Source organism: Mirounga angustirostris, unplaced genomic scaffold (genome assembly GCF_029215605.1).
Source record: "Mirounga angustirostris isolate CCGP_5_RB_7025 unplaced genomic scaffold, mMirAng1.0.hap1 SCAF_14, whole genome shotgun sequence".
NCBI classification, from domain to species: domain Eukaryota; kingdom Metazoa; phylum Chordata; class Mammalia; order Carnivora; family Phocidae; genus Mirounga; species Mirounga angustirostris.
This window is the reverse complement of record NW_026991722.1, coordinates 43614234-43686322: the sequence shown is the minus strand read 5'-3', so window position 1 is coordinate 43686322 and position 72089 is coordinate 43614234.

The following is a 72089-nucleotide window of genomic DNA, read 5'->3' as shown; positions in this document are numbered from 1 at the left end:
AGTAACATTCGCAGGTTCCTGGATGAGAGAAGAACATGCACACCACGCTGTTGGAAGCAGGGGTCATTATTCAACCTACTAGGACCAGACAGTGTTTTTCTATTTTACGTTCTAAGACACTGGAAAAGAGATTACAGGGCATATTATTGATGTTGAACTATTTGTAAGCATTTTAGGAATGGTTTATTTTTCAACCAAGCTAATTGTAAATAGTCATTATCACATTATAAGTACTTTCTTTGGAAAAGCTAATAATAAACTAAAGCAACAGATGTGAATTAAGTTTCATTTCCTTGAGAATTGCACAGTAATTGTTCTCCAAAGATGTATTGCTATTCACCTCACTGGTGAAGTAAATAGGAGTCTCGCCCACAAGCAGTAAAGAATAATAAAATAAAAATAAAAATAAAAACATTTAATATGAGCCATTTGGGATTTGGAAGGGTTTTGGTTCACAGTTTCAAAAGCTTTTCACAAGACTAGGAAGTTGCAATAATATTTGAATCAATGTCATTCAGATGTCTTTGCAAAGCAAACAAAGCTCTACCAATTGAACAACCAAACCACTGTTCAAATTAATCAGTAGGAACTTGATAAATTCCACTGATGTAGAAAATTAGCACTTTGCATGTTTCCCAGATTTTGATTTCACTTGGGCGTCTGGTCATGAATTATAACCACTCTTCTTGGACTCGAGCTATTTCACTCGAAATCCATTATTTCTAGCAGAATTATGAGTCTTGTTAGGGAAATGCCAGCTATTTCCATTTTGAGCATCTGCACTGCAGTTCTATTATTAACATGGAGCTCATTTAAAAAAGGGGGGAAGAATGAGATTTGTGTCTTTGGGGCAGTTGGGGAGGGGGAGGTGGTGGCGACTGAAGCTTTGGTGAAACAAACAAGCTCACAGGGCTGCTTCCAATTGTCGCAGCTGTCATGTAAATATTGGTCCCTGCTGTATAGCTAAGGGATCCTGGGCTTAAAGACCTTGTAGCCATATGTAAACAATGCAGGGCTGATGACAGGTTTACAGCACTGGAGACAACATTTGCAGCTGTTTCATCCTCCTTCCCGTAGTGAGATACAAATGTTTGGGAGGCAGATCACAGATGCTTAGAACTGAGTTCTAGAGGCTCACAGGGCTAGTCCTGCTTTTGTGATAGGTGTGAACTCCTCTGTGCAGACTCCCTACTGGGTCTCTCCCTCCCTCTCCCTTTCTCTCCTTCAGCCACATCCCATTGTCCCCTTCCCCGCCACCCTGCACCCCCTGGAACAGTTAGCAAAGGATCTCAATGCCTGACCCACACCTCTGTGTTCTGCCTTGATCAGAGGGCTCTCCAGATCAAAGATCCAAGAGGCTAATGCCCAGATAAGTCATTTACTCTGTTCCCAGCTTTTTGCCCTTTTCTCTTCATAGCATTCTTTGCAGTATTCAGCACAGGCTCATTACAAAAGAATCAGACAGGAAACAAAGTATTATTTCAGCCAAGGTTCCCTTAATACAAGGGAAAGCTCCTGTGGATGTGACCTGGAAAACAATTACTATGTGTAAGTCAGTTTGGAGAAAAATGTTTTTGCTTTCTCTTTCAGCTCTTAGAATTAAAACGGGGGTGACTATGCACAATTTCCAGGCCAATAAACCCCTCATTTTGGCTTTTGGATCGTTATTTGGATTCTTCTGCTAAGGATAGTATTTCCCAATCTGAATTATCCAGAGCCCCAAATTATTTTGTTTTCTCGTCACATTATGCATTTATGGAAACGAGCCCAATAAAGGCTGACATCGAAACTTCTTTCCCCTTATTTGAGCCATTTTCTTAAGAAATATATAGCAGTCAGACTTTTGAGGTCTATTATTAGACCAAATCAATTTAAATTTAAATCCAGGCATAACCACTTACTAAACCTGTGGTTTTCGGCAAGTTACTTAAGCTATCTAAGCTTAAAACTGCTGTAAAAGGGGATAATAATAGTACTTATCTCTTAGGGTTGTTTGGGGGATTAATTGGACAATCCACACCAAGTCTTTGGTTTAATTTCTGGCACATAAGAAGCAACCATTAAATATGACCCATAATTATGATTCTCACATTTTAAGAATGTTGGTATAAATTAGAACCTCTTATCAAAAGAAAAATAAAAACTTACCAAACCCACCCATAAATAGCTTCCCAACTCCAAACCATGGAATCACCAGAGATTTGCCCCCAAATGAAGTCTTCTCCTGAAAACCGCCACCTATCCTGGGTCTAAGATACTATATATTTCTCGGGGAGCTTTCCCTTCTCTCCCATCAATCTGGAATCTCTACCTTATTTTTTCTGAAAAAATACTAAGACAGAGGGATCCAAATAAAAGCAACTCAGAACTCGGAGAGTCCCTACTTTTACGAGAAAGGAATAGAAAGGTCTATTGATGGACCAAGCATTTTACATTGTGTAGCTGTATGAGTATACATGCTCAGCTACACATTGAGATGAAAAGCTTTTGTAGACAGGACTGGGAATTTAGACACTCTGGGAATGTTATTTCTTTGGAAAAGCTTGTTCTAATTTCCAACAATCGACACACAAGTCAATCGTTTTTGGTATACTAATGTAAGTGGTATTATGTTTTCAATTTCAAATACCAATTATTCATTGCTAACAGATAGGAAAGCAATTGACTTTTGTATATTAACTTTGTATCCTGCAACCTTGCTATAGTCACTTATTAGTTCCGAGTGTCTTTTTTGTTGTTGTTAATTCTTTGGGATTTTCTGTATATTTGAATGTATTTTTATTGTCAATATTCATTGTCTAGGTTATGTGCATTTGCTAAGCCCAATGTTCTTTATATTGTGCACAATGTATGACTAAATTAATGTTAAAAAATAGATAATATTTTTTTAGATACTTTTGGTTAAGGAGAAAGCAGTAACTTGCTGAAAACACATCCTTAACAGCTTTCTAATGAGTGCTGAAACCCTTTATTGACAATATGAAAGTCATCCTTGAGCCTTGACCAGGGACTGCAGCTAATACCATCCACTTGTGGCAGATGGTATTAATTTTCCACTTATGGTACTGATTTTAACTTTACTTTTTAAATAAATGTCTTTAGGTATAAACAATAAGCTGATACAAAGAAAAAAGTATGTAAGGTAAATAAATAATCATGGATATTCATGTGATTTGGTGAACATCTTGAAGGAGGTATATTGAAACTAAATGTTGGAATAAATTAGTCAGACCCATAAATCAGATTCTAGAGGTAAGATAGTTATTAATGGCACTGACCAATTATTAACCATCATGATCCCAGGCAAAATGATTAAGTAGATAACAATTATTGGTCAGTAAGCTATAATCACTTCTAGGCTGTGTAATCTTGGTGACTTGCATAAATGCTCAGCTGAAAGTCAAATTCAAAGAACACTTGTGGGACAAATGAGTGAACAAATGAATTCTGCCTCCCCATCTCCTATTTGATGTCACTTACCGAAATCCTGAGATCTCTTCTCTACCTACCAGGTCACTACCTTCATGGTTCTGCCCCTTGGCCATCACAGTGCCTCCAAAAAACCCCAACTGCACCAATAGTTGAAAATCACCTCACCCTTTTCCTACAGCCAAAGTCCCCTACCAATTTTAGCTTGATATTAAAAGGATGAGGTTGTAAAATCATTCATACTGTTATGGAAGGACTGATATGTTCAATTGCCTCAGAATGGATTACATTTTAATAGAGGCCTTTATGAATCCAAAATAATGTCTACTTGATAAAATGCATTAGTGAAAATCATCTTAAAACTAGATGTGTGTCAGTTGCCTGGGTGGCTCAGTGGGTTGAGTGTCTGACTCTTGGTTTTGGCTCAAGTCATGATCTCTGGGTCTAGAGACAGAGACCCAGCTCAGCGGAGAGTCTGTTTCCCCTCTCCCTCTCCTTCTGCCCCTCCCCCCGATGCTCATGCTCTCTCTCAGATAAATAAATAAATATTTTAAAAAAAGAACTAGATGTGTGTCTTTTAAAAATTTTTTATTGTTATGTTAATCACCATACATTACATCTTTAGTTTTTGATGTAGTGTTCCATGAGTCATTATTTGTGCATAACACCCAGTGCTCCATGTAGAACATGCCCTCTTTAAAACCCATCACCAGGCTAACCCATCCTCCCACCCCCCTCCCCTCTAGAACGATGGACGATGGGCTCTGAAAAACAAACTGAGGGTTCTAGATGTGTGTCTTTTACATGTTGGCACTCTGGCAGGAAAAAAAAGAATTACATTCATTTATCCCCCTACTTCTGAAGTTTTTGCCAGAGTACAAGAAAATGGGAAGATCTGCTAGCAATCTTCTTAATTCTTACTAGCTATGTTTCAGAAACACCTTGGGAGATTTTAAAATTGCAAATCTTTGGGCCTCACTTCCCAGATATCTACCTTCCATTCTACATGACCTGGTGAATTTAAATGATCTACCCAAGATCATGCAGACATGTAGAGACCACCTGGAACTAACTTTCTTAACTCCTAGTACAGGGGTCTTGTGGTTATAGAGACTAGAAAGATTGAAAACCACTCTAAAATTTTTTCTAGATCACAAAAATTCTTTAATAAAGGGAGACATGTTACTAACAAGAGATATTTTGAAATGACTTAATATTTTGATGTCTTTTGTTAATATGTGTTATTAATAGGAAAATATCTCATCCAAAATACATCTATATTTAATTGGTTCATCCATGGAGTAGAAGTTTCATGGGCTTGAGGATTTATACATTTAAATAGCATCCACCTATCCATAATCTATTCTAATTCTTGACTAATTTAATAAATACATTAATACAAGTAGTAATAACTGATATTCACTAAGCTCTAATTATCTGCCAATACTATCCTAACCCCAGGTACCTGTGTTATAAGAAGCTCAAAGGGTAGATAACATTATTATAAAAGAAATAGGAAACGAAGAAATAAGAATGAGGGAATGATAGACAAGTATAAGTAATTCAGTCACTATTTGGGATATAATAATTACAGATGATTGGAAAGTCCACCAAACATTCTAAACACATAATAGAATTTTCCTGAGATAAATGGCTAGCAAAAGCCTTCACAAATAAGTATCTGCTCAACTTTGATAAAAATACAAACCAGGGCGCCTGGGTGGCTCAGTCAGTTGAGCGACTGCCTTCAGCTCAGGTCATGATCCCGGAGTCCTGGGATCGAGCCCCACGTTGGGCTCCCGGCTCGGCGGGGAGCCTGCTTCTCCCTCTGACCCTCCCCCTCTCATGCTGTTTCTCTCTCACTCGTTCTCTAATAAATAAATAAATAAATAAATAAATAAATAAATAAATAAAATCTTTTTAAAAAAATACAAACCAATCTAACAGCTGGGAAAATGAAATGTAGTCTACAAAGCAATAATTAATATTAGGTTGTTCAAAAAGGAGGAATAATTAATAACTCAAGTTATATGATTATGAACTTTCAAAGGCATCCAATTTAGTCAATTTTTTGTGTCTCTGAGAGAACTAATGAAATTAAAATATTGTATCCTTCATCTCTGAAGGAAGCATTTACCTTTAGCTAAATAAATCTGCTAATAATGTCAGAATCAATTCACAGTATTAGAGATAACTTCCTCCAAGAGTTGGAGTTTTCAAATATTTCTAATTATAATGTTGTTCTAATGAAAATGTTATAAGCAATGTGTCTACCTAAGAAGAAATTCTCAAGACATATTATATTAAACTTCATAGTGTGTATGGTTCTGGCTTCACATTTGATAAATTTATAGCCTTGCATTCATTGTGAAAGAGTGGTTATTTACGCTGTTTTTATCTTGTGACTTTAATTTGAAGGTTTCCATATCCTTGCTGATACTGGCAATTTTCAGTATGTGCTAGAAATAATGACTGTGTTTATGACACATTGAGTATTTTTATACTGTGCTCTCTCTCTAATGGGGTCACAAAATATTTAAGCACAAAGAATTTGCAGTCACTCTACTATCTACAAACAAAACAGAATGCATGGAATTTGAGTGTGAAATCCTTATAAATTGTTTCTTGTTCCTAATGCCAGATACAGGTAGTGGAGACAATTTGATGGGATGAGTGGAGTCTTTTTTAATAGAAGGGCTTTTCCTGGAACCAGGCTTTATATATTATGGATATACAAAATCAAGAAAGAAATATTTCAAATTGCTAATTTATTATGCATGCATTATCTTATATTCTCTAGCTCAATGGCAGCCGGCTGTAGGCCTGCCAACCTTGGCAGAGTGTCTGTGTATGCCCCCCCCCCCCGCCCCCACCATGGAATGAAGTATAGAACAAATACACCAGTTTTGCTATGTCTCTGCTAATGAGACCTACTTGGTGAAATGCTTGGTCATTAAAAACCTAAGAACAGAAATAATGGGATATATGGGAATTGAAGTTGCAGGATGTCTCAACACTAACACAGTACAAATCATAGTCAAATCATATTTAATAAACAGTCCTGTATACTCAGACCATTTAACCATCATGTAGCCAGCGGTCTTGCAGTGAATAAATTCTGTCCACCTCACTTCTAGGACATAAAATCTAGGCAATGCCTTGATTAGATAGTGACTGGGGAACTGGAAGTGACAGCCAGTAAGGGATTCACAGCAGAGGCAATCATTTTGCTATCTCTCCAATATTGTCGCTATATACAAATTAGTGCCAAACCCAAATTGAAGAAATATTCATTTTATTTAGACTTTTTTTTTTTTTAAACCCAGATCATACCAAAAGCACCAGAGAAAATTCCCATATGTTTTCAGGGAAATCTGAATACCATCTCCCCATCCTATAATTTCACTGAATTAGAAATTATTCCTAACTACATTCTCCAGGGGAATAGGTTATTCCAAAAGAGCAAATAATGCTTACTTTGTTTTAATCAGTCAGGAACTACCTGGAAAAGAAAAAGGAAAAGAAGAGGAAAGGAAAAATAAGTTTATTGAATGTCTTCTAGGTGTTAGATATTTTCATATTTATTATTTAATTAACTAGGTGTGTGGGTATGCTAGGCATTATCATTATGATTACTCCCACTTTAAAATGAAATGTGAAAAACTGAGGGCCAAAGAAGTTAATGAGTTTGCTTATAGTCATGGGCTATAATTCATTAGTTTAAATAAATATTTAATAAGGAGCTACTAGGTGTCAGGCATTATTCATAATGGTAAAGGAGTGGTGACTCACAAAGTTCTGTCCTTGTAAAAATACAATTCTAGTGAAAGGCAGATAATTACAGATTGTGCTGGATGCTAGAAGACAAATCAAGAGTGTTTGTTGTAGTAGAGTGTAACTGAGTGAAGAAGTTCTTCATTAGTTGGATGGACAGTCTAGGCTGTTTTGAGGAGGTAATATTTGAGCAAAGAAAGAAATGGGTAGGAGTCAATCATGGGTAAAACTCAGGGAAAATGTTCCAAGGTGAACCATAAATACAAAGTCCAAGAGGCAGGAAGTTGTTTGGTGTGTATGAAGAACAGAAAGGTTAATCTTGTGGGAATTAATGAGTTAAGGAGAGATCAGTCAAGGTCAGGTTGAAGAAATAGGCTGTGGCCAGGTCTTGTAGGGCCTTGTAGAATATGATCGCATACTTAGATTTCATCATGAATGAATGTATTGACAAGCTGCTGATTTTTTTCTTTCTTTTCAGTTTTTAAAATATTGCCTAAGTTGATTTTGGAAAACAGATTGTAGAGCTTCTGTTTTTGGTAAGGATTGACACATTAACCCTCCTGCTAAGCACAAGAAAAGATGGATAGTATATAAAAATCATCTGCTTGAATAATTAGAGAGCTAACAAAGCATGAGAAATTACAGGTCTTGAGTCCTTTTAGAAGGAAACCTAGGTAAGTAGGTCAGACATCTGGGATCCCCTTTCTGTAAGAAGTTTCTGCTAAAGCCAAAAGAAACAACTGAGAGAGGGAGGAGTTCAGCAGAAATTTTAAAGCCTTCTGGGGTAGGAGAAAAAATATTGTATTTCAGTGTCTGCCAAAAATGGGGCCAGTAAATGAGCAAGATTTTGGATTGAGACTCTAAAGATTGTATCTTATTGGTAAGTGTGAATGAGAAGTAGACCGGTTGTTAACCTTATAAAGCCCAGATTATTGCAAATAATCTCAGTTCCTATGATGGGGTTAAAATGATCTGTGACTGCTAGTAGTGCAGAATGTCTGCCAGAAGTAAATGTCAACTTTCTCTAGGTAAAGATAACATAACCCTAGGCTTCAAATTATTTTACAGCTTCTCATATACAGGTCTATACCAGACCACAAAGAGACAAGACACGTAACAAAAACTATGAGAAATAACAGACAATAGAAAAAGAAATATTGGGGATTCAGATAATGGAGTAATCAAACAAGGACTTTTAAAGAAACAATGGACAATACTGGAACTTGGCAGAGAACTGAAAATCATAAAAATAACCAAATGGAAATTCTAGAATTGACAAACACAATAAATAAGATCTCAGTAGGTTGAGGAGAGAGTTGGTTTAATAATAGATTAGACACAGATAAAAAGAAAGTAGGTAAAGAGGAAGATGATTAAAAGAAAGTATCAAGAATAAAGGAGTAACAAAAGAATGGAAAATATACCTTAAAAAAAGGTAAGTGGTATAGGGAACATAGTTAGAGAACCTAAAAGATAAAAATTCTAATTAAAAAAAAAGTGGTGGGAAAGGAGGCATAAGCAATATTTGAAGAAATGATTTTCTGAAACTGATAAAGGACATCAATTAAAGATTCAGAGGAAACCTTATAAACTCCAAGCAGGAACAAAATAAAGAAGACCACACCTACACAAACACACAAAAAAACCCCATAAAAATAAAACAAAAAACATCACCTAACGGAAATTACAGAAAATGCCAAATAATCTTCAAAACTGTAATAATTAGACTGAGAGCTGATATATCAGCATAAACAATAAAATTCAGAAGACAAGTAATGATACTGTCAAAGTTCAGACAAAAGTAATGCTAACAATTCTTTGTTAATCTAGTTTTAAAATATCCTACAGAGGGGTGCCTGGGTGGCTCAGTCGGTTGAGCATCTGACTCTTGACTTCAGCTCAGGTCATGATCTCAAGGTTGTGAGATTGAGCCTCACGTGGAGCTCTGCTGGGGTGGAGCTTAAGATTCTCTCTCTCCTTCTCCCTCTGCCCCTCCCCCTACCACTCGTGCTCTCGCTCTCTCTCTTTTTTTTTTTTAAAGATTTTATTTATTTATTTGAGAGAGAGAGAATGAGAGAGAGCACATGAGAGGGGGGAGGGCCAGAGGGAGAAGCAGACTCCCTGCCAAGCAGGGAGGCCGATGCGGGACTCGATCCAGGGACTCCAGGATCATGACCTGAGCCGAAGGCAGTCACTTAACCAACTGAGCCACCCAGGCGCCCTCTCGCTCTCTCTCTTAAAAAAAAATAAAATAAAATATTCTACAGAAGTAATGAAAAAAGAAATCTTAACACAAATGAAAATGAATTGTTGTCACCATCAGATTTGCACCATAGTAAATACAAAAGTGTGTTTGCCAGTAGAAATAAACTTATCCTGAAGATAAGGAGAAAATAAGAGAAAATAGGTAAATCCAATACTGATCATATAAAATAATAATAACAATTTATGAGATTTAAATGTACAGTGAGAGATTCATTTCCAGAATGCTAGCATGAGGAATTCTAAGACCCGCTTCCCAGAGAAACTACCATAACTAGTAAAAATTATATTTAAAGAATCCCTAGTTATTTAAAGTCTCTGAAAAATTGTTCTAAGGGCACAGATCAATGAGGACAAATTATGCAAGAAAATTTACTAAATCTGGGTAAGAACAGTGGGAGTCTGTGACCCTTGAGCCCCATACTTCCCTTCCTCCTCCTACAGCTCAGGGTGACAAAAACTCCACTCTGGATGAATGTGACCAGGAATACAGGGCTCCCATGTCCTCCAGCCCCAAGTTAGGGTATCTCACTGGGAGGGGCAGGCTGCCAGCATTTCTCACGAGCCCCAGCTCCATGGTGCAGACACTGTTTCAGGCAAGTGCAGCTAGAAGATCGGGAGTTCCATTTCTTTACCCAGCCTCCACTGATGGAGCAGAAGCTCTACTCCAAGCATGTCAAACCCAGAATACTGGAGCCCTGGTTTCCTTGCCCTTGTCCTTTCCCAGCTTGCTCTTAGGGCAGAGATTCTGCATTAGGAGAGGCAAGAAAAGTGACCAGAAGCTACCTCCCCTCACTTAGTGTCCTGCTTATAAAACAGGGGTGTCCCTACCAGAGAAGCGACCATTGTCTCCATCTCTAGCCTCTAAAACCAAGGAAAAGAGAATGTGTAGTATTAACAAAATAATAGACATATTAATCAGTGTCAAAGAATTTTGGATGGAATAACAAAGAAAACAAAACAAGAACAACAACGAAGCAGCCTAACAGCTCTAGAGAGTGAAAATAGGCAGAAAGATTTTGGAGGGAGTCAAAATGCAGTATGAGGTCACTTCCTTGCTTTTGCGGTGGTTGCCTGAGTGTGGACCGCAGTTGAGGTAGGACATGGGAAGCTCAAGCTCCTATAGAAAAGTCATCATTCTACTGTCTGGGTTCCCAGAGGAAAGAGCCCCAGGCAACTGCAGCCATTGCAGAGTGAAGGGTGCAATCCCAGGAAGGAGAAAAATGGGGGAAGGACAACCCCAACTGTTATGGCCTGAATCGTGTCCCCCTCAAAATTCATATACTGAAATCCTAACCCCTAACATGATAGTATTTGGACATAGGGCCTTTAAGGAGATAGAGTTATGAGATCCTAAGTGTGGGGCTCTAATCTGATAGAATCAGTGTCCTTATTAGAATAAGTACGTTTATAAGAAGAGGAAGAGACACTGGAGATTCTTCTCCCCCCACCACACCCCCTGACGGGAACAAAAGCCACATGGGGACACAGAGAGAAGGCAGTTAGCTGTCTGCAAGCCAGAGAGGTCTCACCCACCACCAACTCTGTTGACATCTCGTTCTTGGACTTCTTGCCTCCAGGACTGGGGAAAACCAGTTTCTGTTGATACCAGCCAGTCTGTGATGTTTGTTATGCCGACCCAAGACAATTAATACACCAACATCTTTGTGTAAATTCCAACAAAGTCTCTGGCTGACCAGTAAATCACACATGGAGGTACAGTTCAAAGCAGTTTACAGTGAAAGGCTGCCAAATCAGAGCTGAGATTGGAGTTGCCCCCAACCACCGGACAGCTTTCCACACCTTGAAAGATCTCTCATACCTGTTGTCTGCCCATCTCCCTCAGCCCCTGCGCTCTGCTCCCAGTCCCAGGCAGGCGGCTGTCTTACACTCAGAGGAAGGTGTCACACACCTCACAGGGTTCAGTGTATTCCCATGCCATCAGCTTTCTTATTCTTAACTTTCTAATGAGTTTAAAAAAAATTTTTTTTTTTTTTTTGGCTATTCCACATTGCTGTTAATGTTAGCTTGAGTGTGCTAAGTTTAATAGTTTTGTATTTTATAAAACAATAATTTTGAAGTTTATACTATTTTCCTCAGAGTAAATATCTCATGCTTCTTCTCTCTATGTGTAGTAAAAAATGAAGGAATAAAAAAAGTTATCTCTAGAAATTTAGGTGATTTCATGCACATTATAAATAATGTTTTAACATAGGCAATTTTTTTTAAGAAAAATGAAAATGCATTGTAGTTGCAAAATTACTTTCAAAATGTTTAACTTTGGTAGGAGTGAGTTTACTACGTGACATATATTTTCAAGCTTTTAATAATTTTTTATCATTTATGTAGGAAACGCATCATTATAAAGCTGCCCAAACCACCAAAGGTATCGTTACACTGAGCTAGCAAGGCAAGGAGGAGGAAAATTACTCGTTCCCATTAAAGAAGAAAAATAATGTCAATGCTATTTTGGAGAAGACATGGCCCAAACATGATTCTGGTGTCGCAGGCTTTGTTTTGCTTACTTATTTTGATGATATAACCAGAAACTCAATACTGAAACCTGGGGAAAATCCCAAGCACGTAATCTGGGAAAGGTGGGAACAGCTGACGGTTACCATATTACTAGACCAACAAGTACAGAAGCCTATGATTTTTAACCTTTAAGATAGAATAGAGTAAATATATGTGTTCAAGATTCTTCCTGTTTTGCTCACTGTTGTATATCTAGGGCTTATTACAATTTCTAGAACATAGTGGAATTTCAAGTGACTGAAATACAATGACAACATGAATGTATCAGTTTCTCACTCTGAGTTTAGAATCAGCTCTTCTTTATAAAACATCTGTGCTATTGACAGTGACCTGAAATTCTACTCTAAGAATTAAAGTCAAGATATAACAAAAAGTTGAAAATGTCTGGAGCCATAGGGGACCTTAGTTCATACTCTGATTATATGTCTGTGTGTGTGCACATTAAGGCCCATCGAGTTGATGTGATTTGCTCAAAGTAACACAGCTAGATAATGGCAGAAGTGAGTTGAGAGCCTATTTCTTCACACAATTCTGTGTTCTTTAAGCCACACTAGGTAAGAAGATAGGCTTTGGAATTAGATAGATGTAAATTCAAATCCTGGCTTTACCACTTACTAGCTGTATGATTTTCAGCAAGTTATTGATGGTCCCTGAACCTCAGTTTTCTTATTTGTCAAATGGGATGATAATAGTATCAACCTATTTGGATTATTGTGAGGACTCAATAAACAAATAGGTAAAGCTCTACATGCTCTCATGTAGCATTTAATGAGTAACTGTAATAGTAGTCATTGGTGTTGTCGCTATTATGCACGATCTTCACCGAAACACAGGCAATGAGCTTGCTTTTTTGTATAAGGGGTGAATAATAGCTGATCAAATTCCCACAACGCAACGAATGAGCAATCTTGAAGCAAGACATTTGCTCCCTCTTTAGAGATTAAGGAAAGCTATCAAAAGAATGGTTTCTTTCCTTCAGAGAGTCAAAGTTCTGTTCATTTTAGTCCTAAGTACTATGGGTAGTAGTACAAGATAGGCAATATTTACCACATCCTGGGATAAAGCAGACACCACTTCAGGTAACCCACCCTCTTGAAGTGGATCTCTTTATTTTGTGTGAGGGATTACTGAAAAAAAATTTCAGATGTTTGCAAAAGAGTTTGAGAATGTTTGGATGTAAACTCAATAGCTCTTGAATAAAAATAAGAACCAGATTAAATTCATGGTAGCATTGCTACATGCTAAAATGTATTATGTGTGTTTTTGTCAATAAGCCATAAATCCATAAATCATCTTAATAGGCGTTTAAAGGACCACAGTCTTTACATAATCTCTTATGTGTATTTAGGGGTTAACTGAAAATAAAGTGAGGTCAGATTTGAAGTTGACAATATAGGAGCGATTAAGATAAAAGCGATAATTGGAGTCAAAGAAATGAATGAAATTATCTTGAGAGAGGAAAGAGTCCAGGCCAGATCCTTAGAGAAAGCCAAAACTGGGGATCCACGGATACAAAAAGAACCACAGAAGGACTGAGCAAGAGCAGGCTTTGAAGCAAGAGGACAAGGAGAGAAGCTTCATTTTGGAGGCAAGGAAGATTTTCTAGAAGAAAGCAGATCATCAGTAGTGTCAAATACCATAGTACTAATACCTACAGAGTTTTTATGCACTAGGTACTCATGGATAAGAAGGAAAGCTAGTAGTGTGCATCAGTGTTGAAACTGCATTTATGAAGGAAGAATACACTTTTCATCTAGGTTTCACTGTATTGGGTAGGTTGACCAGGGTTGGGGGGCCATGGCAGAAATCATGGGCTAATGACCTCCAAGCCACATTTGGTGCCATAGCTATGCAATGGAAAAGTTGAGTTATATGCAAAATAAGAAAGGACCATCATATATTCCCACAAAGTGGCTATTGGTGACTTTTCCAATGAGTAAGTCAAAGAATTATATATGGTGGTGAAATAGAAAGTTTGTTAGAAAAGTCCGGAAAGAAGAAAGGTGGAAAGGTAGCTCGATGGGGGGCAGAGGGGGTTATGGAGAAAGAGAAAAGAGGGAGGCAGAAGAGAGTGTGAGTGGGAGTGATAATATGTAAAGTCAGAGAGGTTTACAAATGGCAGAAATCCACATTAGTTGCCATTGACTGTATCACTGAAGTAGGAGGCAAAGGCAGCTGAGCATGAGTGCACGGAACTGCAATTATGAATTTGAAATAAATGGAAAATGTTCAGATCATCTGCTGCACAGGATAAGCTAGAGAGTTAAGTAGGGATGAAGAAGAGGAATGATGAACACACTGAAGGCCTGGCTGAGATTGAGTAATAACTATAAATGGCATTGCACCAAATTAAGTGGTATGATTTTAACCAATGACCCAATAAGGTAGAGTTCATTATTATGTTGAGCAATAAGACCTCACAATGGATCATTGAGTTGGAAGTTAATCTTTGAAAGCATATCTGAAGTTCCTTTCATAACTTTAAATGCTGCCTCCAGACAGCATTTAAACAGGGATCACTAGGAGATAGATGAAAATATTTATAACATTCAATCAGAAAACTATACTTTGTTTTCAAAGAAAAAATAATATAACTGCTTTTTGAATTTGATGGACTTATAACGTATACAGAGATGTCCATATATAATGTATAAATACCTAATTCAATAAGCTTTACCAATTAACTGTTGCTGAATATTTACCAACCAGAGCGTGGTTTAACTTCTCTTAAATGGAGAGCTGGTAATAATTATCATGAAAATAATTATTCATTTTAAATTCCTTTGCATTTGCTGAGGGCCCATTCTATGCCAGGTCTTATATAAGACTCTGAGGCTTTCAGGATGAGTAAGACGGAATCCTTGCTTTCAAGAATCGCACGGTACAGATAATATGATAAACTAAAAAGAAATAAGATACGTGGGGCACTCTGATTATAGTGTGCCCTAGAAACAATGGAACACACACATTCACTTTATTCTAAAATGAGTCATTTTAACACAACATTTACATGGATCACGGAGATTTGGGAGCCGTGGTAGGGAAGAGAGAAACCTCTCTAACAAGTGTAGAGTGCCTTCTTTGTGACAGCACTGGGCGAAACAAAGGGGATAAAATGATGAATAAGGCACAGGTGGTTTCAGCCCTCAAGCGACTTCCATTCTGTTGAGAGGCACAAACACATAAACACATTTTTTAAAGGTTTATTTATTTATTTTAGAGGTGGGGACGAAAGGCAGAGGGAGAGAGAGAATCTCAAGCAGACTCCCCACTGAGCGTGGAGCCCGATTCGGGATTCAATCTCAGGACCCTGAGATCATGACCGCTCAACCGACTAAGCCCTGCAGGCGCCTTTGTAAACATATTTTTAATGCATTGTGTAAGGTGCTGTGTTGGCGATGGTGCTGGAGGTGTGGAAACACAGAGAAAGCACTCCCAGCCTGCGGGGCTAAAGAGAATGGGGAGAGGGTCACCAGCATACAGTGAAGCTTTCCTGCAGGAAGAGACAGCTGAGCCCTAACAGATTTAGGACTGAGCCAGGTGACCTGGTGGAGAGAAAGGAGGAGAGCATTTGAGGCAGAAGGTACAGCCCACAGGCACAGAAGTTAAAAGGAACATGGTTTGTATGAAGAACTGCCGGCAACTTAATGTTTCTGGCACCTAGATTTTCAAGCTGGGAGGGGCAGTTGTGCCCCACGGGGCCTATGTCCATTTCACAGACGAGAAAGGTAAAGCCCCCAGAAGCAAGGAGAAGTTAGCTTTGTCACACAGGTAACAGTAGGACCAAAATTCCAGCCCTGTCTGTCAAATTCACAGTATTTACTTTTTACATTTCCTCAGAATTAATTTTTACAGATCTGTATTTATAATGGTCACATCATAACATAGGGAAGTATATTTTTTATTTTATCTGTTTTTGTTTAGAAAAAAATACTTCCTCAGAATTACAAAGATATTCATGAAATAAAAACTAGATAATGGAAGAGGGAAATAGCTATAGACAAAATATGCGTATATGAGAGAAATGACGCAAATATGTCATATTAAAATAGCTAAATTATTTGCCCATTTGTTAGAAATAACTCTCAAAATGATAATTATTAGGCAACAGATTAGCATCATGATAAGGCTTGTGACAATATTCTCTGGATTGCAAATATCATGGACAAATAGAAATAGCTCTTTGAAGACTTTCTTTTTGTTTCTTCTCTGCCTACATTGGGAACTGCCTCAGTTCACGATGAAATCATTCCATCTCTTTAAAACATTAAAGTTCCAGGGTTTTTTTCGCCTCGTTTCGGCAGGCTCCCAAACTCACAATCAAGTAACTTGTCATCAGCTGCTCTTCATTAGCAAATTGCTATGACCCATCCAATTCTGATGCTCAGAAACAGTACTGAAGGACCAGGGCTTGCTACCCCCACCCCCCGCTCTGCCCCATTACAGTAGCTAACAAATTGGGCATGAAGAGAAATGATGGCAATGTGATGAAAATAGGAACAGGGTAATTAAAACGAGATAATTTAATAGTGTATACCTTAGGTGAGAGGAGAAAACTTCTAAAATGTAACCCATTAAACCACAGCAGAAACAAAGGAAGCAATAAAATCCCACAAATGCTACCTAACCCTGGGGCTTTCCCTGGGCAGCCAAACAACAGACCCCTTGATGAAAAGTGATTTTTATAAACATCGTGAATGGGACACATAAGCAGAAAGACAATTATAATACTGACCCATCGGACTGGATAAAAACATCCACCATCAAAAATAAATGCCATAGAGAAAAGAACATGTGAAAATGTCGACTCAGTTATTTTCCAGCAAGCAAAAGAAATTGGAAGGGAGGCATCTAGAGAACCTATGAGCAAAAGCAAGAAGATGAGGAAGATCATTACTGACTAGAGTCCACTTAAAAGGCCTGGTTGTTAAGAAATGGGATATTAGGTCAGGGACAGGTTCTTGGTTAGCATAGACACCAAAGCCCTAAATATACAAAGTTTATTTAGTTTCTGGTTCTGTTTTTCTTCTTTTTCTATAGGACATTGCAACCATAAGGAAAGAAAAAGTCAAGAAACCCCAGGCACAAGACACAAGAACCCAAGTCCAGCTGTCTAGTCAACCAATGCATGAAATACACCATGCCTTTATTGTGTACATTTTAATGGTGAACTTAGTACACATTTCAGAAGAGTTTTAGATTTCTTTCTAATCCATGTTAAATGGGAAAAAAAATTTCAGGAGAGACAAAACTCTAATAACACAATTGGAAAGGGGACCAGCCTAAATGAATAGAGTATCACTTTTATGGAGGGTCTTAAAATGAATTTTATTTCCTGACTGTTATATATGCATACAATTAATAGCTAATGAATGCTGGGAAATAGAAGTCCTTCCAGTCTGGAGAAGAGGATTATTTATGAATGGATGCATTATATAAAATTTGGAATGACCAAAATGCTTAAATAGATTAAAATTGTGTGATTAAACCTGTAGATTTAATTTACCATAAGAGCAAATGGTAGTTAAGGCCAAGCCTGAATTCATACACATTTTGAATTTGTGAAATTGGAAATAATGAAGTTTTATTACATAGAACGTAAGTATTTGAACTTTCTAATGTTGTAAGGAGAGACTTGGCTGCAACAGGGAATTATGTACCATAAAAATTCTTGGTGGTGGGAAGTTGGGTGAAGAACAGAAGAATATCTTTAAGAGATTCCAAACTAAAAGATTTGGGAAAGGAAATTTCTCAAAGTGGTAGAGACTAAGCTATTTAATCTTTATGTAGTATGCATTAAATCATGTCAAGTGAATAAGAATGAATAAATGAATGAATGAATGGAAAACAGAAATGGGATTTTAGTATTGGCATGTATTTTACTCCCAAAGACCAAATAAACTATTGGTTACAATAAATAAAACCTCTTCAGGAATTTATTAACACAGTGACTTTCAACTCTAGGGACATATCACATGACAACTCTGAAGAGTGAATTGTTCTGCATTCTGTAAGATGATTGGGTTGTGAAAGGGTAATTAAAATCTCTGTAGGTATCTCTGCCATTTGCCAAAGTCCTCTCCTCTGATTCATAGACAGTAGTCACTCCCCACTCTGGACTTAGCTCTAAATTTAAAGGACTGTGATATGCCATAACAATATGTAGTTTCTTTGATTTCTTTTTCTTTTTTTTTTAAAGATTTTATTTATTTGACAGAGAGAGACACAGTGAGAGCAGGAACACAAGCAGGGGGAGTGGGAGAGGGAGAAGCAGGCTTCCTGGCAAGCAGAGAGCCTGATGCGGGGCTCGATCCCAGGACCCTGGGATCATGACCTGAGCCGAAGGCGGATACTTAATGACTGAGCCACCCAGGCGCCCCTTTGATTTCAAAATTAAATAACATGTCACTTTAATTAAATTCTAAGTGAAGCCATTTAGTGCATTCTCCCTATTTTCCACTCACTACTCTGGGAAAAACATCCTTAGCTGTTTCCAACTCAGTTTAAAGGATCCTACTATGAAATGTAGTTCAAAGAATCCTACTATGAAGTCTCTCTTCATGTTACTTTTCTCGGTTGGCCTATTTTTCATACCATTTCTCCCTTCCCTCACATTCCTGCTATTTCCCATCAAAGCATATCTGAGCTGGTCCTTCTCCATTCTACAAGATTTAGCAATATGAAAACTTAATTCCCCCAAGTAGGAGTATAAAAGAGTACTAATGATTAACTAAACTTGCCTTCCACACCCACTAAACAACTTTTCATGGTTAAATCTGAATACTGAGATTCAAATAAAATTTAATGAACATATGTTATATAGGCAAGTATTTGATGCTATGAGACATCATCTTCCTAATTTTATGGCATCTGAATAGACTTAGATTAAAATAACTTGCTCAAAATCACATAGTTCAGAGACTGGACTCAAAACCATCCTTTGGGACTATCATGTAATCTAAAATTGTCATCTAACTGAATCTAATAGAGTAGGAACAATCTAGGAATAAGCAGGCAGATAGAAAAACTATAGGGGAGATATTTCGGCCAAATGCATGCTGTGGTAGTTTGGGAGCTCACTGGGATAGGTAGAAACTGACTTCACTGATACGTAGGTTCATGCTTGTCCCAGGAGCTCTTGCACTGCCCAGTATGGTAGCCACTAGGCCCACGTAGCTGCTGAGCCTCTGAAACATGGCCAGAGCAAATTGGCATGAGCCAAAGTGTAAAATATACTCTGATTTCAAAAGCATAGTTTAAAAGAAATGATACAAACGACCTCGTTAACATTTTGTATGCTGTTAACATGTTGGAATGATGTTTTGGATATGTAAGGTAATATTAAAATTCATTTCCTTCTACTTTTTGAATAACATGGCTACTAGAAACTTACTACTGATGGGGTTTCCATTATGCTGCCATCGGACAGCTCTTCCCTAGACCTTGTATTCAGTGTGACCCCTGACTAGCAGCTTGTATCCACTGGGGCTGGTGAGAAATGCAGAATCTTGGGCCTCGCTCAAGAACTACTGAATCCGAATCCGCATTTTAAAAAGATGCCCGAGCTATTTGTATTCCTATTACAGCTTGAGAAGAAGCTTCTTGGCTCAGGAGAGTTTCAGCACAGACACGGCTGTGTTCCTCTATGCTTTTGCAATCCTTTGAGCACAGGGTCCATGGAGGAACTACCCCAGTTCTTTAAGCACCTACAATGTGTCTTCTCTTGAGGGCTTATTCAGTGCTTCCTAAATACTGATTTCAGTAAATAATGAGGTATTCCTTTTCTGCTACTATAAGTGCTCTTCCCATATTGGAAGGACAATGGCGGCAAATAAGACCTGTGTGCCAGTCAGTACCAGTGAGAGTTAAAACATTCATAGGCCTCACACACTAAAGAACAGGAGACAATGGCCAGATGAAAACAGTAGGACCTATGAATTTCATGTATACAATAGATCTCTTCTTGAAACAGAAAGGGAAAACTGGGATGGGAACAACTGCATGAGAAAGTCCAGCAATGCTGTGAGAGTCTAATTGTCAGCCCGGTGTCCTTTGGGAGCAGAGTATATGAAGGTTATTGCTTAACAGTGCAGGAAGACAGGCTGTTGCCTTTGTCTGCTTTGCAACTTACAATTTGGGGATGAAGGGAAACCAAGCAATATTCTTTTCTGTTTCCTTTCTCCTTGTTCTTGTTACCGATAGTACTCATTCTGGTTTGCAACTCTCTACTTATACAGGAATTTAGATTGAGTTTTGTTGGTTCTGAGAGCAAAGGATCATGCTAATGAATCACTAAAAAGAAAGCTGGTCTAATTATAGCCAAATGGTGCAGAATAATCTCACTTATGATTGCCCCTGATTAGGTGTAGGCTGCTGTGTTCACTGCAGGGGACTGTAGATTATCACTGAAACGCAAGGTGCCCACTGACTGCCAGGAGGGGAAGGACTTGGAGAAAACAAAAATATTGCAGCTGTACTCTATTATTTTGTTGTTAAAGTTATGTCTTAAAGTTTCCTATACCTGTCAGCTTGTTCAATCAACAACTGGCATTGTTCAATCAATGCTTATTAGTGAACTGATCTCATGTTTGATAAATAAGTATTAGTCAACTGATAATTAAGTATGCACCCATAGGCTATCATAACATTACAGTCATGTTGCATTTGCATATGAGGGATACCGATTTGTTTAAGTAACTGCCTACAAAGGTTGATTTACTCTAAATCTAAGTGGAATCCCATGGAACTCTGAGGTCAGGGGTCACAAGAGTGCAGGTCTCAGGTTGCTGAGGATTAGCTCTAGATTTGAAATGATGAAGCCTTCAAGATCAGGGTAAGATGATTTCCAGCATAGGACACAGCTGGTGCAAAGGCCCTGAGGCAGGAAGAAGCCTGGTATGTTCAAAAAAAATTTAAAAGGTCACTATAGTTGAAGATCTATGGTCAAGGAGGAGACTGATATGAAATTTGGCCAGAGAGATAGGCAGGGCCAGATGGTATAGAGCTTTGCAATCCAAGATAAAGTGTTTGAATTTTATTCTAAGTAAATGAGAGCCACTGGAATAATATGATCAAATAATCTTAGCTCACAAACCTGTGTTTAATAATTATCATATTTTTGTTGACTTTAACTCAATTTATATGTATCAAAATGGCCCATAAAACTGAGAAGATGCTCAACTATTAATCATTAAGAAAATGTACATTAAAACACAGTGAGATTGTATTGCACATCTACCAGAATGGTGAACATTTAAAAAGATGAAAGCTATGAAGTATTGGTAGTGAAATTGGTAAACCTCTTTGAAAAACTGGCAACACTACTTATATTGAACACATACACACAAAAAAATACATGTACTTAATATCCCATGACCCAGCAATTCTACCACCAAGTATATACTCAATAAAAATGTCTACATCTGTGCACCAGAAGACTTGCACCAGAGTGTTCCAACATGGATAAATATGTTGTAGTATACGCACATTGAAATACTCTATAGGATTGGCAAACTACAATGTGCTTGGCCAAATCTGGCTCAACGTCTGCTTTATTACTGGCCCTTGGGCGAAGAACGGATTTTATATTTTTAAAGGGATTGTAAAAGCAACAACAACAAAACAAACAAACAACAATAGCAACAACAAAGAAGAATCCGTACCAGAGACTATATGTGGCTTGCAAAGCCTAAAATATTTAGTCTAGTCTTTTAAAGAAAAATGTGCAGACCTTGAACACAGCAAAGGGAATGAGCAAACTATAGCTACAAACAACAATATGAATAGATTTGCAACATGTTGGGTGAAAGGCGTTCCATCCACAAAGTGTACCTGCCATATCCACAGATAAAATCAACCTTGAGATTTTGGGTTAGCAGTTGTATTTGACCAGAGGAGTAACCAGAAGACAGGGTCAAGGGATGCCTCCAAGGAGCCCCTCACATCACAGGTGTGTTCAGTTTGTGGAAAGTTTGCCAAGCTGCACCATTATGATATGCTTAAGCATACATTATTTGAACAACTTACATCTGACAGATTATAGGAAAGTGCAACTTAAATTCTTGAAGTACCCCCTCCTCTCTCTCAGGTCATATAAAAATCTTGGGGGTTTCTGTGGTACCCAGAGAATTGAGGAGACATTTTTCATCTTTGCACTATCATAGTTACCAGCGATGTCCTCATTTTCTGAATCCTCTTTCTTTCAGGCACTGCTGTTTGCATACAAATCTAAGATTTTTTTTTTTTTTTAAACCTGGTATGAAGATTCTTGTAACTTCAGTCCTTGGTTCCTTCTTCTTGATTGTGGTCTTTCTCTCCTATCTTGAATCCAAGCCATTAGGCAATCTGTGGGCTCTACCTTCCACAGAATCTCACAGTCCAGCCATGTTTTTCTGCCTTAGCGGCTATGAACATGGTATAAGCTACCATCATATCTTCCCTGGTTTAGTCTCTGAACTAGTTTCTTGGCCTTTACTCTTGAGTCCCCCGTGCACGACCCAACCAGTGTGATCCTTTGAAAACAAAGATTGTGTCACTGCTCAGGTCAGAAACCTTCAACAACTCTCTTTTTCCCTCAGAATAAAAGCCAGAGTCCTCACAATGGCTAAGGCAGATGCTATCTTTGGGCTCTCTCCCACAAACACACATTCACTCCTCTCTGCTACATTGACCTCCCTCTCTTCCTCAAAAATGTCAGGCGCGTTCCTACCTTGGGGACCTTTGAACTAGCTGTTCTCTCTCCCTGGATTGCTCATTCTCCAGATAGCTCCATAGCTAAGCCCTTGCCTCCTTCAAGTTTTTACTAAAATCTCACCTTTTCAGGGAAGCTCATGGTGATGGTTCTACTTAAAATTGGCAGCCACCCCTGTTAATCTCTATGATTTTGCTTTAAAAAAAATCAATTATTGCATTTGAACATCCTATATATTTATGATGGTTATTTATTACCTGTCTTTTCCAGCAAGGACAGCTTTTCTTGAAGGGCAGTGATTTTTTTTCTTAATATTTATTTATTTATGAGAGAGAGAGAGAACGAGTGTGGGGAGGGGCAGAGGGAGAGAGAGAGAGAAACAGGCTCCCTGCTGAGCAGGGAGCCGGATGTGGAACTCGATCCCAGGACTCAGAGATCATGACCTGGGCTGAAGGCAGATGCTTAACCAACTGAACCACCCAGGTGCCCCAGCGCAGTGATTTTTTTATTTGTATAGTGGCGCATCCCAAGTGTCTACACCAGTGTTTGGCACACAGAAAGTTTCAATAAATATTGTTGAATGACAGAATGACTGAATGGAATCCTGACTCACTGGCCAGCCATTCTTGCGGCATCTCTGAGTCTTGCCACATCTCTGACGTACTGCTGTCGAGTGAACTGGGTCATCCCTACTCAAGGCCCCATGATCTCTATTCCCCACCCAGCATGGGGAGCCATGTCTCCTAACTCTCGGGCCTCTGTGCTACTTCTCATAGTACCCTTTTAGAGAAGCAAAGCCATGAGGCAGATTATTTTGAAAAATCCAAAGCTTTCAAACTTGGCCCAAACCTTCTTTGCTCAGAATAAGGAAGGGAAAATGAAAGACAAACAGTAATTTATCCCAGCACCCACAGACATCTCTATATTTCGAAGAGAGTCAGCTGTGGAAAGCTTCAGAGCTATTGTGGATCTGTGACTTTTGAGAACAAAATTTAAAGGTCTCAGCTTCAAGCCTATTGACACTGACTTCATTTTCTGTGGCTTTATAACTAGGACATTTGGTGTCACTTTTATATAAGACCTGGTATTTATACTTTATTTCAGCTGGGCATTGCAAGTTAGTAGTTTGTGCTTTATGATACCAAATATTTTTTAACTCTATGTTATGGTGTCACATAAAATATACCAATTTTTCTGAACGTGCCTTCCAAGGTCTAGCTTAAACAATTATTTTATTATGTAAATGAAGCATAAATGTGCTCAAAAATGGGAAGAGGATGTAAAATTTACAATGGAGAAACAGATATCCATGGGAAACTCAGGTTCCACATTTAAAATGTTTGGTACTTATTAAGGTAAAGAATAAGACTTCGTTATCACAGGAAGATGATTTTAAATTCTACTATAAAACATGTTTTGTTCAATGACTGTAACTCCAAACAGAGATCTCATTTGTTAATGGGAATGATAAAAACATATTTTGATGTTAGTTGACTGGAGTGAGAAGGTTTATCCTCCCATGGGGAGAGGAGCAAATGGATGGCAAGGCAAAAAGCTCTAGAAATGCAAAGCAAGCTAATTAAAATGTCAAGGTCACTTAGCAGAGAGAGTAATGGTGGCCACTCAAAAAATATTTTATTGTGGGTCTTTTTTTCATTAAAAATGTTAATGATAGATTTTCTGTTCATCAAACATATCTAGGAAAACGTAACTCAAAAACCACACTAAATAAATGATACTTTAGTAATATCTTTACATTCTCACTTAAAAAAAGACCACATAAAGTTACTCATGTATGATTAATTAGCATTTTACTCTAAAAAGATCTGATAAGGGGCTCAGAATCCACTTTAATTATTATTATTATTATTTTGTAATTGGGTGCCCAGAGGAGAGTCTTACATATCATAATTGAGATATTGGGCAAGGGAGGGGGGTTGATTGCTACAAAACATACCATGCTTCAAATATAGGCTCAGCAATCAAACTGACCTTTGGAAAGTTATTTAACTTATCCAACACTGAGTTTTCCTACCTGTAACATGAGGATAACAACAATGCCCACCGCATAGGATTATTGTGAGGATTAATTGAAATAATATATAAAGCATGCAGTTGAGTGTCTGGCATATACTAGAAACTCAGTAAGTGCTAGTTGTTGTTATTATAGGGGTTTTTTGGTGAATAAGCTTTGTAAAAATAGCTTTACAAATTTACAGTATTGATTTTTTTGCATTCAGGTAGAGAACTTTACATTCATTTCTATTACATGTCTTCTCATTAAATGCAGCCCAACCCTCCACATTATTAATATTGCCTTAGATCTCAAATTTATCATCCACCTCCTCTTCTATCCCTCCTGACCTCCTACCATTCACAATCCAGATTGTCATGTCATCTAGATCTTTACCCAACTCATTTGAAAAATGGCAGGCAAAACAGGGTAATACTCAGATCCCTAAATTTCAACCTTATAAGTTTAATTAATAGTAGGCCAGAAATTAGCTCTCTTTTGGGTTAAGCCATTCCATCTGTTATAAAACTTTGAGCATTCTTTCATAGAGTCAACATTGCATTTATCATGTTATACTTTGAATAACGGTGATTTTTATACATTTCTTGATTCCTCTACTAAATTGTAGTCTCCTTATTATTAGGAATCATGAGTTATTTATCTTTATTATTTATTCATTGAATCCCACAGTATGTACCAAAGTACCTTCTATTCGCACTCGGTCAGGAGAGGTTTTCTGAGTTAACAGAATGAAAAAAAAAAAATTGAGGCAAAGATGGACATATCTTTGACTTAAAAATACGGTTCAATTGAAAAAAAGGTCACTTCTTTGATGCCACGTACAGCTTCTAGTAGGGGACCAAAGCACCTTTGAGAACAATAAAGTGACAGTGATCATAAAAAGATCATCTTCACATCTCTTTCATTTTCTAAGCATCACATTCTTCTTGCTTTCTTTCACCTTAGATGCCCCCTGCTGTGAAGCTTAATTAAACCATGTTTGCAAAGCATTCTGAATTTTTCAAGAATAAAGATGCTATAGAATTGCATTACGTGTACAGTGATGTGAGCATGTTTCCTTGGTCATGTCTATAAATCCCATGCCACTCCAAATTGGAGGCAGCAAAGCAATAGACAATCTGAAGTGATATAAAAATATAACACATTTCCAGTGAATGTTTCTAGAAGACTTTAAGAATGTGTTTTCTGTTAAAACAATTATCCCTTATGGCTTTTCTTGCTAAAGAGCAATGAGCAAAAGTTGGAAACCCATTCTAACCCTGCTGGTAATTAACTTAGTTTCATTGCACTATGATGGACAAATTAAATAACTTTGGACAATCACTTTACATTTTAAACCTCAATGTCTTCATCTGTGAAACATGGTGTCAGAGTAGGTGATCTCTCAGTTACCTTCGAGATCTGCCAAAATGTCAAGCAAATAGGGTAGTGTCATTTCTTATGGACAGATTTATATACACCATTGCATACGGCATCACAATTATAATTCCAGGTCTCCTAGATTAGGATGAAAAATGAGTTCATAATTTAAACATAAGTGATTTAGAGAAGGATTGTAAAATTTAACTGATTGTCTTAAATATTAACTGCCTGCAATGTCCTCTCACTTAGTCTTCACATTGGATACATCCTGGCCACTCCCTCAAGTCCAGCACTATGGAGGGTCTCTCTTCTGGGCTGTTGTATGTTGTCATTTCACATTTATTCTCTACATGTTTTCATTCTCCATCTAGATTGTAAACTCACGGAGGGAAGGCATCATGTAATACTTCTTTTTATCTTTGAAAAGGACATACATATCTAGGCATTAAGAGATCTTAAGCACTCAGTGATTAAGTAGCTTTTATAAATATTTGATTATTATACCAGTTGCATTACCATTAAAGGTAAACATGAGCAATTTTAAATGCCCACATAATATATCATAATGAGAATCAGCACAGGTCCGAACTTAAGTCTGCTACTTACCCAAGGTCGCTAAGTCTCAATTTACCAATCTGCAAAATAGTGAATTGCTACCTGCCTTTTAGAGATGTTTGAATATTACATGAGATAATATGAGCAAAGTTGACACATATCAGATATTTGGTAAAGAGTAACTACCGGTATCATGACTATTAGAATGAGCATGGTAGGGGCGCCTGGGTGGCTCAGTCATTAAGCGTCTGCCTTCAGCTCAGGTCATGAGCCCGCATCGGGCTCCCTGCTCAGCGGGAAGCCTGTTTCTCCCTCTCCCACTCCCCCTGCTTGTGTTCCCTCTCTCACTGTGTCTTTCTCTGTCAAATAAATAAATAAAATCTTAAAAAAAAAAAAGAATGAGCATGGTAGCCATACACTTGGCTTTGGTACGTTTACACAGCTAACCAGTGGTCTTCGACTTCCATGTGTGGCCAACTCTCCTGGGGAGCTCCTCAAATATTTACCTATTTAGGACCTACCCCTGGAAGGTCTAACTATGGTGATCCTTGAAACTTGTTTTGAGAAATGCTGTTTCACAGTTGAACTGTTCCTAACTTATCCTTGTTCTTAAAAGTCTTCAAAAAAAACATTACTCAGAGTTCCAGAGTTGTCAAGCATTTGACTCTTTACTAAGTATTAAAATATTAAAATATTTTGATGCATGCCATCCTGAAAGGGAAGTTGCTTGTGGAAACAACCTGGAAGCTATAAGCTTGAAAAACAGGGATGAAAAATTACCTAGTGTAATTTTCCTAACCAAAGAAAATAATTGCTTTCTCATAGCCTGAAAAGTACACAAACTCCTTTCCCCCTCATATTATAACTGCCGTTTCCAATTTCCAAGTATGGCTAAGACCTCAGGTTATTCACATATTCTTTGAACATCAATATTTTAGACAATTATTTTTAGGGCAAGGTTTACATTGGATTTCATTTCAGTCTTCTGCCAATCAGCAATATTACTATATAATTGATATTGAAACTGGTGTCAGTAAATTGCTTCAGCCAATACTTTTTGACACATTGTTCCTTAGCTGGACTTTTTTTTTTTAATGTTTTATTTATTCATTCATGAGAGTCACAGAGAGAGAGAGAGGCAGAGGCAGAGGGAGAAGCAGGCTCCCCACCTAGCAGGGAGCCCGATGCGGGACTCGATCCCAGGACCCTAGGATCATGACCTGAGCCGAAGGCAGACGCTTAATGATCTGAGCCACCCAGGCGCCCCCCCTTAGCTAGACTTTAAGGCACTTTAGAATTTTGAGAGCAAACCATAAAAGATTAAGGGCATCAGGACAAAACATATTAGGATTGTAGATATAAGCACTTTCTATCAGCACAGATTTTCAAACTATAAAATTACTTTAACTTTAAACTTTTTTTTAGTATTGAAGTTTTTAGCCTTTTCTTCACAAAATCTAAGCCACTGGGAGGAATGCTCACTGGGGACAAACAAACTGACTTTATCTTTCCCAGACTCCAAGTCATTTCCTATCAGTTCCTGTTAGTATTAGCTGGGGGGTGTAAGTTTAATTACTATAAGACAGAGGCCAAAATAATGGTAGTTTAAAGAAAATGAAATTACTTTCTCTTCACTGAACTGTCTGGGTTAGTCATCCAAGGCTGGTAGGGAGCACATCACAATCAACAGAGGTGCCCATTGCTTCCATCTTGTTGTGCTATCATCCTCAACACAGAACTTGCATTGCACTGTTCAAGATGGATGTCCTGGGTCCTGCCAATCATCCTCGTTATGGCCCATGGGAAGGGGGTTCTTGCAGCCATTAAGCATGCTTCTTCCTTTGAAGTGCATAACCCAGCAATGGCACCTAAGAATTCATCCACATCCCAATGGGAAGAACTTAGTCCCATGAGCACATTTAACTTCAAGGAAGGATAACAATGTAATCTTTAATTGGGTTGTCATATACCTAGCTGTAAATTCAGTTAGTATGTAAGAAATGAAGAAGGGACTTAGGGAGACATCTAGCTTCCTCTTCTATAACCTGATCCTCAGTAAGTTCAAACAGATTGATACAATGCACAGTGAGTGCTACTGAATCAGTGTACTAACTGGAAAGCTTAGGGTGATCCACAACCTAACGAGATTGTAGGAGAGGTAGACAAGGTGCTGAGAAAGGGGAAGCTTACATTATTATATCAATACCTTTCACAAGGGTTAGCCTGATGACTTAATGGTCTAGAAATTTTTTCTTCTAAGCATCTCAATTGCTAATCAGTTAAGGGAATCAAGCATTTTTATTACTTAGAACAATATAGATAGAGAAACTTGGGCCTAATCTAGAAGAACCAGTACCAACCTGATATTTATTTATTTATTATTTAAAAAATTTTTAAATCTATTTTTGAGGGGGAGGGAGGGGGAGCAAAGAGAGAGGGAGAGAGAATCTCAGGCAGACTCCAAGCAGAGCCCATTGCAGGGCTCAATCTCAAGGACTCTGAGAGCATGACCTAAGCCAAAGTCAAGAGTCAGATGTTCAACTGACAGCCACTCAGGTGCCCCTGATATCAAGTATTTAATTTTATGACCAAACCAGTACAAACTCACAGAAATACTAAAATTGGAATATATATATTTATACTCACTCTGTAATATATCCTATGATCATTCCATAGAAGTGTAAGAACTATTTATTCCCTTTTACGGTTGCTTACTATTTCTTTGTGTGAATGCACCACTGTTATTCAAACTAGTTCCCTGCTGGTGATAATTTAGGTCCTTTGCAGTCTTTGCTTTTACCAATCCTTGTGTGGATATTATCTTTTTTTTACAACACTGGCAACATATCACTGGGATGGAGCCTTGGAAGTAGCATTGTATATCTTTAGGTATTTAAAAACATTTGTGTTTTTGTTCTACCGATTAACATTGTACTGCATGCTAGCCTTGGTTCTTTCTTTCTCAGGGGCATAAAGGTTCTTTGTTGGCTCTCCATTGTGAGCACTAGTAAAATGAGCCGCCAACTCTTTTTTCCCCTCCCCCCTCTTCCTCCTCAGCAGCTATTTTGAAGTAATATCCTTTTATTCTCTGTTTAGACCTATGAGACGGGTAGTGGTCTATTCGATGTTTTCATGCCCTCTCTTCAAACTTCCACCGTATTCTGTTGACTGTCAGAGATACAGCCATTACACACCACATCACCTTCCTTAGCAACCTATTTAGTCTGGGTTCTACAGTTAAATATATATTTTATCCTGGTCCTTATGCAGATGTCACTCCAAAGATTTTGGTTATTTGAAGTTTATTCTCTAATAGAGTTTTTGGAGAGTGAACATGGAAATAATATTTCCTGAATTTTTGCAAGCTCATAATCACTTATCTCTGGCTTTTATTACATAAAGATCAGTTTGGGTCAAATCTTTTTTCCCGAGTGTCTAAAATACATGACCCATTTGCATTCTGACATAAAGCCAAGGAGTCTGATATTCTTTCCTTTGTAAGTTACTTGGTCCTTTTGACTGGATGTTCAAAGGAGACCACAAATATATATATTTTTCTTTAAAGTCCAATTGTTTTATTAGAATATGTATCGATATTGACCATTCTAGGTTAATTTTCCTGGATAGGTAGTAATCCCTTTCAATTTTTGACTTCCAATTTTTTCTTTTTTATCCCAGGAGATATTTCTTGATTTTTATTTCTAGTGTTTGTTCTATTCTGTTGCTTTGATTTTTCTTCTTTGGCAATTTCTATTTTATGCACAGGAGATATTCTTTGCCTGCATTCTGTATATTTCACTTTCTCTTGCATTCTTTATATCTCTCTTCACTTTGTGAGTTTTAAGTGTTTCATCCTTTCAACCATCTATTAGTCTTAAGGTATTATCTGTGGCTTTGTTTGCTTTTGAGTTCCTTATATTTTTTTTTTTTTAAGATTTTATTTATTTATTTATTTGACAGAGAGAGACACAGCAAGAGAAGGAACATAAGCAGGGGGAGTGGGAGAGGGAGAAGCAGGTTTCCCGCGGAACAGGGAGCCCAGTGCGGGGCTCGATCCCAGGACCCTGGAATCATGACCTGAGCCGAAGGCAGACACTTAACTGACTGAGCCACCCAGGCAACCTGAGTTCCTTATAGTTTAATGTTCACTTCTGAAATGACATTTTTTCTTTTATTTCTAAATCTTTCCCGCATTTTGATAGATTTCTTTTTAAAAATTTCCTCCTCCAATTATTTTATTTTTGAATTTTTATAATTGCTGCTTATTCTGCTTATCTAAGACTTCTATTTCTATCATTTTCTTAATTCCTTTTGTGTCATATTTAAATATTAGGCTAGGGATTTCAATTGTTCTGTACCCATGTCTTTCTGTTTTTATATTTTATACTAACTCTATATGGAATTGCCTCACAATTCTTTTCCTTCTTTTTTTTTAAAGATTTATTTATTTATTTTAGAGAGAGAAAGAGAGAGAGAGCATATGGGGGGTGGGGAAGGGCAGAAGGAGAGTGACAGAGAATCTCAAGAAGACTCCCCACTGAGTGTAGAGCCCAACACCAGGCTTGATCTCAAGACCCTGAGATCATGCATGACCTGACCTGAAATCAAGAGTCCAACTGAGTCACTCAGGCGCGCCCCCCCCCCCCCCGTTCTTTTCTGTACTTATGTTAAGTTGAATGTGTTTTCTTCTTTTCTTAGGAGAGGAGGTGAGGCTAGAATAGATTTCCCAGCCTCACAGCTCTGGAACTCCCATTTCTATGTGCTTGTGAAATATTCAGATACATGGTCTAGGGCATACTGGGGTTTTCTAGTTCTATTCCTCTTTAACATTTTTATCTAGAACTTCTTTTTTTGCCCTATGGTCCCAGTCTCGATCAATTTTGATTCTACTCCTGGAAGTTTCTCCTCAGTGTTAGACTTTGCTCTTCAGTTAGTGTCAAAGTGCTTGAGGCCCAGACTACTCTAGTTCTGACCAGCATACTACAGTCTCTGGCACTCATCCATGAACTGGAGATTGCCCAGACTACCTCCATGTTTCAGCTCCTGATCTCAGATTCACATGTTCAGCTTTGTATGCAGTTGGCTATTCTGAGTTAGCTAGCAGTCAAGGCAGCTTCTCTCCTGCATGCCCAATACAATATGAATCGTGGTGCTATTGCATTTTTCCACTTGCGTATCTTTTAGAGTTCATGGGGATTCCTTGTGACTGAGTTTGTTATATATGGTCGCTGTGGGACTTTGTTTAGCTTCCTAGTCACAGGGTTTCTGTGTGGGATTCAGTGCAGTTAGGCTACCATCTTCCTAGACTCCTTATTCTTGACCACATGTTATTTCAGAAAATGGAGTTAAAAAACAACCCATGTTATTTGGTTGAATGTGATTACCCAGTGGTAAATATCTGAACTCAGGTATGTACAGGATATAAGATTCCACACTGCTCCATTTTTGTCTACTTTTCGCCCCTCTCTGCACTGTCCTCATGTGGTGGTAGACAATATCAGCTTTTGTAATAGCAGAGGCTGTGCAGTCAGGTGGAAAAGTCACAACTATTTCGTGTTGTCCATAATGAATGAAATTTCAATAAGTGGCAACAAAGCAAGTGGGTGTAGTTTCCACATGATGAGAACAATGGAAGCTAAAGAGACATTGAAGAGGTGAGGACAGATTGAGTGGCATATAAGGAAGGGGTGTAAGGTGGAGTTAGACCCTTAGGATTTTGAATCTCATACCAAAGTCTGAACTTGCCAGCAAAATTTTTGAGGAAGGGAATGCTATTTTTTGACTTATGTTTTAACAAGATGACATTGGCAGTAATGAAAAGAATGGTGTGAGGAGGTAGCAGGAGAGCTAAGGCCACTGTCCTCATAAAATTCAGTATATTTGGGTACTTGACGTAGAGAGAGGGAATCATTTGATAAAGGTAAAACAGTTTCAAAAATAGCTAAGCATCATTTTCACTTTAGTAAAAGTAGCACGAATCATAAAAGAACACCAGCCTAGAGGGAAGGTCTCACAATGAATGAGTAAAGAAAATCACCCTCTGTGTTATCTGCTCCAGAGTATAAAAACTCACCAGCTGATTATAAATTGGTACAGCCACAGGCGCCTAGGTGGCTCAGTTGGTTAAGCAGCTGCCTTCGGCTCAAGTCATGATCCCAGGGTCCTGGGATCGAACCCCTCATCGGGCTCCCTGGAGAGCCCGCTTCTACCTTTCCCTCTGCCTGCCACTCTGCCTACTTGTGCTCTCTATCTCTCTGTCAAATAAACAAATAAAAAATATCTTTAAAAATAAATAAATAAATAAATTGGTACAGCCACTATGAAAAGCAGTATGGAGGTTCCTCAAAAAATTAAAACTAGAACTACCATATGATCCAGCAATTCCACTTTTGGTAATAAATCCAAAGGAAATGAAAACACTATGTTGATGAGATCTGAACCCCCATGTTCATAGCAGCATTATTTACAATAACTATTGTAAACATGGAAACAACTCAAGTATCCATAGACAGATGAATGCAGAAAGAAGTTGTGATATACATATATGATATATAATATAATATACATATATTATTTAGTCATAAAAAAGAAGGAAATCATGCCATTTGAGACAACATGGATGGTTCTTGAAGCCATTATGCTAAGTGAAAGAAGTCAGACAAAGACAAATATTGTATGATCTCACTTATATATGGAATCTAAAAAACAAACAAAACAAAGAAATCAAACGCAGAAAAAGAGATCAGCTTTGTGGTTACCAGAGGCGGGGGGTGGGGGAGGGAGGAATGGATGAAGATGGACAAAAGGTACAAACTTCCAGTTACAAAATGAATAAATACTAGGGATGTCATGTACAACATGATGACTGTAGTTAACACTGCTGCATGGTGTACATGAAAGTTGTGAAGAGAGTGGATCCTAAAAGTTCTCACCACAGGGAAAAACACCTTTTTACCTTTTTATTTATTTTGGTATCCTTATGATATGATGGATGTTAGCTAAAATTACTGTGGTCATCATTTTACAATATATTGAGTCAAACATTATGCTGTATATCCATTATTTCTCAATAAAACTGGGGAAAACCCCCACCAGTTAATGTCGATTTGAGCAGAAAGATATAACGGAAAGCTACCTTCCATCCCAGTCTATGTAAAACACATAAGCCTTAATTCTGCTGGGGAAATCACTCATATCTACAACTAAGAGAAACTATAGGTCAGACTACAAGGCGAAATATTTTCTACAATGTTTGCTTGTTTAGAGCCAATTAACTATTTCTGGAGGAGCTGAGATTCAAGTAACAATGGAACAGTGGTTAGATGAGCAAGACTATTAACTAGGGAACCTCAATCAAGGGACTGAACTTTTAAAAATAATAAGAAGGAATACAGCAGGTTCTGTGGTGGCACTGCCCCATGTCCTCTCAGCTCATTTCCAGGTATACATTGTGGGACTTGGGGGACAGTTTGCATGCACTCTGATAGCACCTGTTGCAGATACTTGCCTCTTTCTGCTTCCCTGCTGAGGGCTTTCTTTGAAAACTCTTTTTCACCTGGAAAGCTTAAAGATTCCCCTTTCTCAGCTCAAGTTCAGGGCAACCTGGAACTTCCCAGGGTTTAACACCCAGAGGACATGCTTCAGCCAAAGGGAGACAACAGTCGGAGGATAAGCATCCCCAGCTTTTACATCTCTTGATGGGAAAACTCTACGCTGTATTCCACAAGGTTCCTCACAGTGTTCTCAGCAAGACTGAGCCTGTCACCCACAGCCCACCCAAGCTACACACTTATTATTCATTTTCTCCCATTTGCATCATTTCCTTTTCATCCTGGGACCGCTTTTCAAATATATCACCTGTACCCAAATCTTTGTCTTGGTCTTCTTTGGGAGAACGCAAATGATGACTAGCAGACATTTTCATCTTTTATATCCTTCCCAAATTGTTTTACCTCCTGTTTCAAGGTTCCACTGGAAACATCCTAGTATCTAGAGCTGATCTATAGTGCTTAAAAGAATTTCCCACCTCAATGTAGGAGCTTCATTTTTCCCATCTTAAAATCCATAGTGCCCAGCCTATTCCCTGGCATAGAGCAGCTGGTTGTTAAATAATTGTAGAATCAATAAATGAAAGAAGTTCCAGTAGGTAAGCAAACTGTCAGGGAAATCTAGCAACAAGCAACTAGATGATGTTTATGCAGGAGTTGGGCTTCAGGAAGTGACAGAAATCTCAAGAAGCAGGTAATTGCATCAATCAAAAAATAAATATCAAGAAGACACAGAGATGGGATTTCAAGAACAAGATTCTTCTCCAAAGAAAATAATAGCTCATAAGAAAATGCTCAACTTCAAAGTGGGAAGGAGATGATGAAGCCTGTCATAGCATTCATTTAATCGTTACAAAAGTCATATAATACAGGTATTATATGCTTCACTTAACGAATAAGAAAAACAAACCTGAGAAAAGTAAATAAAAATAGACCAAGCTTATGCAGTGGTGGTGATTGGAGAATCAGGAGACCAGTCACCTGGTGTTCTGGCTGTAAGTACTAGAAGTCACAACTCCCAGAACTCAAAGGGATTCCTATTTTGAGGAGTCGGCCACTAGCATTACACCCCATACCTCCAGTTCCACGAGGGAAAGCTAATCTTCATGTGGAGGAATGCTGTCAAGGCAGCAATTGGTGAGCAGACCAGCTTTTCCTGAAGAAAGGGAATAAGAATTTGGGGGGCATTATTTCTGTTTCAGAATTCAAAGTCTTGTTTCTTTGAAATAATAGAAGGAATGTCTCAACAGTGTCACAGATGGCCATTCTGAACAGTAATTTTTTTTCAGAAAAATAATAACAAAGAGGCATGTGCCAGTCTTTTTTCCTCGTCTTCTCTTTTGTTCTGCATTACTGAACATGATTCCCTCACTTTTAACGGAAGTGAGCTCTCTCTTCGTAAATCAGTGTGCTCCCTCTGGAGGATTCAAAATTACTGTGCTGGTTTTGGAGCCAGCATTTTGCTTTCATGACGGCAATTTCTCTAAATCTTTGCCTCGTGGCCTCAGTGAATGCATTTGGCAGGAGGAACAGGCTGATAGAAAAAGGAAGAGCTGGTGCGCCTGGGTGACTCAGTCGGTTAAGCGACTGCCTTCGGCTCAGGTCATGATCCTGGAGTCCCAGGATCGAGTCCCGCATCGGGCTCCCTGCTCAGCGGGGAGTCTGCTTCTCCCTCTGACCCTCCTCCCTCTCATGCTCTCTGTCTCTCATTCTCTCTCTCGCAAATAAATAAAAATTAAAAAAAAAAAGAAAAAGAAAAAGGAAGAGCTTCTGTGAACACAAGTACCTTGGGAAATCAGCAATGATGTGAAAAGAAATACATAAAAGCTACCCAGCACAGTATATCTGTGTTTAATGGGACTTCATTAAAAGTATATATTTTTTAAAGTTTGCCTCAGCATGGCAGTGGATTTCTACAGATGAAGTTTGAGAGCACTTAGAAGTTTCTTTTCACTTCTCTTCTTTTTAATTCACTCACTACAAGCTTTGATAGAGAAAAGGAGAGTAACTGCTGGTACATATTAACTTTGTAGAGGGATTTATAGCATTTGTCACTGATTTTCCAGAAACTTTAGAACCAAAGCCAAAGTGGAGCCCTGATTCATGAAATGAGAAGTTGAGTGATCAGAAGTGTGGGCCTAGCAGGAGCTGCCTTCAAAGGCATTGTACTCAAAGTGGTGTGCATCTTGGGATGTTCTAGAACACAGCCTTTACCAATGCCTCGGCTCAAAGGAGGGTCCTGAATCCAAGGAATGTCTGGCACAGAGTTCACCCTCCATGAGTGTTCAATGAATGAATATCTCTTTTTTATTATTATTGTGTTACGTTAGTCACCATACAATACATCATTAGTTTTTGATGTAGTGATCCACGATTCATTGTTTTCATATAACACCCAGTGCTCCATGCGGTACGTGCCCTCCTTAATACCCATCACGGGGCTAGCCCATGCCCCCACCCTCCTACCCTCTAAAACCATCAGTTTGTTTCTCAGAGTCCATAGTCTCTCATGGTCGTCTCTCCCTCCGATTTCCCCCCCTTCATTTTTCCCTTCCTTCTCCTAATGTCCTTCATGCTATTCCTTATGTTCCACAAATAAGTGAAACCATATGATAATTGACTTTCTCTTCTTGACTTATTTCACTTAGCATAATCTCCTCCAGTCCCATCCATGATGATGTAAGAGTTGGGTATTCATCCTTCCTGATGGCCGAGTAATATTCCATTGTATATATGGACCACATCTTCTTTATCCATGCATCTGTTGAAGGGCATCTCTGCTCCTTCCACAGCTTGGCTATTGTGGATATTGCTGCTATGAACATTGGGGTGCATATGGCCCTTCTTTTCACTACATCTGTGTCTTTGGGGTAAATACCCAGGAGTGCAATTGCTGGGTCATAGGGTAGCTCTATTTTTAAATTTTTGAGGCACCTCCACACTGTTTTCCAAAGTGGCTGTACCAACTTGCATTCCCACCAACAGTGTAAGAGGGTTCTCCTTTCTCCACAACCTCTCCTAAATTTATTGTTTCTTGCCTTGTCAATTTTTGCCTGAATGAATATCTAGTGCAAGACCCAGAACTGAGGGAACAGAACCAGAGTTCCAATGATGGGAATTAAAAACAACAAATAGAGGGGTTTTTAAACATGGCAAATATTGGCCATAACAAGACAGAGATTTTGTACGGCAGTGGAAGAAATATTTCACAGATGGAATGAAGTCAGTGTGAGGAGGGCTTTACCTGCTAGAAAGAGGAGCTTTTACTTTAAGCTATAGGCAATGGAGCACTAGTAAAGATTTTTAAAATAGTGATATCAGAGTAGTTCTTTAAGATTACCTAGAAGAATGGTTTTGAAAGGAGGAAAATATAGGCCTAGCAACAAGTCAGGAGTCTAGCTCCAGCAAGAGAATGGAGCAGTTAGGAGAGCATGCCTCAGAGTCAGAGAGATCTGGAATTGCATTCCAGATATGCCATCCACTATTTAGGAGAACCTATGTGTCTTTATTCCTTCATGCATCATTTTTCTCATCTGCATAGGTATAACTTATCAATTTATTCAGTATTTTTGATATTACCCTTTTGTCAGTTTCTGTTTTAGAATCTGAGTAAACAGGTATAGGCATAAGGAGGGCTTCCTCACATGAATCATTCTGAAGAGCACATTCACGTTAAGAAGTAAAAAGGGGAGGATACAAATAGTAAGAAGATAAATATTTAATGGGAAGAAAATTATTAGTAGAATTAGTGTAAATATCTTAAGGCAAGAATGAGTTGGGCACAGTCAGGGAACTGCAAGAAGTTTGGCATGTACTTATGGATAAGGGGGCAGTGATAGAAGATGAGGACAGATGGCTAAGCGAGGATCGAATAATGGGGAGTCATGAGCCAAGCTAAGAGCACTGGATTTTTTATTTGTTTGTTTATTTTTATAGAGAAAGGAAAGAGGGGCAGAGGGAGAGGGAGAGAGAGAATCTTTTTTTTTTTTTTAAAGGTTTTATTTATTTATTTGACAGAGAGAGACACAGTGAGAGAGGGAACACAAGCAGGGGGAGTGGGAGAGGGAGAAGCAGGCTTCCCATGGAGCAGGGAGCCCGATGTGGGGCTCGATCCCAGGACCCTGGGATCATGACCTGAGCCAAAGGCAGATGCTTAACGACTGAGCCACCCAGGCACCCTGGGAGAGAGAGAATCTTAAGCAGGCTCCATGCCCAGCATGGTGCCTTACTGGGGGCTCGATCCCACAACCCTGAGATCATGACCTGAGCCTAAATCATGAATCGGACACTTAACAGACTGAGCCTCCCAGGCGCCCCTGGGTATATTTTAAACAGGATGGGAAATGAATAGAAAGTATTTTTGTAACTCATGATTGCTGAGTAGAAAACGGGTTGTAAAGGGACATGAGTCAGAGCTGGGGACTAGTTTAAAACCACTGCAGACATCTGGGAAGGAGGTGATGATGGCTTGGAATAGGACTGATAATGAAAAATAAAGGGAGAAGCACAGATTTGGTATATGTTCAGGAGTTAGAATCAATAGAACTTGCTGAGAAATTGAGTTTAGAGAGTAATGGAAGGCAAGGAATCAAAGATAATCCCTACATTTCTGGCTGAAGCAACTGTCTATAAGGGTATGTGTTGTTGTTGTTGTTTGTTGTTGTTGTTTTGTAAGGTAAGTATGAGATGGGGAGCAGGTTGACAAATCAAGAGTATTTTTGCAATTTTAGTTTAAAGTGTATAGTAGACATCCAAATGGAGATGCTAAATGATATGTGTCTGCCTGAAGCTCACTCCAGGGAGAGGTCAAGTCTAGAAATAAAGATTTAGCAGTCATCACACATAGATGATATTAAATCCATGGGATTGGATGAAGTCCCTAGGGGTGTGAAGAGAAGTAAATGGGACTGCAACAAATACAGTGGATTGGCTCACAATGTGCTTTCCAGACTCCTAATGTATCTTCCTGGGCTGCAGAGTCTGAAAAACCGGTGACTATGTTTCCCATTCCCTTCACTTGGGTTCCAGGTGGGATTTCAGTTCCAATCAGACATATGGAGTTTAGAACTGAGATATGTGAGCAGTGAGGCAGACATGGGCATCATTTTGTGAGTACTGATACTACTGTGGTTCTGCAGTCAGCAGGTACGGTGGCAGCTTCCCAACTCTGAAAGCAACCCCTAATTCTACAGCTTGCTAATCATGCCAAGCTTATTGCAGCATTCTTGGAAGCTCAGTTGCCCAGTGAAAGTCCTTTCTGGAAACTCAGACAAACATTGCTTTCTTTCGTTCACTTAAAGTAATGTAAGGTATTTAATCCCCCACTTTATTATTTTATTATTATTATTATTATTCCCCCACTTTTAAGAAGACACCCCTCTCTGCTTGAACTAGCTAGAGTGCTTTCTGTTCTGACCCACACCACACCTTGGCTCATCCTTGCATCACTTCAGCATCAAAAGATTCAAGAGAAGTGGAGAAATTAGTAAATTAGGAGCCAGGAAAGACTGAGAAGGGATATATGAAAAGAAAATTAAAAGTGTGATGTCATGGAAAATGGGGAAATGTTATTTTCCAGAATATCTTCTCGTGCAGATCATTGGCGAGCTTGCAAAGAATCTTCATGGAGTAGGGGAAGTAAAGGACAGAGAGTGAAAAGTGAACACAGCCTGTATAAATGGATTTAGTAACCACAGATGACTTTTAAAGATGCTTCGATGTAAAAGGGTTAGCAAAACAGGGAGGTTTTGAGCAGAATAGGGGTTGCATTATATCTGTTTGCGTGTCTGTTCATTCCAAAGATAGGAGATACTGACGCACACCCATAGGCTGATCATAGGCTCCTCTCCAGAAAAGAAGGTGGATGATGTGTGAGAGAGGAGAGAATTGTAAGAGGAAAGTGCTTGGGAACACAAATACTTTGGTGAATCTGCTCACTTTTCTTTCCTCAATGATCTGTGAGGTAGTCATCAGCTGATAATGAGTTGGCCTTGTAAGGTGTGACTGTTTGGAGAGAAAGTAAAAGTATGCAATGGTTTTGTTGAGGAGTGATACCAACAAACTAAAAAAGAGCTATAGGTAACGCATTTAAATTTCAGGTCATGAGTTTGCACTGACGTTGGTCCGCATGGTTATGTGTTGTTGTTTTTTTCCCAGTGGTGTATAATTAGCTGCTTGTGTGCAGGCACAGAATAGGCTGGCAGTAGCTTTTAAGCAATATCCAGGCTTAACCAGATAATACAGTGGAAGGAGAGGGGTTCTGAATATTTATAAGGGAGTGATTATAATTCTGGGACATAGAATCTAAGTCAGATAAAGAGCAACGTGAGGAAACAAAATGAGAAATTGATAGTGAGAAATGCACAGGTTCAACAGATGATGCATTGATGAAGTTGAAGACTGATTCAAATGGAAATGATAGAGTAAGTGAGCTGGTTAGAAGAGGTGGTGGTGGTTGAAGTTGAGATTTTAGAATGAGAGAAGTTACTTATATCAAGGTCAAGCGTTTGACCATAGAAATAAGTGGCTGAAATGGAGCAGAGAGACAATGATGTTGGCTAGATTATTCATTAAGATGTTGAAGTTACCAGAAATGGTGACAGAGGAAGCAGTGGAAAGAAGGCACAGTGATCTAGGTGGGAAAATCAGTAAATGAGCAGGAGTAACCAGGGTCAGTAGATAATTATAGCCAGGCAAGAGGTTGGGTAGTTTCCTTCTTCCTTCTCACCCAACCTCTATGCCACCTCAGAAGGAAGAATATCAACAGCCACCTAGTAGACTAGTTATTAACATTACATGAGATAACATGAATAAAGTACCTAAAATGTCTGTCAATTTAATGTATGATGCTATTGTTATGGCCACTATGAATAAATCAACCTATGCTAACAAAATGTCAAATACGTGCCAGTCATGGGGTTGGATGTTATTCACTTTTCTTTTTTCTTTATTTTTTTGACCTAGAAACATAGTTTATGAAATCTGGACAAGACCTCGAAAGTCACTTCATCAAAGGTCCACGAACTCTAGCCAAAGGTTAGACAGATGCATAAAAACTACCTGAGAAGCTTATTAAATATATAAATGCCAGTCCATCACTGCTGATCATTCTGATGCTTTACACTTTCAGTGGCAACTGGGAACCTATGTTTTTAATAAGCTCTCTAACAGATTCTGATACAATGCCAAGTTTAGGAACCACTGCTGAGCATCTATTTTATAGGTGAGGAAACTGAAGGCCAAGATCAAAGCTGGTAAATAACAGAATCGGGACTTTTACCCATTTTCCCTGTTTCCAAGCCCAGAAATTAGATCCTGAAAGATAGTAAAACACTGATGCACTGGGATGGGAAGCTGAGTAAAGGTTTATACCCTTTTACTTCGTATTCTGCTTAGGTGGATACACTGAGAACAGCCACGGCAGAGAGAAGTTGGTTTAGGCAACACACCAACTATGATAGCAAAGTAGACAGTATCGTTTTGTGCCGCCAATCAAATGCGATATATAATAAACATGTCGGAAAGACGGTATGCAAGGTAGAGGGTGCAAATAACAATGAGCTGAGCTGATAAATGTTACAATAATCCAGGCTTATAACTATGGTGGTAAAGTACCATGGGGTGGCAGACATAATTTTTTTAAAAAAAATCTCAGTGTATGAGATTTTTGTATGAGATTGACAAAGTCCATATGTGAAACTTGAGTCAAATAATAGGCAGCCATGCTAACCTTTCTCCTAGTGAGGTGATTTCAAATCCTGTCCACATATCAGAATCATGTCCTTGACATTCTGAGCTAATTGATAGGACTTGCTTTGGATTTGAGATACATGTTTAATAAATAGGAATCTTTAAAGTGTTTCTACCTTGTAAAAGCTCTCAAAATGACAAGGGTTAGCATACTAGGGTATGCTCAATATTCTACAACCCTGCTATCTATCTGCCTATCTATCTATCATCTATCTATCTATCTATCTATCTTTCTATCTATCTATCTATATCTATCTAACTACACACACATCTTCCAGCTGTGTAACAGCATTAGGAGATCAAAAATGAATTCCAGTGGGCTGTCATTAAAGATAATAGGAGCTGCCTCATGAACTGCCATCACCATGGCAAGTGATTTCAAACAAAATAGTGTGAAAATAGTCACCATGTCACTGGACTTTAAAGTCAGGAACTGAATACTACCGAGAATATGTTGCCTCTCCTCAAAGAGAAGGGAGCACTTTGTTGTGAACTACTTATAACAGGGTAGGCAGTGGTATTGCACATAAAGGTACTTACTCTTTTCCAGTATTCTTACTGAATATACAATAGCAGCAAGGTACATTGTCTATCAAACGTGCCTAATGATGACAGATCGGTATGTTATCCAAGCTCACGGTATATATTATTTTCCTGCTTTGCTAACAAAGAAAATTATTGTAACTGGGAGAAACAGGTACAGAGAAGAATTATGACCCTCTGCGCACTCTTATTTTTTAATTTACAAGTAGAGAAACTTTAGGCAGAGACAATGATGTCTAAGTTACCTCTAGGACATTATACAATTGAGATGGAACACTTTGGCCTTCTCTGGAGATGAATGATGGGCTCCTCCAAATGTTGCTCATGACCTAAGGCTTTATTTCAGTATAAATAAGGAAGGTGCCTCTAGAAGCAGTGTGTGAGGTAAATCTTCCCTAAGAACAAAAGATGCTAAGACTGGAAAGTGGAAAGCCTTAAGTGGCTGTAGCTTTTACATGTACCCAATTATCTCTAATAATGACAATGCCTAAAACCTGAGAAAGTGAGATGACACTGTCCTAATCAGTGTCATAGCTGCTATCCACACGGAGGCTTTGATTCTGAGTTCCAGCTCTGAGAATTTTCTCCAAAGAGCTGCTGTTGGCTGGGACCTCACAGACCATGGAAGACAGGCAGTTTTTGAAAGGCTGAGTTAAGCATACATGGCATTCTGTTTCATTCTTATTTGGCTTCATTCTTGGAGTTCCTGCTTTGCATAAATCGAAATGTTCAGGATAGGAGAGTGGTTCAAGATGGCAACATAAGAAGATCCTGAACTTATCTCTTTTCGTGGACCCAACAAATCTACAGCTATATACGGAACAATTCCCTTTGAAAAGAATCTGAGAATCAGCTAAACAGCTACTCCACAACAGATTCCAAAAGGGCCACACTGAGACAGGTAGGAGAGACAGCAATGTGGTCTTGCCAGAAACCACACCCCTGGTATGGCAACTCACCATTGGAAGGCGTCTCATAAACACAGAACTCCTCTCTGAGGAGCAAGGGGCTTGTGTCCCACATCAGGCACCCCAACTCTTGGGACTTGCAAGAGAAGGAAAAGCCCCCAAAACGTCTGACTTTGAAAACCAATGGGGCTTATATCCAGGAAAACCATAGGGCTGTAGGAAACAAAAGATTTCACCCTTAAAGGGCTTGAGTGCCGGCCCACTTGCCCCAGGACCCAGACAGAAGTAGCAGTTTGAAAAGAGCCTAGATTGTATCTGAAGGAGATTCGTTTGCTAATCTTAAAGCATCTGCGAGGGGCAAACACCTGTTGGGACTCTCTCCGGGGATGGAAGTGCTGGTGGGTGCCATTTTTGCACTCTCACTCTATCCTGCTAGCACCTGCCTACCTACACCACCACCGTGGCCCTGCCAGAAGCAATGAATGAATGCCCCCACCCCTCTGCAAATGTGGGGGAGTGCCCCACCCCCATACACCAATGACATGGCCCCACCAGAGGTGACAGACAGCCACCCTGCACCCTCCCAGGGATGGTGGGTGAGTGAACCCAAAAAGACCCACCTCAAGACACATTATAATTAAAATACCAAAAGTTAAAGATAAAGAGAGAATTTTAAAACAGCAAGAGAAAAACAATTTATTACCTACAAGGGAACCCCTATAAGACTGTAAGCAGATTTCTCAGCAGAAATCTTACAGGCCAGAAAAGAGTGGCATGATATATTATAAATGCTAAAAGGAAAAAAACTTCCAAGCAAGAATACTTTACCGAACAAGGTTATTCAGAATTGAAGGAAAGATAGAGTTTTCCAGAGAAGCCAAAGCTAAAGGAGTCCATCACCACTAAATTAGCCCTATAAGAAAGTCCTTTATCAAAATTGTGTTTTGCAAAAATTTTCTCCAAGAGTGCAACTTGTCTTTTTCATTATTTTAACAGTGACTTTCAAGGAGAACTTCTTAATTTCAACGAAGTCCAATTTATCAATGTTTTCTTTTATGGTTGATGCTTTTCGTGTCCTATCTAAAACAAATAACGGGGCGCCTGGGTGGCTCAGATGGTTAAGCGTCTGCCTTCAGCTCAGGTCATGATCTCAGGGTCCTGGGATCGACTCCCACATCGGGCTCCCTGCTCCTTGGGAGCCTGCTTCTCCCTCTGCCTCTCTCTCTCTCTCTCTGTCTCTCATGAATAAATAAATAAAATCTTAAAAAAAATTAAAAAAATAAAACAAATAACAAAAAACCTTTGCCTAACCTAAAAAGTGTCTTTTATGATTTTTGATAGATATGTCATAGTTTTAGTTTTGCATTTAGGTCTATGATGCATTTTGAGTTAATTTTTAGAAATTGTATGAAGTAAGGATCAGGATTCATATTTTTGCATATGGATGCCCAATTGTTCCAGGAATTTTTGTGGAAACCACTATCATTTGTTCATTGAATTGCTTCAGTACATTTGTCAAAAATTGGTTGATCATATATATGCTTTGGTCTATTCTAGGCTCTCTGTTCTGTCCCGCTGACCTGTGCGTCTATCCTTTGTTATTACCATGCTTTCTTGATTAATATAGCTTCATAGTAAGTACTGAACTCAGGTGGTGTGAATCTGCTAACTTTGTTCTTTTGTTTTGGCTATTCAATGCTCTTTTCCATGTAAATTTTAGAATTAGCTTGTTAATTTTTAAAAAAAAATCTTGCTGGCATTTTTATCAGGATTGTGTTGATTTCATATATCAGTTTGGGAGGGTGTTGACATATCTAACACTATTCATGTCCAATTAATGAGTCTGGTATATCTCACCATTTATTTAGGTTTTATGGGCTTCTCTCAATATTTTATATTTTTTAGTATACAAACTTTCACATTACTAGATTTGTCCTTAAGTAGTTCCTTTTTGGGAGTGCTACTCTAAATGGAACTTTTAAAAAATTATAATTTGCACTTATTATAATTTCAATTTGCAATTATTTGCAATTATTAATTAGCAATTAATTAGCATATAGAAATACAATAGAGGGTTTTTTGGTATGTTGATTGATTGATTGATTTTTATTTTTTTATCCTGCAGCTCTGCTGTACTCACTTACTAGATCTAGTAATATTTTTTATATCCATTATTTGCAATTTTCTGTATAGGCAATCACATTATCTGCAAATCAAGAGAATTCATGTATTCATTTCAAATTTGTTCGCCTTTTACAAAAATTTTTTTTTCATTATAATACTGTCTAGGACTTCCAGTATAATGTTGAATAGAGTGGTGGGAACGGACATTCTTGCCTTGTTTTCTTTTTTTTTTTTAAATATTTTATTTATTTATTTGACAGAGAGAGAGAGACAGAGAGAGAAGGAACACAAGCAGGGGGAGTGGGAGAGGGAGAGCAGGGAGCCTGATGCGGGGCTCGATCCCAGGACCCCAGGATCATGACCTGAGCCGAAGGCAGACGCTTAACGACTGAACCACCCAGGCACCCATCTTGTTTTCAATCTTAGGGGGAAAATTCATTTCAGTCTTTCACCCATAAAGTATGTTAATTATAGGTTTTTCAATAGATGCCACATACTAAGTTGAAGAATTTTCCTTTTACTCCTAGTTCACTGAGAGTTATTATCATGAATGATGTTGATTTTACCAAATGTATGTTCTGTATCTGTTGAGATGACTCTGCAGTTTTTCTTCTTTAGTTTGTTGATATGGTAAATTCCATCACTCATAATTCCACCAATCCCAGAGATAACCACTATCCACATTTTCCTAAATTCCCTTCCAGTCTTTATTCTGTAAATATAACTTACGTAATAAAATAGAAAGTGGTATTTATATAATTTGTATAATTCTTTCCTGACACATTATTAAGAACTATTTCATGTTATTTAACTTTATTTAAGAACACAATTTTCCTGGCTAAATAAAAGCACAGCCTATATATTTACAATAATAATGTAATAATAATAATAATAATATAATGATAATTACAATAATTGAACAATAACACTTTCTTTGTACTAATGACTATTCTAAGTATTGTTACATGTATTAATATTTTACTCTCAGAACAACTGTATGAGATGGATATGACGACGATGATGATGTCCATTTTATAGCTAAGGAAACGGACAGATTGGACAGCTCTCTCAAGGTCTCACAGCCAGTAAGGAGTGGAGCTCTATTTCAGGCTCCATAGACTATAGTCTTTCCCATATTATACTGTTTATACTGTCACTGTACAATGCACAAATTCTTATTATGTCATTGCCTTTATGTGCTACATAAACAACGCTATGATAAACACAACTGGAAATAAATCTTTAACCATATCTCTTGTTATGTCCTTAGAATAGAATTATAAAGAAGAATTAGGGGTCCAGGTTTTGGTACCTTGAACTACCCTGCCCAATTGCTTTTTCTGAACAGTCCTATCAAAGGTGGACATACTGCAGTCAAATCCAGATTCACTTTTTAATTTTGTTAAATTTTGATAATTAAAAAAATAGTGGAATATTTTTCAATGTTTAAGGTGTTCCTATGTTTATTACTTCATTTGTGTTTCTGTTTCCTGTTTGTTATTCGTGTTTTTTGCCAATATTCAGATTTGAATGAAATTTTTATGTATCAAATCAACAATTTGTTCTGAATTTTCCATTTGTTTTAAATTTTCTTTGCTTAGCTTATCTTTACTTTTTCCTCTTATCATTTTGGACAGTACTTTTAAAGTCAAATCATTTTTTCATTTGTATTTTATTCCTCACATATATAAGAAATTTCTTGCTGAGTCAGTATTAGATTGGATATACTTATATATTCACGTATTTTTGTATATATGTATATATATTTAATTCATATAAAATAAATCTTATTGTATGCTGTGAGTTGAGGATCTAACTCGGCTGTTTCCTAAGTAGTAACCCAATTATCTTAGTATCATTAATTCCATAATCTTATTTTGTAAGTAATTGATGACAACTTTATCTTAACTTGTTATATATGCTCTCTATTCCGCTGTACTGATCTATTATTACTCTAGCAAAGCAAAACAGTGTAGAACAGTCTGGGTTTAGATCCACTATTGTCACTGTCATATGAGCTTGAATAAGTCACTTAACCTCTCTGAGCCTCATCTTCCTCATTTGCATATGTTGTTTTTAACATTAAATGGGAAAAAAAAGTATATACAGCACTTACTTTAATGCCTGGCACATAATAAGCTCTTAGAGATATCTGCAGTTTTATTGTTTCCTTTACTCTGCTAGGTCCAAGTTCAAGTTATTGGGCTACTTCCATTTTCCCACTCCCCTCTTTGCCCGAGGCCTGGCCAAGAGCCAGATGGCCTATGTGACATGTGACTAAATACTGGCAAATGGTGTACAAGCCAACTTCCAAAAACGTTCTTTGCAGAAAGGGAGATTCTCTCCCTTCTACATACCCTACTTGTTCCAGAATGAAATCTAGAAAATGCGGCCGGATATCCAGAACCCTGTTGGACCATGTGATGAAGATGTTTGTGAAAGATCTGGGGTGGTGGAGATAAACAAAATAAGCTTGGTGTCTCCCGAGAATGGAGTTGCCCTGGACTGTTTCTACCTAGATTTCTGTGTGAGAGATGAAACCTTTACTTCTTTAACACATTATCCTACAGTTTCTATTACTCACAAGTTATCTCCTTTTCAATGATATAGTTGAATCCGAAATTCAAGAAAGGATGCTATTTGCATGCTTAAGTGTTTTGAGCTTAAGGTCTTTTGCATTATGAGTAAGAAATAGTTCTCTCATCTCTATCAATTCTAGTTTAGAAAACCAATATTTGCTCTTTTGAATTAGGTCGTTATCAATTAACATTCAAGTAACTGGTGCCAACTTTGAAAGAAAAGATGAATAGAATCTTAACCATCAAACAGAAAAAAAAACACTGTTTTTTTTTTTTGTTTGTTTGTTTTTTTGGAAACTTCTCTCAAATGCCCTTCATATGAACCAAAGTGTTAAAAGTGAATATATTTTTCATCATTGCTTCAGGACTAAGCCATACAAAATAGATTAATTGTCAATGAAGAGAGCAAAAGTAGGTAATTCAGTTTCCCAAGAAAGTTTTAGTAAATGAATTGTCTATTTGGCATTTTGCATTGATCACTTAGCCACAATAATGAACAATCCTCTTATTTATACTGTATTGAAAATTGAAGCTCAGAATTACACTATAGTTCATTTTTCCTAATATTAATCTTCAATCATTATAAAGTGCCTTCGTGTTGTTTTCTAATAAAGTCAGATGTACCAGTTTCACTAAGTTAATTGATTATGTTAGCTTCAAGAAGTGGATTATTTAAGGGATCAAAGTATTCATGTGCTGCCTTTAGATATAAAGTCCAAATAAGGAAAAAGAACTAGTTAAATCTTTCCTTTACCTCAAGACTGATGAGCATACTTTGGTCCTCCTGTGGTTATTACACTTGAGCTTGCTCTCAAGGATGGACACCAAGAGGAGATATGAGATAAGGCTGGGGATAAAGCACCTAGTGCAATGTCCTTCCAAAGGATGTATTTTGGAGACACTGCTCTCTGATGCTTCTAATAGCCTGTGCCAAAGAGAATTTCCACCATTTCTATCTCACTCGCTAACCCCAGAGAATATCCTGCTAGATAACAATGGGTAAAGTAAATGCATTTAATTTCAGATGGTACAGCATCCTGCATTAGCAGGCTCTCCAGAGTGGCACAAAAGGAAAGTCCCCTTTTAATAGTTTACATGAAGTTAATTCCATGGCAAAGCACTTTTTGCAGGTCTTTTCCAATTAGAAATATCTAGATCTCCTGTTAGAGATTTGTCTTTACATTTATCTTTTTATAACTCACAGAATTTTAGAATATTAAAATTTGTGATTCTAAAACTCGTTCCATGATAGATTATCAAACTACTGTGAAAAATCTCAAAGCAAATGTACTTGCTCTAGGAGTTGATTCACTCACTTATTGGACACATGTTGTGTGCTTAGTAGTGGGAATAAAACACATAATCTATATTTCATCCTCAAACAATGTCATTTGGGTGGGGGGACACTGACATGATAATGATCATCACAATCCCTTAAATATATAGGAAGCCAAGACTAACTTTGCTTAAAGTATCAGGGAAAGCTATACAAGAAATATCTGATGCTTAATAACGAGAAGGAATTCACCACGTGGAGGAGATAAACTACGAGATTTCCTGGTCCTGCAAGTGATTACTGAGCTCATAAGACTCTAGCATATCCCAAAGAATGTCCATTTGGCTTTGAGCCATCTGAAAGGAAAAGGAAAGAAATAAATACTTGTTTATCAGGTTTGATGCCTAGATAAGAGTTATTTGCTAAGGGATCTAAATGCATTAACATCTGTAATCTTGGTAAAAAAAAAATATAAGACATGCACTACCATCCTCTTTTCACAAATAAAGGCACTGAAATTCAGAGAAGTCGAGTATAACATATCTAGTAATTGACAGACCCAGGATTTTTCCCAGCTTTGTATAGCTCAAAAGTGTCACCAAAAGACCAAAGTCCTTCCTGTAACCATAAATCTGTCTCTGGGTTTCTGACAATCTTTTGTCCTGAGAGAAGAAAGGTGGTGAGGGACTGAAGTTCCAAAAGGGGCAGTGTAGCTTAGGGTTTATATTAGAGTCTTAAAGTCAGACAGGTCTGGGTTTAGTAAGTTCCCGACCATGCTACTTAACGAGCTTGGACAAAGTACTTAGCTTCTCTACAATTCAGTTTCTCTGCAAAATGTGAGCACTAAAAACATCCACTTTCAGGCAGTTGTGTGAGAATGACATTCAGAAATGCATGCAGAAACCTGTAGCTCTACACTTGACACATACATCTACTTAATAAATATCAGCCAAACTCTACTCAAGCAACTGAACATGCCCAGAACTATGAAAATGTGTCTGGCTTCCTAACAGAATTCAGATACCCAGGAGCAATTCCAAGTCCCTAAGGAAGAACTCAAGTTCTCCTGAAGGATTGTTAGAATTCAGAGCTTCAGCTCAAATCTAGAATTTTAGCTTTAAGTCTGATTGACTTCCTGGACCAACCTAGCATTCCTAAAGGTCAAGAGTGGTAAAGAGTGATCTGGGAGTGAACTCTGAAGGCCCATCTAAGCCACAGATTTGGGGCACCCCGGTGGGTGGGACCCGATATTCTTTGCAAAAAAACCCAAACATTTAATTTTATTTAGAACAGGAACTCTCAGAGCTGTTATTTTTTAAAGATTTTTTTTTAATTTATTTATTAGAGAGAGAGAGAGTGAGAGAGAGAGCGCAAGAGGGGGAAGGGTTAGAGGGAGAAGCAGACTCCCCGCCGAGCAGGGAGCCCGATGTGGGACTCGATCCCGGGACTCCGGGATCATGACCTGAGCCGAAGGCAGTCGCCTAACCAACTGAGCCACCCAGGCGCCCCTCTCAGAGCTCTTATTAATAGAAAAGCATAGGATCATGAAAAGTAGATATATAGGATCACTACATATATAGACACAACACAGTATACAATACAATAGAACAATACACTGTGTGTGTGTGTGTGTGTGTACACAATTTTACATACCAGTATCACTTTGTGTTATATTGATTCTTTGGGCATTTTTTGCTCCAGATAAACCTTACAGCTAAATATCAGTACAATTAAGTTAGTGGTTTGCTTTATATAGGTGCCTAATTGCTTTAATAATGTCAGATGGATGTCAATGAGAATAAAAACATGGGGAAAACCATGAAATGGCACAGGTGTCTGGCTTGCTTAAGGATGGAGTCCTCCAGGTACATGCATGTTACATTATGCACTGCCTTTCAATCTGCTTCAATCATCTGAAGCATTTAGCAAGCATAGCTAGAAGGAAACTTAGATCATCCAATTCAATCTCTCATTTTAGAGTTGAGAAAAATGACACCCAGAGGGTTGTTATTTGCTTAAGGTAACCAAATTAATTAACAACTTTCCTAGAAATAGAAATTTCTTCTACAATATCCAGCTCCTCAGGACACATTCCTAACTCTGTCAACTTTTGAATAATTTGAATAAGAGGCTTAGTGACAAAGCAAACTCAAAAATCTCCAAATTTTTAAGTCACATACCTTAAATATCAGAAAGACTCTTTTCCCCTTAAATGTTGTATTAGCATTGGTATTTGCTTTTAGTACTAATCAAGCCCCATCTTTTGTGTAATACACCATCAGAAATGCCTATGATGTGCCACCTTTATGATATATCTGTTGATGTAATTTAACAACTGGTCCAAATTCTGCATGTCGTAAAGTTTTCTTAGCAAACTTTTAATCTCTTTTACCTTTTTCATTTTACTTTATAAGTTTCTGGTTGACGGTATGCAATTTGCATACCATTCAATTTCTCTTTTATGCACTAGACTAGTAGGCTAAGCATTTTCCTCATAATTGTAGCTCATTATTTAACAATTAAATAAAATATTTAATTTAGTAAAATAAATTATTTAACAATTATTTATCTCACCACTAAACTGCAAGCCCGTTCAGGGACACCAAAGATTCCTTGCACAAAGCCCTGAACATAATTGGTTATCAAAAATATTTTTTGATGAATGAATGGAATACAGATTGATTTCCATATTAGTCTCAGGGAAAAGACATAGGAATACAGAACCTATAGTTTGTCACCAATCAAATGCCTAAAATACTTTCCACCAGATGTAACATGTTTTGAAATATCACATTTTTTTCTATTATGCGTTATCAAAATTATCCTGAAGACAAAGGAATAACTGAGATGGATTAAACTTGTTTAATAGTATTTGTATGAGTTTAAGTCCACGTTGCTAAAGGTGATACTTTCTATCAGTTTCACTAGATCAAATTTAAGAATAAGACTGGAGAATAGCTTAAAGTATACTTGTAAGTAAATATGCCCAGTTCTGTGAGTCGATCTCTTTGTTGCTCTAACCTTTGTGTTCCAAAGGACTGCCATGTAACTAACTGCATAGACACTGGAAGAAAAAGATTGAGTCAGGGGATTTTTCGACGCTAGAAAAATGACATTAACAACAGCTGACTCTCTATCCCCAAGTTGAGAAGATATGGATGACGCAAATCAACTTGAGGATGTAGTCATACCATGTGCCTGGAACCCTGTCATCAGTACTATCCAACTTATCCAGGACTTTATTTAAGAAGAGAACTAGCTAATCTAGAAGGCCTGGAGTTGTAGCTAGAAAGCATCCCATGAAAAAATGAGCACTTGCAGCAAAACCTACAAGGCTAGAACAGTGTTCTTTCAGACCACACCTAGGCAAGAGGAAGAGGGTGGTAGTTTGGATTTGGATTTCTGTCCACCTACATCTCTCTGATGCCCCACATCCCCCACTCCCTGCTGGAGGATTAAATTTATTTTCTTCATTGATGTTAGTCCCATCCATATGACCAGCTTAAAACAATGAAACTTCACGTTGAAGTTATGTTTGTCCCCTCTGAACACAGCTCACTGTGTCTCTTCCTTCTTTCATGCGATCAGGTAGAGGCTGTTCCATCAGTGGGGATTCTGGAGCAAAGAGGACATGCTGCAAACCTCAACCAACCCATCACAAGCATGCAACTTGAGCAGGAAATGTAAATTGCTGATTCAAAGCATTGCGATTTGAGGGTTCTTTATTATCACAGCATATTTTTGCTGACAGATATAAACAGAAAAGCTGATATTTGATTACCTTCTGTATGTTTGAAAAAGATTTTCTCTGAAAAGGAGTGGAACTGGTGGTGGAAGAGACCAAGACATTTTGAAGACAAAACACAGAGATAAACCTCAATGAAAAAAATGCCAACAGAAGTTAAAATAAAAATTAGAGTGAATCTAAAATAAAAATGAGAGAGAGAGAGAGAGAGAGGGAGAGAAAAGAAAAACAAAAAACCAGAAGGGACTGGAAATGTATCCACTATATCATAAGACTGATGGAAATAATCACAAAATCTTGTCTTTGCCTTTGCTCTGAGAAAAACTACATGATCCAGAATGGCACTGATGTTATTACATATGGACCCTATGCAAGGAGCACATCAGCTTACTTAGTGCCCTGATCATGATTTTTATTTTATTTTATTATTTTTTAAAGATTTTATTTATTTATTTGAGAGAGAGAATGAGAGAGAGAGAGCACATGACGGGGGGAGGGTCAGAGGGAGAAGCAGACTCCCTGCCGAGCAAGGAGCCCGATGCGGGACTCGATCCCGGGACTCCAGGATCATGACCTGAGCCGAAGGCAGTGGCTTAACCAACTGAGCCACCCAGGCGCCCGAGCCCTGATCATGATTTTTAAATACCATTTTCTAATCAAATAAACCAGGGTTCACCACAGAAGTGGTTGATTACAGGGTGGGGTAGGGGAAAATACAAGATGAGGCTGAAGCACCTTGTCATACCAAAAATAAGGAAGTGATTAAACAAGAATGGGGGCATGTAGAAAGAACAGAGCTGCCAACCTGAAAAATCGCCCAGTAGTCAAGGTGGAACAATTTGAGCACAAAATAAATAATAACAGCATTGGATTTTAACCCATGGAATAACATAAATTTTCATGAGTGCGTAAATAAAAAATAGAGTCAATAAGTACATAGGGAAGAAATAGAAGAGAATTTGAATTGGTAAGTACATAAACCAAAAAATCATTATCAGACAAACACCACAGTAATAATTTTTGCAGACTAGATCCACTGATGGATACTAAAATCAGTGGACAGATGTTTGAGGAGAAACAGACTTGGTGAGTATGGAAGTATTAACTTTACGGTGGAGAAATCTGGAAAGCACCACCGTAATCAAGTGACTAAAGTGAACGTCACCAGTGATAAGACACACCAGCGTCATGAGCCGCTTGACATGATGCTCCAAGAAGTAGGTGTCATTTCTGTGGTATTCCTGACAAAAATCCATAACCTCATTCCAATCATGAGAAAACATCAGATTCAGATTGAAGGAATCTGTTTCATCAAAACAACTGCTCATTACTCTTCAAAAGAGACACTATGAAAGATAAGAAAGACTGAGAACTGTCACAGATCGTAGACTAAGGAGAATAACAAGTAAATGTAAGGTGGGATCCTGGATAGTATCCTGGAACAGGAAAAGCACATTTTAAGAAATGGCGAAGTTTGGGGGTGCCTGGGTGGCTCAGTCGTTAAGCGTCTGCCTTCGGCTCAGGTCATGATTCCAGGTCCTGGGATCGAGCCCCGCATCGGGCTCCCTGCTCCGCGGGAAGCCTGCTTCTCCCTCTCCCACTCCCCTTGCTTGTATTCCCTCTCTCACTGTGTCTCTTTCTGTCAAATAAATAAATAAAATCTTTAAAAAAAAAAAAAGAAATGGCAAAGTTTGAATGGGGTCTGGAGTTGAGTCAACAGCAGCATAACAATGTTAATTTCTTGATTTTGATAATTGCACTTTGGTTATGTAAAATGTCACCATTAGGGGAAGCTGAGTGAGGAGTATACTGGTATTCTCAGTCCACTTTTGCAAATTTCTGTTGGGCTAAATAATTAGGTCAAAATAAAAAGTTAAACAAAATATATCCAGAATCTGAGTACTTCTCAACACCTTCATTTCTACCACCCTGGGTCAGAGCCAGCTCTCCTGAATTATTGAGACAGCCTCCTAAAACATCACCCTGCTTCTGTGCTCTCCCTCACTCCCTGCTGAGTCATCTTTTGAACAGGTAAGTCAGACCATGTCACATCTCTGCTCACATCCTCTAATGACTCCTAACTTCCATCGGAGCAAATCAGTACTTTCAAGGGCCTACAAAACCCATGCAATCTGGCTCCTCATTCTCCCTCTACTTTTCTCCATTTCCATCATGCCTTTCATGCCAACTCAATTCCTTGCTTCCTTTGAACACTCCAGACCCACCATCCTGCCTTAGAGCCTTGCACAAACTGTTCCTTCTGGAGCTCCCTTCCTCCTCCCACCAAACCCACACCCCACATCCCATATACAGTGTCTTATTTTCTAGCTTGAATTTAAATCTCTCCTTCTTGATGAAGCTTTTGGTGACCACTCTATTTAATGGTACAACAGCATCCCAGCTCCATCCCCTAGAAAAGGAGGACACTCTTTTTCTTCTTCTATAGAGTCTCATCTTCTAACACACCAGATAGTTTGCTTACCAGTTTTGTTCACTTTTCCTATCTTTCTTCCTCCATTTACAGCCCCTTCCTTCCAATTTAAGCTCCTTAAAGAGAGAGAGAATACTTATTTTTTTCACTGAGGCATCCCTAGAACCTAAACAATAATGAGTACATAACGAGTGCTCAGTTTGTATGATTTCAAGTAATCAATGATTCATTCATCCATTTATATTATAAGCAAAAATTGGAAGGCTATGCTTTGTGATTAACTCCACCAGATACTTTACAAAGTGGATATTACGATCCTAAGGGTGATACTATCTAATCTCATTTTTTTAAAAGTGAACAAATATATTCAACCAGATATTTTATTCTTTCATGCAACAGCTCTTGTGGGCTTCTGGGGAATATTTTGATAACCTCTTCAATAAGCTTGGGTCCTTTGACATATACTAAGTTAAATCACTTACAGCTAAAGCTAAATGACCATGATCAACATCAAGGCATAAATTTAACACTTCTTGCTTGATTTTTACAAATGAGAGTATAGGTCATATTTAGGTATATATTATTAAATTTTATTGGACTAATTTATTTTTATGTTGTATGGACATCTACAGCAATTGTTTTAGATTTTTTATTTTCTAAAGAAACTACAAACTTTGTTGTTTTTCCCAACAGATTCATAAAAGCCATTATTCCTTCCTTGATCCCATGTGAATTTTTAATTGGTGCTATTATACTTCTCGAAGGGATTAGAAACAATAGGCCTTATGTGCCTTTAACTGGCAGTAGCCAAACTTTTTTTGCAATCTCAGCCAGAGTGAAAAATATCCTAAATTGGTGGACTAGTTTTTATGAGGAACTGCTTTTTTTTTTTCTTTGCTTTGCTTTCATTTCTTTTTCTTTGTCCTTTTTTTTTTTTTTTTTTAATGTAAAGGAGGTAATGGGTGTTGGTAATGTGGTAGACAGCTCGTTTCCAGCATGCAATCAAGCTTCTAAGAAGCCTTGTGTTTTGTTTTCTATTCGTGGTTGGTTGCCCCCTTTAACCTTATCAAAGCAGTTAAATTTCTTCAAACTGTCAACCAGAGCCATGTCAGCATCTTAAAGACAGTCACTGCTGACATGGCTCAGCAGAGCTGAATTGATCTTCCACCCCTCGGGGCATTGCACACAGCCAGGCCCTGCACCACCACCCAGAGCTTGATTTAAAGTTCAGCCCTTTCTGCCTTGTTGTGGGGAAGGCAAGCTTTGCTGCTCCGTAACAGTATTTAAAAATACTTTTGCTTCCACATGTAACACTTCAGCCTTTCTCTGGGCCTTGGAGGTGCCTAGGGGAGGGAAGTTTGAGGAAAGAGATTGAGAGAGCCAGAAGTAAATACATGCTGTGTGTCCTGTGGCTTCGATGATAATCAGACCAAGTACGTTGTTGCCAATCAAATGGCATGACGTACTTTCTTACCAAATTCTCGATATTTTTTTCCCACCCTTCTCCAAGTTTCCCTTCCTTGAATTATTCTGGTCCATACTCCATCATGCTTAAAGACTTGGCAGGATCAGTTCCCAGAATGGATTCTGCAAAACAAATATTGTTGTCTCATGGTTTCGTTATTGCGATGACTAGAAAGTTATGTTATGTCCAGGATGTGTGGATTTGAGAAGTGTTTTCAGTTTCTTTTGTTTCCTTTTGTTTTGTTTTCAGTTTCAATAAGAAGCCACACTTAACTTTTTTTTTTTTAAAGTAGGCTCCACACCCAATGTGGGGTTCAAACTCATAACCCGAGATCAAGAGTTGCACACTCTACCGACTGGGCCAGCCAGGTGCTCCAGCAGTCATCACAAGCCTTTTCCACCATGTAGTCTATCCTTAAGTTACTTGTGTGTCCTCCTCTCATGGAGTTCTTTTTTAGAAGAAATCTTGTACTATAAAATTTTACTTAAAAAAACATTTGCTGTTGGTTTGTTAATAGTTCTGCATAAAAATTTGCATTTGAACTTACTACACTAAGTAATTTCCAGAGTAACACTGCCTCTTGGGCTATCATAAGCCCTTTTGATAAAATCTAAAATTCCTGGAGTTCAATAATCATATATTGAGCATCTTTTATAAATCAGGCATTGGGCTTACTATTGGAGTTACAAAGATAATTAAGTCAGTTCTTGCTCTCTAGGAGCTCACAGTGTAGTCAGGGGAGATAGGTAAAACAAACAAACAAACAATAATAGAAAAACAACTAAGAAAAATGCTCATTGCTCTATGCATGCGATGGGGATGATGCATTTTCCATGGGTAGTGTACCATAAGTCCCCACACCTTTGAAAAAGAAACAACCCCCAACTCTACTGCTATGAAGGAGCTATTATATAAGACTTCAATTTCTTTCTTTCTTTTTTTTTTTAAGAGAGAGAGAGAATCTTAAGCAGGCTCCACTCCCAGCGTGGAGCCCGACTCATGGCTCGATCTCACGACCCTGAGATTATGACCTGAGCCGAAATTAAGAGTTGGACATTTAACCGACTAAGCCACCCTTGTATTCCAAGTCTTCAAATTTGATGAAATAAATGACAGAATTAAAGTACTTTATCTAAGACCCAAAGCATCTTGGTTAACCAAGTTGTGTGTAGCATTCCCACACAGGGAATATGATATCCAAGAGCCCGGAAGGGAGACTGGAAAGTCTCAGAAGTAATAAAGTGACTGTTACACCGATTCTGACTAAACCCTACCCTAACTCTTGCTCTCCTGTCAGCATACCACTCATTTCCACTAAACAAGCACCACATTAGTGTGCTGACTTTTCTCTCCCTTCAGTCATATTAATAAAATTGTATTTTCTCTTCCCTCCCTCCCTCCTCATCTCCCTTTTTCTGTCTTTCTATACACACACACACACACAATATATATAATACATATTATATATTAACATGCTTATGTGAGATTTTACTCTTCAATTGTCTCACAACTTTACACATAGAGCACCCCACATTTACTGACAGTTTTTAACTTTCTTTCTTTCAATCTTATTTAATTTCATAGATCCATCACAACTAATGACCTTCAAAATTGTGATGCTTAACCATTGGTTTAATGCTCATAGGTCAAGAGCATACAGGCATATCATGCAAGATAGTGAAATGACCTTCAATCTCCTTATTTGTTCATAATTTTACCAATGAAGACAGCTGGATTTTATAAATCATAGGAAGAAATCAAGACAATTCACTTTATAAAGGGCCCATGCATTAAAAAAAAAATCAAAGATATTAGGCACTCTATCAAGGAGTCTATGAAATTGTCAACTGGTAGAATTTTAAGTACTGTCTTTACTACCAGTGATACGTCCCTTCAGGAGCTTTCATCTGATTTCATTTTTATTTTACAATCAAACTGTAATTACTATACTCTCTCTGCAACTACTCAAAATACATATCCAGCTATCACTGTGGTATTAGGTAATGCTATTTACTCATTCCAGAATTTGCCAGCATATTCCATGTGCTTTTTTCTCCTCAGTAGAACTTTAAAAACTATTTTAGCCAAATGTAAGCATTGTTACATGAAGTTTATGTGAACTTTTCATGAACACCTGTTCAACTTTATTTAAACCAAGAGCTGATCCTTGGTAAATCTTATTTACACATTTCACAGTATCCAAACATCACTTCCCTGAAGGTTTTGAAATGATTTCAGAATAATCATTTACTTTCTTGATGTGCCCTCTTACAGGAATCACAAGGGACCCTAAAGTCTTCATGTAAAATTTGAATTGAAGGAGTGATTTAGCCCAGAAGATAGCAGTCACCTCCCAAAGTGAAACCCCTTTGGTTCCTGGGTCTAAACAAAGGCAGATCAATAGGCTTTAAATGCTTGTGATTTGGGAGTTGAATGAGGAAGAATATATATTTTTTTATACTTAACAACTCAAATGCCAATAGTCTGGCTGAGAAAATTGAAAGGACTGAGAGTGAAGGCAGACAGACTAGAAAGGAACCTATGGCAGTTGTCAGCCTAGAAATGATGAGGGTCTTTGCAACACAAATGAAGAAAAGATGATTTTTGCCAGGTATTGAGAAGGACAACTACTCAGGCCTTGGCAAATAACTTTAAATGGCTACAGAGATGAATAAATCAGAAATGACTCTGAGATTCTGCTTCAAGGTCTTGAGCACAGCTGAAATTGAACTCATTACCTCTTCATAAATGCCGCTCCTCCTCCTGACTCCTGACATCCTCATCATCTTAGTTCCAGTGGATCCATTTCCTCTAAAGGGGTCTTTTTACAACCCCCTCCTACCTGGTTGTTCTGCTTTTGGTCTTCCCACATCTTCACATATTGGTATAACCCATAAATTGGAAATAGAGTGCATTTCCAGCAGCTCTTTTCATACTAGCTGGGTTGGCAATCCATCATCATCTTCAGCCAACGAATTTGGAAAGTTTGGGGTTAGACAACAACAACAAAAAATAAACCAGAAGACAAGCTTATGTTAAATTGGTAGATATCATCATCATACACCATATAGTTTTCAAAGTATTTTCACATGTGATTTTTATAATAACTCCCTAAAAGTAGGAATTCCTTTACAAGGATGGATATGAGACTCAGAGATTTAACTCTCTGGCTGAAAATCACAGAGCTATTAAATTTTGGTAACCTTTAGTGGAGTACAATGTAGAGACCTGCAATTATTAAATATTTCCTCCTTTTTATCCAGATCTAATTCCCCATATTAGAAACCATAGGTTATGAGATCTAAATATGCCAGGTTTTATGAGATAATAACTAGAGATTATATGGACTTCTTTTCAAAAATTTTCCAATCACACTATGAACTTGACTCCTGGTTTTTAACCTTTGCCTTTTATATACTAGAAAAAGTTTCTAGGGCAGAATCTAAAATTTTGTTAATAGTTCCCTGTCATCAAGAACCAGGAGAAATCACTGGGCTCTCCATTCTCTACGTTTATGTGATGTTCAAAATAGGTGGCACGATGTCATGAATAGCCCGGGATGCAGGGGAGGGGCAGAGGGAGAGGGAGAGAGAGAATCTTAAGCAGGTTCCATGCCCAGTACAGAACTCGACATGGGGCTCCATCTCATAACCCTGAGATGATGACCTGAGCCGAATTTAAGAGCCAGACACTTGACCAACTAAGCCACCCTGGCACCCCATCAAATCAACTTCTTTCATGAAAATATTATATATCAACATTATTCAATAATCCATTTATTTAACAAATATGTGCTGAGCATCCACCCTGTTATAGATGCTAGGAATTCAACAATAAGCTAAAAGATAGGGTTCCTGTTTTTTCACAGGTTACGTTTATTGGGGGAGATAAATAATATACAAATACAGACACTACTGCTTAATATAATTTCAGAGAATGATAAGTTCTATGAAGAACAGTAATAAAAGCTAAGTCTACTGAGTTTGATCTGGGTGGGGAGGGTTTTTATGTTTTTCATGTTTTTAGTTAGGATGGTCAGGGGACGTATCTCCAAGGAAGTGATAACTGAATAAATCCCTGATGATGCATTGAAAAGTTCAGGGAAATGTTGGAAAAGAAAAATAAAGCTAAGAGAAAGTCTCTGAGAAGGAAATATTGAGAATTCAAGTATTATGAACCAGCAAGAATGGAGTAAGAGCAGGGTAGAGTAGCAGAAAAAAGTTCAAAGTGGTAGAGAAGGACCAGATCATGAAAGGTGTTTAGATTATGGAAGTGGTCAGAATAAGTGCTCTCCCCCCAACTGCCCACTGATATCCACACTCAAATCCCCAGAACCTGTAAATACATTATCTTAAATGGAAAAAATTATTTGTAGATACGATTAAAGTAAGCATCTTGAGATTATCCTGGATTATCTGGCTAGACCCAATCTGATTACGTGAGATCTTAAACTCAAACAACTTTTCTCAACTACGGTTAATGAAAGAGATGTGAGGGAAGCTGGATCAGAACGATGATATGCGACTGGCCTTGAAGATGGAGGAAGGAAGTCACAAGTCAGGGAAAGTGGATGGATTCTAGAAACTGCAAAAGACAAGGAAATGGATTCTTTCCTAGAGATTCCAGAGAGTAATGCAGTCCTCCCAGCACCTAGATTGTAGCCTACTGAGACCTGTGTCAGATTTCTGACTTACAGAAATGTAAGATAATAAATTTGTGTGGTTTTAAGTCGCTGAGTTTGTGGTAATTTGTATAGTAGTAATGTAAAACCATTACATGGGTTTTGAGCAGGGGAGTGATATAATACCTATGACTCATGTTTTAAGCAGCAATACCATGTGGAGAATATAATGTTAGGGAGGGCAAAATGGCAGCAGGAAGACTAGTTAAAAATGCTATGCTAAAAATAGCTATGGTTGCTTGGACTAAGGTAGCCAAGGTGATGGCAATAGTAAGTGATAATATTTGGGATAAAATTTGGGTGTAAAATCAGCATAACGGTGGTTTTCAAAGCCACTGGGCTAGATGAGACCATCCAGCTGCACTGCCCAATACAGTAGCCAGTAACTACATGTGGCTCTAAATTAAAATGAATTAAAATTAAAAAATAAACATTTAATTTCTCAGGTACACCAGTCACATTTCAAGTTATTAATAGCCAAATGGGGCTAGTGGTTACCATATTGAATAGCACAAAGAATCTTTTCATCATTACAGAAAATTCTGTTGGTCAGGGCTGATGGTAGCAAGACAAGTTAGAGAAGAAAAACAAAAAAGAATCAAAGACAGATTCCTCTTTCTTTCTTTCTTTCTTTCTTTCTTTCTTTCTTTCTTTCTTTCTTTCTTTCTTTCAAAGATTTTATTTATTTATTCATGAGAGACAGAGAGAGAGAGAGAGGCAGAGGGAGAAGCAGGCTCCCAAGGAGCAGAGAGCCCGATGCGGGACTCGATCCCAGAACGCTGGGATCATGACCTGAGCCGAAGGCAAACGCTTAACCATCTGAGCCACCCAGGCGCCCTCCTGGGTTATTCTTATTTGCAGAGTCAGGGATTGGAAAAGGAGCCAGCAAAAGAGACTAAGGAGTGGTCAGTGCTTATTTTTTCCAAGATTTAAAAATATCATAATACAGGGGTGCCTGGGTGGCTTAGTCAGTTGAGCGTCTGACTCCTGAATTTGGCTCAGGTCACAATCTCAGGCTTGTGAGATCAAGTTCCACATTGGGCTCCATGCTCAGTGGGGAGTCTGCTTGAAGATTCTCTCCCTCTGCCCCTCTCCCTGGTTGCTCTCTCTCTCTTTCTCATAAATAAATAAATCTTTAAAAAATATATCATAATACAAATTAGGATACTACATTTATAATAGAAAATGTAATTCTATATGAGATTAACATAAATGTGGTTTCTGTGTAGATTTAGCTATTGAATAAGTTTAACAGTCAGGTGGTATTAGCTTTCTTGGAGATTCCAGTTGTTGTTAAGTCCCTTTCAAAATGGAACCTTGGCTCTGAAGCACAGTCAGGAAAGGAGAAAGGCAATGAGAGAAGCAGTGACATACAAGAGAAAAGTATTGCCGTCTTCATAATTTTGTACTGGACCATCTTTGAAGGAGAAAGGAAGGGGAAAGGAGAAGAGAAGCTGATGAACAAGGAAAGCAAAGTTCACTCGAGCAATGGAACCAACACACTGTTTTCCTGGCCATTCCCAGACTCACACAAAGAGTTTTCTCTTTTTAAATTGTTCTACTTATTTGATAATCATTTATATTGCTAATAAATGATCACCAGCTGAGGACTTATCAAATGTCTACTGTTCTTCAGCCTCAGTAAAACATTCAATATCTTAGAAGCAGTTGACCTCTGATACCATATTATTTGATGGTCTTGATGTATTGTCATAAAGATCAGGAAGAAACAAGGTTCTTAACAAGGAGTCGGACCGTAGGCGAGAGAGAGATGAGACTCTGAAACCAGAGGAGTGCTTTAAAGATTGGAGATTCTGAGGGGGTAGCCTGGGTGGCTCAGTTGGCTGAGCGGCTGACTTTTGATTTGGGCTCAGGTCATGAACTCAGGGTGGTGAGATCGAGACCATGTTGAGCTCGTGCTGGGCGTGGAGCCTGCTTAGGATTCTCTCTCTCCCTCTCCCTTTCCCTTTGCCCCTCCCCCTGCTCACCTGCATACATGGGCTCTCTCTCTCTTTCTCTCTCAAAAAAAGAAAAAAACCTATACAAAAATTGGAGATTCTGCGAGGAAGCAAGTAGTACAGGTAAGGGGAAGGCCACCACCACTGTGATTGTTACAATACAGTATATATAATAGCTGTCTAACAAGTATTTCCTGAGTGTATTCAGTTTTTTGAAAGATTTTTTTCTGTTACAGGATAATGAGCCAAAATAGACTCAAGTTTAGCTTCCTTTCTACCTTGCTGAGACCAAATAAATTGAAAAAAAAAAAAAACTCAATGAAATTAACTAGGAAATACAAAATTTGCTGAAAGAAGAGAGAAGAGAAATAATATATGAGCTTACATTCAACACACACTCATTATTTATTTTTTGACAATCCCTGTCCTTTGTTGCAAGGAATACAATGAATGCAAGACACAGAGTTTTTTCCCCCAAGAAACTTACATTCTACTCTACATAGAAGATTTAATGGTACAAATTATGGGTTTTTATCTTATCCAGCGGTTTTTCGTTGCTGCATTCTTTTTTTTTTTTTTAAAGATTTTATTTTATTTGACAGAGAGAGAGAGAGACAGCGAGAGAGGGAACACAAGCAGGGGGAGTGGGAGAGGGAGAAGCAGGCTCCCCGCAGAGCAGGGAGCCCGATGCGGGACTCGATCCCAGGACCCTGGGATCATGACCTGAGCTGAAGGCAGTCGCTTAACGAACTGAGCCACCCAGGCACCCTTGTTACTGCATTCTTAAAGATACCAAAATTTAAGATCAAAAAGTGAATATTTGTCATGATCTCTAAATTAGTATAAGACAATTTTTAATGTGTTTTTTGTTAACATATTCTTAGATTAAATGCCAAAGATACAGATAGCTCCCTGTTTTTTCAACCAGATTTAGCCACCTCCTCTATGGTAGTTTATATAGGAAGTTCTCCTATCAGGGTTAGGTAATGAGAACATAGCCATGTCACTTAATTCATCATCAACAATGTTATTCTCACTCAAATATGGAATACCAGAAACCACATTAGCCATAGTTATGAATTTAAGGGTCAAGCATTATGTGTCATAAACCAAGAAATAACATTTGTACAAAGCCCATCTTTGTCCAGGTTATTAACAAGAATTTCTTTTTGTTCTTTCTCCACTTCTAACACAAGGAAACTAGAGATGGAGAGAATTTTCTCTCATTCCCTTTTTAGAGCCCTCTTAGAAGTTTCCTTTGCAGTACTTGGCAAAAAGCTAAATACTGTGGCTGTTCATTATGGAATATAAATCATCATAGTTACAGAATTGAAAGAGTGTTGTATTTGGGATGGGATAGGTGCCATAAGGTAGACATTATGATAGAAATAGATGATACTGACAATTGTGGCTCACACTGATATCCATAATTATCCTGGAACCATGGCAGGGAAGGGAGGGCTTTGGTGGCAGTAACTGTAACCAGCTTCTCAAACACTTCTATTGGAAACTATGTATTTTAGAGAGAAGGCCACTAACCTGAGATCAAGAGAGTTATGTTCTAGTCCAGATTAGTCAAAATAGTTCCATGATATTTGGGGTAATTTTCAATGTTCCAATTTGATCATTCTTCTCCCTATTTTGTATCCTTACTTTCCTACTTTCACTGGAAGAGATAGCAATGGGAAAGCCACACTAATTATTACTTGGCCCACTCTAGTCAATTACAACTTGTCAGTGCTCAGGATACGGTCTGTACATTTTGAATTTGGTTTTTCACTGTAGGTGAGGCTTGTGCAGGTTTGTTCTATTGTAGACAGGAAACTACAAAACATATATGAGATAACACTATTAATCAGAAGTTATCTGGGAAGTCGGGGCAGTGTCCATTTCTCCAGGTAACTTTTGCCTCCTTAAGGGATTCTTCAGTCACCCTGTTGACTTCTTCATCTTTGAAACTAGATACACACACCCTCTCTCTCTGTCTCTCCCATACACTAGTTTTTGTGGTGAGATAATGAGCATAGGACTTAACAGCATGGACTTTAGAGTCAGAAAAATCATGACTGCTCATTCACTATTGGTATGACCTTGGACCATTGCTTAACCTTCCTGAGCTTAAGATTCTCAGTATGGAATGGAATAACACTATCTATTTAACAGAGCTGTTCTGATTATTTTTTCCAGCTTTATTAAGATATAGTTGACATATAACACTGTGTAAGTTTTGTTGTTGTTGTTGTGGTTATGGTTTTTTTTTTAAGATATATTTATTTATTTGAAAGAGAGAGAGTGGGGGGGAGGGGCAGAGGGAAAGGGAGAGAGAGACTCCTCAAGCAGACTCCCAGCTGAGTGTGGAGCCTGACTTAGGGCCCCATCCCAGGACCCTGAGATCATGACCTGAGCTGAAATCAAGAGTTGGATGCTTAACCAACTGAGCAACCCAAGCACCCCAACACTGTAAGTTTAAGGTGTACAACATGATGAGTGTATATATATATATATATATATATATATATACACACACACACACATATATATAATATATAATACGATAATATATATATATTACAAAATGATTACCACAGTGTTAACACATTCATCACCTCACATAATTATCATTTTTGTATGTGCAAATAGTGAGAATTTTTAAGATCGACTCTTTTAGCAACTTTCAGGTACATAATACAGTATTGTTAAGCATAGTTACCATGCTGTACCTTAGTTCCCAGGACTTATTTATCTTATAACAGGAAGTTTGTACCCTTTGACAGCTTTCATCCACTTCCCCCAAATCCCTACTATGGCAACCAATAATCTACTCTGTTTTTGTGAAATCATTTTTTTTTTAGATTCCACAAATAAGTGAGATCATACAATATTGGTTTTTCTTTGACTTATTTAACTCAGCATGATACCCTCCAGTTTCATCCTTGTTGTTGTGAATGGCAGGATTTCCTTCTTTTTATGGCTGAATAATAGTTTGTTGTTAGCTTATAGAAGCACAGCTGATTTTTATATGTTGTTTTGTATCCTTCAACTTTACTGAATTCATTTATATATATATATAAATATAAAATTCATTTATTAGTTTTAATAGTTTTTGTTGGAGTCTCTAGGGCTTTCTATATATAAGATCATGTCATCTGCAAATAAAGACAGTTTTACTTGTTCCATTCCAATTTGGATGTTTTTTTTATTTATTTTTTGTGCCTGATTGCTCTAGCTAAGTCTTTCAGCCCACAGGTGGTCTTGGTGCTTGGGTAGGCCATTAGCTGTGTTCTGATGTTAGGTGAGGTCATAGGTTGGGCTCTCTGTGTAGGCAGGGCTTCTACCTACACCCTGTAGTTAGGTGGGGCTGAAGACATGCTCAGCATTAGGGTGGGGTCACTGTCTATGTTCCCTGGTTGGGGGGGCCCAGGTTGTGTTCAACAATTTGGCAGCGCCATAAGGTGAGATCTGCTGGGCAGGGTTGTAGGCTAGGTTCTTTGGCTGGGCTTTGATGCTGTCCACTGGCTCTGTCTAGGCTCCCTGGTTATTTGGTTCCAAATGCTATGCTCAACAGTTGGACAAGACTGCTGACTTGGCTGTCTATCTGAGTGGCCTACAGGATAGGCTTCTTCTCATCCAGATTCTCTGGCTATGTTTCTTGGTGAAAGGGCACTGGAGGCTATGCTCAGCATTTGAACAGGTCTGTGATCTTCCTCACCTGCCCAGGCAGACTGTAGAATGTATTCCCTTGGCAATGGGCATCTGTGGCCAAGCTTCTATTGGGACAGGGCTAGAGGTTATGCTCAGCAATTGGGTGGGCTTTGAGCCTGCTTCCTTGCCCAGATGGGCTATAGAATGAGCTCCATGGCTGATATGGCTTGTTGGCTAGAGACTCAAACCAGGCAGAACTGCCAACTGAACTCCTTGGCTAGACAGGGCCATTGGCTTGGTTTTACAGATGGGAAGAGCCAGTGGCTGGGATATCTGCTCAGGAGCAGCTCCAAGCAGAAGTGCAGTCTGCCAAGATCTGAGTGCTGGTTTTTATAAGCCCTGTCCCCCTTCTTCATCTTTATCTGATCCCCTGTGGTTGAGCCCTATAGATTCTCCCATTGACCCCCAAGAAGTGAGAACTGAGTGTGCCTCCTGGGAAGAACCCTCTAATGCTGGGAAAGCTGGATGTTCACCTTGGGCTCTCTCTTCCCGCTGGAGGAAACCATAGGCCCAGGGGTACCTCCTCCCTACAGAGCTATACTGGCTTGGGGATGGGGCAATGTGGTCAACATGAAACCATATCCTTTTAATATGGTCCTTCTCAGTCTCTGCGGCCCAAGGTTGTGTTTTAGCCTCATCCCCAGGTTCTGGGATTTTCACAATAGTGTCTTGTTTATGGATAGTTGTTAATTATTCTTCTTATGAGGGGGACTGAAGTTGGGAACACCAATGTCACCATTTTGATCACATTCTGTTCTGAGTATTAAAATTAATAGTTCAGTAAACCACTTAGTGGAAGAACAAGCATATAATATCTAGTATTATTCTTATATGTGAATTTTCTTCTTCTGGGCTCACTGTGGAACAAACACTTCTGACTAAAGAAATTAAAATATTATAACTATGGGTAGTTATAAAGTTATAATTAGTATAAAGCTAAAGTAGTGTTAAAATATTATGCCAACACATATCTATATTCTCCTTTGGCAAACACATAAAATAGCAAGAAGAGTTTGGTCCTTCACTGAGGTTTTTTTTTTTGGGTATTCTAGAAGCCAGTTTTTCCTACCTCTTGTTTTTATCTCTCTTTCACCATAATTCTCTCCTTCCTGCCAGTCTCCCCACCTGATAGCCACACATGCAAGTACTCACACAGTGAAAAAATGCCCACATGCATCCTGAGTGGGGTTTGACTAAATAAAAGAAAATAAGTTCATAGCAACAGCATGAAACCTAAACAAACCTATGTTCTTGAACCTGTGTTCAAGCTCGTTGAACACAAGTAATGGAGACCTTCACAAATTACCTCCAATAAAAGGTGGCAGGGGAAAGCCTCTTGTACTTCTAGAAAGTAAGGAAGTGCTCAAAGCAAAACAAAACCCACAAACGTCAAAAGGACACAAGAGTCAACTGAAAAGCTCCCACTGGCCAAAGATGAAAACAATATGGGTAATAAAATACATGACATAGTATTCATTATAACCTCAAGTATAAAATAAATATCCATGACTCTCTGTCTATATCCATTGTATGGATATAGATAAATGACTGAATAAGTAAGACAAGTTTCCCATGCAGAAAGAATCCAAATAATATATGTAGATACTCTGCCCTCAAGGAGAAGGAGCATAACTCCCCATTCTTTAAATGTGGCTGCTCAAAATGTGGACTCCTTCTAAAGGGTACAACATGAACAGAGCAGAAAAAGAGTAACTTTACAGTGGGGAAACCTGACAAACATTGCCTTACCAGGGTGGCCAAGGTCAATATCATCAATGCTGAGTCATTTGATAGCATGTACCTTTGATATGATATGACAATGGCACTTCATCTCTGTGATCTTCCTCTCAAAAACCTATGACCCTAGTGTAATCATGAAAATAACAGACAAATCCCAGAGAAGACACATTCTACAAAATACCTGAGCAGTACTCCTCAAAATTGTTAGAGTCATTCAAAATAAGGAAAATCTGAGAAACTGTCAGTCAAGAGGAGCCTAAAGACACAGGACAATCAAATGTGATGTGGTGTTTTAGATGGGCTCTGAAACAGTTTTTAACACTGGGTCAAAAACTAAGAAAATCTAAATAAATTATGGACTTTAGTTAATAATACCAATATCGATACTGGTTCTTTCACTGTAACGAAAGTACCACACCAATGTAACGCGTTAATAATGGGGAAAGTTGGGTGCGCTGTACTATCTTTGTAATTTTTCTGTATATCTAAAACTGTTCTAAAAATAAAGTTTACTAAAGAAAGAAGTGGAGGGGGTGAAGTCTGCCTGGTGACGGAAGGGAATCTCTTAGAGTGAGAGATAGGACTCATGGTTATTCCTATGGAACAAGGGATGGCGACCAGAGAGCAATAAGGAGCAAGGTTATTTTTTCCATCTTTCAGTGATGACAAGGTCGTCATCTCCGCTTCCTTCGGCATATTGACTTCTCTCTCACAAACTGCTTCATCGTACAATGGACTACCTAGACACATGCTCTAGCACAGATGCCATCCCTAACGTTTCAGTCACTGCCCCAGTTACCAAGCACCTCTGCCTCAATTCAAACTCTTCAGATTAGATACAGAATCCCATTAGCTGCCAGCCAGCCAATGGCTTGTCTGTCCTTGAAACAGGAACACAACCTTAGTCCAAATAGTCATGTTGGCAGATGGGGATAAAGGGCCATGTGGTAGCCTCTTCTAAGCTCTCAAAGCGAAAGTTCTTTAAATAGGGAGGATAAAACGGGAGGATTATGGAATAGGTGTAGAGCATGTGACAAAAGCATGAAATAAATCTATATTTATATGATAAATTATAAAGCATAATATAAATATAAAGAAACAACAGAAATTGTTGTCGGTATATGTTGTCACAATACAGCTGTGTACCAAGCACGAAATCTTGGTATCATCAGGTAGTAGACATGGATGCAACTCCTGAGCTTGCTGTATTCAGCAGATGTGGGCTGGGCTCAGGAGGACTGGTCACACGTCTGTAGTCATCTGCGGCTTCTTGCCAGAATAATGATGTCTGGTGGTTGGCTGGCTGTCAGCTGGGGCAATAGGGACACCTGGGCCAGGCTGGCCTAGACATGTTCTCATGGAAAGTCAGAGTGGCAAAGATAAGGTGGAAATGGCAGGCACTTTTAAAAACCTTTACTTTCATCACAGCTGTGAGTTTGCCCTGGCCAAATCAAGTCACATGGTCAACTCAGAATCAGAGGTAAGGGATATAAAATCTACTCCGTGAATGCTAAGGACTGCTGTGTCACATTGCAGAGGATGTGGCTATGGGGTGGGGTGTGAAGAATTGGGATCACAAATACAATCAATGCACCACATAAATGAAGTATTTAAGTCATCAGATGGTGGGATTAATTGGAGAAGCCCACCCAAAGGAAGGCATTTTGAATAAGTGTTTAAACCAAATTATAGGAGAGCACATATAGGTGTATTCATCATCCAGTCTGATTTAAAAGTTATTTCTACTTTTGCTATTATGGATAAAGGGATCAAAAGAGGACAGGATGTTGTAGCTTCTATGTCCTGGAGTGAAATTATGATTCAGTTATTAACTCTGCTGCTCAGTAGCCCACGAGAAGTAATGCCGCATTCTTCGATTTGGCCTTATCTATTGTGACAAGGCTCCGGGGAGCTGATGCGTATGAAATTCATTTCATGTCTCATTCACAGAACGCCTGAGTTTTGAAAACACGTTTTTGATGTTTTGGGTTTCAGTTACCTGGTGTGTGATCTCGCAAACTCACAGTCTTCAAAAGAAAGAACATTAACTTCTCCACAGAAGCTTGAGGTTCTTTGTTATGGGAAACCCAGGAGGCATCATTCCAGGAGAAACACACAGGAGCACATAGGTTACTTTTGATAAAATGCCATATATTCTAGGGCAATAGAAATATGTATTTTATGCAAACTCAAAGTTCAATAGATGGTACAGGTTTAGATAAAATAGATTCAAATCATCCTTATGTATAATACATTAACAAATAGATCATAGTCTTCCCCATATCAGGTTTCTCAAAATACTTCGTATAAATAAGAAAAGGGCATTTTTTTTTTACCAAGGCAGCAAATAGATCAATAAATGTGCAAATAAGAACAATAACATTTTTAGAATCTAATAGGAAAAATACAATTACATCTTCCTTCCATTAAATGAGAAGAGATAAGAATACACAAAAGATATGAACAAATGTGTAACTTCCTCCTGTTACTCCTATTTCATTTCCAGTGTTGTAATCTATCAGGTTTACTTCTTTCCATGCTTACCACAAATCACAATTAGACCTGAATTCTGCCCCGCCTTTTTTTATTTTCCAACAATCTGTTGAGAACAGGGCTAATGTAGCGAATGCTTGGCATTCTCGTCACACACCTGGTAGACATCACAGTTTCATCTGGGGGCTCTTTTTAACAGAGCCTGAACCAGGTCTCTAATCCACCTTCACTCATTCTTTTGGTTAACTCCACCATGGGATTCGAAGTAGCAATGTGAGGAAACAATTTTGCTCCCCCTCTCCCCATCGACCCATTTTTCTTTCCTCCCTCTGTGCACACCTTGGCTAATTTAGCCAACTCTTATTCATCTATCAAATTTCAGCCACTTACCACCTTTCCCCGAAGCCTTCCCTGATTGATCATTGTTATTTTGATAGATCTCCTCTGTATCCAGAAAACTCTGGGTATACCTCAATGGAAGAGCTATTTGCACTGTATCATCCTCT